The following is a 72,089-nucleotide window of genomic DNA, read 5'->3' as shown; positions in this document are numbered from 1 at the left end:
AGTGGGAATTTAATGGAACTTCAAGCTGATTCTGCAGTTCATATAAAAGTGCAAATAAACAGAATACTAACATGCATTTGAAATATACTACTATATATTAAAACATGCTGGTTAACAGATTATCAGTGTGGGGAAAGAAAAATAAACGAAAGGACCAAAAATAGATCCATGTATATTTGAAATTTAATGTATGATAAATAGGGCACTTAAAATTAGCAGGGAAAGGATAAGTGCTGAAAATCCAATTGACTTTCTATAAAAAATAGATTCTGACCTCACAACAAAGACAAAAATAAATTCCAGATAGATTGAAAACATAATATACTTTAAAGACTATTTAAGAATGAAAAAGAAGTATAGGGGAATGTTTTTATAATCTTGCAGAAGGAAAGGCTTTCCAAGAGAGACACAGACCCAGAAGCTGCAGAAGAAAACTGACATATTGGACTACGTAAATTAAGATACTGTATGGCAAATGAAGCCATAATACAAAGAAAGTTAACTAAATAGATTGGGCGATTATAATACATAACCAAAGGATACTATCCATACATAAGCGTTTCCACGAGATCATGTTGAAGACTAGTGTAAGACACCAATGGAGAGTCTGGAGAGTTTGTATGTGGTCAAAAATGTTATTTAAAAAGATATCATGAATTTTTCAATGGGGGCTAAAATTAAAAGTGTATCCCAACTGTACATTTTTCTTTTTAAATACTAGAGCATTCTTTCCTTTACCGTGTACTTGCCAACAAGCATCTACATGAATTTTCAATTTTAGTCTTCTATTTTTACACCCTGACAGGTATAATATATCTATTTCCCTAAACATTGATTCATATGTTATTTTTCTAGCAATTCTTCATACTGCAGAGGGGTGTTCAAAAATTAAATTTTCATAAGCCTGCTATTATAAAATGTCTATTTATAGGTAGGCAACTGGCAGAGTTACCATAGAAACTAAAACAGCAATCAGTTCAGAAACCATGAATGTGTAAGTAAAGATGTGAGCATTATGAATAGAAAGGAATAAAACACAAAATCTCTCATAATTATTAGAAAAAAATGCAAAATATAATTATTTAAAGGATGACAGAAAAAAACCAGTTGACAATTATGGCTTATCCATTAGTATAACTGTGTGCAACTGTAGTGAAGCTAGGCATGCTCTCATTTTAAGATGCTGTCAAGAAATCAGTTATTTTAAGAAAACTGGATAAATATAAAATTCTAGTGTACTTTGAGAGGTCTATATCTTAAGGCAAACAACTGTTATTCCTCTCTCTAAATTTCCAGTATTAAACTTATCTTAAGTGTAACATGCAAATCATTTTGATTTGGCAGAGAGATGTCTTGATGCAAACACACACTTACAACTACCATTACACAACTTGGTGTTAAATCCACTGGGTGAAACTGAGGAAGAGGCCAGGAGTCATAATATAAGACCATCAAAGTGATAAAAATCCCTGCACGATTAATCGCATAGTTATTTTCAGCTGGCACATTTCGTGCACTAATGCAATCATTCCTGAACTTGTGATTATGACTCACTTGATAAGATTGCAGTAAGAATTGCACAGCTAATTCTGGTGAGAATGGAATTTATTTTCCCTTTTAAAAAATATTCTTTAATTTATAAAAGGTAAAACAAAAGAAAACAAATATTCCATTGACAAATAGTTTAATGAATGGACTTTTCTCACCTGTAGGTATTCAGTACTTTGAAATGAAGTTGTATGAAAGGAATGTCAGAGAGTCAAGATCTCTTATCTAGTAAATCAATATCGGTTACACTCTAAATTCCAAGGCATTTAATTTAATTTAATGTAATTTAACTTCACATAAACCATTGTGAATAACTGGATTTTTTTCCTAAACAACAAAGAAAGTTTACAATTTACTGGGGAGCACAAGATAATCCATATTTCTATGAATGTTATCTTGTTTAATTAAAGGTTTCTGAAAAGTTGACTTGCAAAAACCAGTGACAATGTGATTGCTTTCCCATATGTCTACTAAAGGAAAGGAAAACGATTAGAGTGCAAGAAATAGATATTAAATTACACCAGATCTCTCCAGTGGTCGAGAATAGGGGGATTATGACTCAATATAGACTCATTCAGCTGCAGAAAGCAATGCATTCCATTCCCAAAGGGAGAGAGCTCTGGCAGCTACCACCACTCTCAGGGAGCTATAAACCGAACTACCCTGATTCAAAAAAGATTACACAGCAGGACAGGGGGATTACATAGTCAACTATTAACCTCAAAAATAACTCTCTTAATGAAACATTAAACTTATTCTTTGATTCTGAAAATGTTAAGGTCTCCCATTCATTTGAACATCCAAATAGTACATAGTAAGTACAAGAACTGACAGAAAAGTACAAGCTATTTTAACTAAATGTAATAAGAAAAAGAACATTGGTTGGCAACTCTAGGCATAAGAAGTCCTGATAATGAAGATACTTTGGTAATGACGTTTATGAATCAAATTAAAAACAAAGGAAAATATTTCTTCTGTTTTTATTTGAAATTTTAATTGAAATATAACAGGCAATTTGTGTGAAAAAATTTCTACGTTTACACCCAAGGAATTTTCACCAAGTGAACCCTCAAATGTCAACAGCACATTATTCTGACTTCTACCTCCATGGAATAGCTTTGCCTATTTTTGAAATGTGTATGAATAGAATTATTCTGTATATACTTTTTATTGGTGCTGCCTCTTTTCCTCAATATTACCTTCACATTATTTATCCAACTTTTGCATGTATTTGTAGTTTTTTCATATTTATTGTTGTATAGTATCTAATTGTGTGGCTACATCACAATTTTTTAATCTGTTTTACTATTGATGTTTAGGTAGTTTTTATTTTGGCTTTTACAAACAGTGCTACTCTGAATATGATTGTACCTTGTTTTTGGTCAACATATGTAAGCATTTTTATAGGGTGTATACTAAAGAAATAAATTGCTGAGTCATGGGGTATGCACATATTCAACTTTAGCCATTACTGCAAAACAGTTCTCCAAAGTAGTTATACCAATTGAAATTCCCACCAACAGTATGTGAGAGTTCCAGTTGTCCCACATCTTTGTAACACTTGGCGTTTTCTGTCCTTTTCATTTAGCTGTTGTGGGGGATCAGAATTGGCCACTCCAAAATGTGTCTCTTTGGCTTGATTATTTTAAGAACGAAAGACTCTGAAAGAATCTTTGACCTCCCCCTGAACTGCCTAAAAGAATTTAAAATAGAAAAGCCTGTTCCAGGAAGGGACTAATACCATAAGATAACTGTAATGTAATGTAAAATGTGTCTCTCAGGTCACATTGTCTATAGTTGGCCCATTTGCATTTCCATCTCCATAAATTGCCTTCCTCCTCCCCCCTTGAAATCCCAGACCACCATCCCCAACACCCTCCTTTGTCTTTAGCTAAAAATAGTATTTAAGGTGGTGACCTTAGCCGTTTTGGCAAGTTGCTCAGTTTTCCTGGGTTTCCCCCATGTATACATGTTATAAAGCTTTGTTTGATTTTCTCCTGTTATTCTATCTCATGTCGATTTAATTCCCAGAGCAGTCAGAAGGACCTGGAATGGGTAGGGGAATCGTTTTCCTCCCCTACACTATTCTGGTGGGTGTGTGGCGAATTCTCACTGTTTCTAATTAGCACTGTGCTAATATATAATGAAATTGAGGACTTCTTCTATGTTTGTTAGCCACATGGATCTCCTCATTGTGAGGGGCATACCATAACAGTGATTGCTTCATAGGGGAAAACTATAAGTTGGTCTATCTTTTAATGATTCTATATTTAATAAATACCCTTGGTGGTTATCATTTATGCTGATACATGGCAACCATTCCACCAGGCTATATTCATCAACAGGACCAGGACTATAGTTTAGTTACCATTGTATTTCTGGTTTCTAACACAACACTTTGTTTTAGATCATTGGCTTTGCATTTTTCTTCTTCTTCAAATATGAACATTTAAAACTATAAATTTCCTTCTGAGGACTGTATCATCACTGCTTTAGCTGCATCCTGCTAGTTTTGGTATGTTGTGCTTTTATTATCATTTTATAAGAAATATTTTCTAATTTCCCTTGTGATTTCTTCTTTGTTCTGTAAGTTATTTGGAAGTAAGTTGATTAATTTCCAAATATTTGGAGATTTTCTAGATATCTTTCTTTTAATTGGATGCAGCTGTGTTATGAAAACATGCTTTAATTCCTTTTAAACTTATTAAGACTTATTTTACGGCCAAGCGTATGATTTGTCCTAGTGAGTATTTCACGGTGCACTTAAAAAAATGCATATTCTGCAGTTGTGTGTAATGTATAAATAGCAGTTAGGTGAAGATTTGGTAGTGCTTTCAAAACTTCACTGTTCTTACTAATATTTTTTTCTGCCTGCTCTATCAATTACAAAGAAAAAGGACGTTAAAAACATCACCTATGAATATAGACTTGTTAATTTCTCCCTTTAGTCCTGGTGATTTTTGCTTTATATATTTTGAAGTTCCCTTAGTAGTTGCATGCACATTTAGGACTATATATCTTCTTGAGTCATTGATCTCCAGCCTGGTTGATCTGACTGGGCTTATATCAGTACTGTTAGTTCTTTTTTCTTGTGCCAGTCAAATCCCTTGAACTGAATTTTTCAGTCTTTGACTTGGAAATTATTCTTCATTCTGAGATCCTATTGAGGAAAGAAGTTGAGTTTTCAAAATTCATTATATGACTGATAAACTTATATTTAACTTTGTATTTTTACTGTGGATTTCTGCTCCCATCTCTGATGTGTGCTTCTAAGGGACAGACTTCTTACCCTCTAAAATAAGCCTATGTCTCACCATCTCAGGGACAAAACTTCAGCCTCCTGCAGAGTTGGAAGAAGGGACAATGAGGAAGAATATCTGATACTCTTGCTGACTCTTAAACACTCTCTTGTTTTTAACCTCACTTTTACTTCCATTTTGAAGGTACCATGTGCCACAAATTTAGCACTGCGGGAGAGGTGGTGACGAACAAATCGGGTTGCTTCTACATTTCCAAAGTTTTGTTGGTTGTATGTGAAGGAGCTAGTTGCCAAAATTATGCAAATTAAGACCATTAGGGTCTACAGCAGTGTTACTGCTGAAATTCTAACATCATAGATTTATTCTTCCTATGAGTATTCATTTGTTTAGTTATTTGAATAAAAAATTGTTTCTTCCTTTTCCAAAGGATTTAAATCAGCAAATTATTATTTTTTGGATTATAAAACTCCCTTTTAAGCGCAGATCACCTGGGAAGTATAACACACTGACCTCCCCATCAGTCATTTATATTATATTGAGAAATAATTAATCAGACCCTTCTGGCAAACATATAAGAAACCTGCCCACTGAGACTGGGAGTGTGGGCAAGTAAATGCCAAAAGGAAGAGCGGTTCTGCTTTGGAGCTCTGGAAGCTTACAGAGCGGGGACCTAGGGCAAGGGTCGGGGGGAGGTTGGGGTGAGGTCATGGGTAAGGGACTAGAAGAGACAGAACAGAGTTTTATGATGAGTTGGAGATGGAAGGAGAGGAAAGAAGAATTTAAAGATAATTCTGAGGTTTCTAGAACTTATCCATTGTTACCATTTTAATACTTAATCTCCTTTTCAAAAGCTATAAGCAGAAGTTTTAGAGTTTACGTGAGAATTACAGATTTTTCTAAAATGGAATTTTTCCTCTGGACCCTTAAAATATAGTGCAGATTAATTTTCCTTCCTTATATTGATTATGAGAAGTGATTTGTCAGTTACCAATTTTTCTTCTAAATTGAATTATTTCATATCAATTCATGTTGTAGGTTTAGAAAAGTTTTGTAAGTTACTTATTATTTTTTATTATTATTTTTCATTCTTCAGGCTTTCTGTCAAGTAGCTAGTGTGTTTTGCAGTTAGATGTACTACAGAGTTATTATTTTAAAAAATAATTATTTTCTATTGCTGTAATTTTCTCCTAGAATATTTATGCTTTAGCTGGCTTTCACCCACCCTACCTATATTTAAATAGCACCAATCCAAATAAAAAATATAATTTTATGATTTAAAATACTTTTATTTTCAGAGGCCAGAGAGCCCATGTTTATATACTTTAAAAAATTGTAAATACATATTACCTATGGAAGGTTTGTAGAGGTGACTTTTGAAAATGCAATTAAATTAAGTAAATGTGTTGCTCGTGACACACTAGTGGTGTGAGTTCCGTTTACCTGGAGACAATACTCCAGCTCTAACAGGTTTTTCCGTTGCTATATTTGTTCCTGTGGAAACTGACCTCTCTTGCTCTCTTCTCTCTTTTATCACTTTAGAAACAGGTTACAGCAGCAATGGCCAGGAGGAAACATGAAATATTCAAACAGCCACTTAGAAGCTGTGACTAACATACTTACAGGTGTATGTTTTCTCTTAGAGGCTATGTACACACATGTGCAAACCCATATGCCACTTATTTATATATGTCTAACAATTTAGGCCTCAAGAACTGAAAGAATTTCTGTGACCTGGTAATGAAGAAACTCAATGTGGAACTAGAGTGGCTCCCTTCCTCCCCTTCCTTCAAAATAATGGGGCTCAGGAATGCAGGGGCCTCAGCACAGCTGCTTTAGGAGGCACTGCAAGTGCCGTTGTTGCTGCTGTTGCTGTTGCAAGCTGTGCTCAGTGCAGTGACAGGACAGAAGCTGGATATCAGGCATCCTTTGTGCCTGTTGAGAACTCCCATACCAACACAGAGGTGCCTGCCACCTGTAGTAGCAGCGTGCTTGAGTCCTCAGAATGACCTCCCATAGTAGATGCTATCATTATCCCCACTCTACACATGAGCAAACTCATGCACTAAGATTACAAACTTGCCCAATGTCATAAATCAGGACTCAAACCCGGGCTCTTTAGCTGCAGAGCCTGCCCCACATCTGACTGGCTGTACATAATGCATCCCTTAGTAGTTTGATTATTAATGGTTTATTATTAAATTTTAAAATGTACTCTTCCTAAAAATAATAAAACAGATAATGCTATAATGAAAAACTTCAGCATCCAGTTCGATTCCTAAAATTAAACTGTACTCAGTTTATTCAAGACTCTGAAAATATTGTGACTTCAGAGTCATTAATAGGCCTTTAACCTTTGTTTCATAAATTTAAAAAAAAAGCAATCTAGGGTGTATTCTAAATTAGGCTCTGCAGAAAAAATAATAAATGAAATATGAATAAAAGTTGATCATTCCCCTCGAGGAATTTCATGTTTTTTCCATCTCTCATGAAAGAATATTATTAAATGGCTTCTTTTGGCTATTTCTAAATCATTAATTTTATGTTTTTGATAAGAAGGAGATAGTCTTTGACTTCCTGACTAGGTTTTCAATCTTTGCTTTTCCCTTGATCTTCCAAGAACCTTCCAAATCAAGGGACAAAAATATTGAGGGAAAAAAGTGTTCCCCATCTCTCTAATGAGATGGTAAAGTGTGTCCTTCCAGCTCACTTTCCAATCCAAATGCAGTTCCTGTAGTAAAATATATTTTTAAAGGGTGCCCCATGTCCACACAAAAAATGGTTCCCCTATATTCATCCCAGTTTTATTAATAGTAGCCAAAAACTGGAAACAATCTACATGTCCTTCAATGGGTGCACGGTTAAACAAACCATCATACAACCATACTATGGAATAGTACTTAGCAACTAAAAGAAATGAACTAGTGTACACACCACTTCAATGAGTCTCCAGGGAATTATGCTACTTGAAAAAGCCAGTACCAAAAGGTTGCACACTGTATGATTTCATCTCAAATAACAGTACAGATATGAGCAGGCCATAGTTGGAGAAGTGGCTTTACCATCTTTAACTCATGGCTTCCAAAGTTGATCTAGTTGTCATGATTTCCCAGCAAGAGGCAGGGTGGGAGGGAGAAAGTCAAGGATAAGCAGCTTTGTCTTTAAGAAAATGATATAGGGGCCAGCCCAGTGGCACAGTGGTTGGGTTCACGCATTCTGCTTCAGTGGCCCGTGGTTGGCCAGTTTGGATCCCAGGTACGGACCTACACACTGCTTGTCAAGCCATGCTGTGGCAGGCGTCCCACATATAAAGTAGAGGAAGATGGGCATGGATGTTAGTTCAGGGCCAGTCTTCCTCAGCAAAAAGAGGATCTGCAGCAGATGTTAGCTCATGGCTAATCTTCCTAAAAAAAAAAAAAAAAAAGAAGATGACATAAAAGTTGCATCTGTCATGTATAATCCACGCAGTTGGCACACACTGAAGTGGCAGCAGTGGCTTCAGGGTGCTGATAAAGCAGCTCCTCCCAGGTGCGGAATGGAGTCTGCACTGTGTTCTCCCCTAAGTGTTGATTTATATAGTGTGATTAAAATTAGTTTAAATAAAGCTACATTGTATATTTGTAGGTAGGATGTAAATTTTGACCTTGCTACATGTATGAGGGAGAGTTTGATATTACTGATACTATGACTTGGGCATATCTTGAGAGGTGTTCATTTAATTTTTAATTAAGTAGATGTCAGTTCATAGAATTGTGCTCTGGAATACCGTGGTTTTAAAACACAGACTGTCCTGTTTGTCCTCCAAGGGATCTTTGAAAACCTATTTCTCGTTGCTATGATGAAGTATTGAAAGATTTAAATCTAGCAGAGTGTCTGAAACATACACATGCTGAGTGTGAATAACAAGTATTTACCAATTGAAAAACTAAAAGAACTATTTCTAGGTATCAATAATACTGGAGATGACTTTCTTTGGATTAATTAAGGTCAGTAGACATCCTTAGATCTCACAGGTAATGTCATTACAGTAGAGGTAACAAGTAGAGTCTGTCCTCAGTAGGTCCTCTGCGCACATTGAGTTCAGTGTACATTCTCTATCTCACAGGTGACATCACTGAAGATTGGGGTTCCTTCATCAGAAAACTTCTATTTGCCAATGACAAATGCCCATGTCTGAAGTTTTCGTGCTTTTAGAACCTGAATTTCCATAAGCCATTTGGAGAATTCTAGGAGGAGATCTGATCTGACTTATGTCTTTAAGCAGCTTACTCTGGCTGCCATGTGAAGAATGTACTTAGGGGAGCAAAACAGAAGCCTCAAGCCTAAAGAGGAGTATCAAGAGATCATGGTGGTGTAGCTAAGGTTAAAGGGCAGTGAGGATAGGGGAACAGGGTCATAGTTCTGATATATTTCGGAGGAAAACCTGATACGACTTGGTTTAGAAGTGAATGGTAAGGGAAAGAAATGGATTAAGTATATAGTTCAGATTTTCTGCTTTAGCAACTACAGGGGTGGGACGGGCAGTTTGCTATTACCAAGATGGAAGAATAAGTTTGGGAACATAAATCAGGAAATGTATTTTGAAAAATGTTAAACTTGAGATAATTATAGATATTTAAATAAAGGTATAAATCAAGTAGGCAGTTGTATAATTTGGTTCTAGAGTTCTAGGGAGAGATGAAAACTAAAGATAAAGAAGCCACATAACTGCCCAAAATAAGAATTAATACATACTGCCACACAGTATTTTAAATGCTTTGCCTATATTTATTCATTTAATCTTCATAACAACTTGAAATTATTATCCCTATTATATGGATAAGAAAACTGAGGCACACAGTAGGTACAGCTGGAATTTGAATACGTGTCAATCTGACCCCAAAGACACTTTCAATACTCCATAATTCTGAAAATAAGTAATTGTGATATCCTAGTCGCAGACTGGGTGGGAATACGGAACAAGTGGATTTTTCAGATATAAAGAAATCACTATAGTTCCTGGACTCTAATATCTGATTTTGAGTTTGAAAAATAACCTTGAATGCTGACTACAAAGAGGGCTTTCTGTTTTGGTTTTTAATTATAGAATAAGTGGGTACTCTTTCTGGGTAAGGCCTTCACAGAGATTACTGTGGAAGTGGGAACATTTGAACAAACAACTGTTGTGTAATCATATCTATTGTGAGGAGACAGCTTGCTCCAAGAAATTTAGCTTAGACCATGTCAACATTTTTAAAAGATGCTTCACATAAGTCAAAGGAGAACAATATAAATAATACAAATTTGGCTTCAGAGTCTCCAAGGGGATTTCTGAGAACTGTGGAACTTTAGGGTACAATCAAATAGACAGCCAATTCTTTCTCTACTTTCCTCTATGTAAGAAATTCTGTTATTTATTTTCATAATTTTTTTCACTCATAATAGGTAGAACACACTCATTCAATTCTTCTATTTATTGAGCACCTATTATACTAGGAGCACTTATAAAAGCTTACAATTTAGTGTGTAGTAAATATTCAATGCCTTGTTAATCAAGTTGATTAACAGTACAAACTATGATTAAGTGAATACATTGATCAGGCAGAACAAAGATCTATAAATATTCCTAGAAGAAAGAGTTAGGTTAGCCTGTTTGAAAATGTACTGACTCGGATGTCAGAATATTTCTTTCTTCCATTCATTCATTCATTCATTTCAAATGTTTACTGAATGTCCGACCTATGTGATGGGCAATGTGCTAAACATTAGGGATTAAAAAATGAACAGAAAGTAGTTGTTCCCCACCCTCAATGCCTCCTGATAGCTTCCAGTTGTGTGACTTTGAGAAATCACTTCTCGAGCATTCTATTTTTCTCGTTTGTGAAACATAGGTAATCACAGTATAGTAATTATATCTAAAAGGCTGAGTGACTTCTCATATCCCTTCCAGCTCTAAAATTGTATAAAGGAAGATTGAGATTTAGCCTTAAAAGACAAATGAGATTTAAAAAGGGGAGCAAAGACTTTCCAGAAAGAGAGTTAAAAATAAATAAATAAATAAGTAAGTAAATACCCACTGGCGTGCAACCAAGTCTGTTGCAGCAGTGTGTTTGTACAGAGAAGTAGTGGAATATAGGGTACTGTAGGTCGTATTGTGAAGCATCTTGAAGCTGTTATGACAAGGACGGATCATTAGCTTCCAGGAGACATTCTCAAAGTTTTCCATCTAGTTACAGAAGGCACAAAATTTTAGCTGGGCTCAGGCCCTCTCAGCTAGACTACATCCTCCAGACTCTTTTCCATCAAGGTGATCTATTTTGTGCCAACTGAGTGGATTATACATGACAGATGCAACTTTTATGTCATCTTTTTTTTTTTTTAGGAAGATTAGCCATGAGCTAACATCTGCTGCAGATCCTCTTTTTGCTGGGGAAGACTGGCCCTGAACTAACATCCATGCCCATCTTCCTCTACTTTATATGTGGGACGCCTGCCACAGCATGGCTTGACAAGCAGTGTGTAGGTCCGTACCTGGGATCCAAACTGGCCAACCACGGGCCACTGAAGCAGAATGCGTGAACCCAACCACTGTGCCACTGGGCTGGCCCCTATATCATTTTCTTAAAGACAAAGCTGCTTATCCTTGACTTTCTCCCTCCCACCCTGCCTCTTGCTGGGAAATCATGACAGCTAGATCAACATTGGAAGCCATGAGTTAAAGATGGTAAAGCCACTTCTCCAACTATGGCCTGCTCATATCTGTACTGTTATTTGAGATGAAATCATACAGTGTGCAACCTTTTGGTACTGGCTTTTTCAATTAGCATAATTCTCTGGAGACTCATTGAAGTGGTGTGTACACTAGTTCATTTCTTTTTGTTGCTAAGTACTATTCCATAGTATGGTTGTATGATGGTTTGTTTAACTGTGCACCCATTGAAGGACATGTAGATTGTTTCCAGTTTTGGGCTATTATTAATAAAACTGAGATGAATATAGGGGAACCATTTTTTGTGTGGACATGTTTTCAATTCTGTGGGATAAATGACCAAGAGTGGAATTACTGGTCATAATGACAGTGTACGTTTAGTTTAGTTTTTTTTTTTTTAAAGAAATTGCCAAACTGCTTTCCAGAGTGGTTATAGCATTTTACATTCCTATCAGCAACGTATAAGTGATCTAGTTTCTCCACATTCTTGCTAGTATTTGGTATTATCATTATTTTTTATTTTAGTTATTCTTATAGGTATGTAGTAATAGCTCATTGTGGTTCTAACTGGTATTTCCCAAATGGCTAATGACATTGAACATCTATTCACATGTTGTTATGTTATAACATCTTTTGTAAAATATCTGTTCATATCTTTGTCCATTTTTTATTTTACTGTTTTAATCTTTAAGTCTGTACTGTTTTCTGTTTTTATTGTTTTTTACTGTTGATTTTTGAGAACTTTTTATATATTTCTAGATTTCATTTTAACAACGTGGCCCAAAAGGGGCCAAAAGGTAAATTAGATCTCATCAAAATTAAAAACATTTGTTCCTTAAAAGAACCTGTTAAAAGGATGAAAGGATAGGGGCTGGCCCCGTGGCCGAGTGGTTAAGTTCGCGCGCTCCGCTGCAGGCGGCCCAGTGTTTCGTTGGCTCGAATCCTGGGCGCGGACATGGCACTGCTCATCGGACCACGCTGAGGCGGCGTCCCACATGCCACAGCTAGAAGAACCCACAACGAAGAATACACAACTATGTACCGGGGAGGCTTTGGGGAGAAAAAGGAAAAAATAAAATCTTTAAAAAAAATAAAATAAAATAAAAAAGGATGAAAGGATAAAGTACAGCCTGGGAAAAATATTTGCAAAGCATATATCCACGCAAAGACTAGTAGACAGTGCTAGTCCTGGGTCCTAAAGATTTTCTTCTGTGTTTTTCTTACCAAAATTTTAGTAATTTTACATTTAAGTCTTGGACACATTTTGAGTTAATTTTTGAAAATGCCTCTTCTTTATACCTCCCGAAATGTCTGTGGAGATGCCTGTCATTATTTAATTTCAATGCAATAAGGGAAAGATTGAACTGGGGGTGCAGTGAATTAGATTTTCCTAATACTCAAAGATTACATATCTTTGCTCAGAGGGAGATCACAGGCGAGAGGGTATAAGTCACAACATAGTGTTGGGGGGAAGAGTTCCTAGTATAGAGAATATCTAGGTTTCTTTCCATAAAGTAGCAGCCAAGTACAAAATGTCCTGAGGTGATTAAGAGAAAAAGGAGATTTTACATACCACTTCTTCTTTATCTATGCATCCATCAATTAATACTTACGTTGTTTCTATATATTGGCTATTGTAAATAACACTGCAATGAATATAAGGATGCATTTATCTTTTTGGATTAGTGTTTTTGTATTCTTCGAATAAATACCCAGATGTGGAATAGCTATGGTATATATATATATGCAATGGCATACTACTCTGCAATCTTGCCATTTGTGACAATATGGATGGACTTCGAGGGTGTTATGCTAAGTGAAATAGGAGACGGAGAAAGACAAATACTGTATGATTTCACTCATATGTGGAATATAAAAAAGCCAAAATAAAGAAACAAAAAACCAAAAATAGAAACAAACTCATAGATACTGAGAACAGATTGGTGGTTACCAAAGGGGAAGGAGGTTGAGGGTGAAGGGGGTCAATTGCATGGTGATGGATGGTAACTGAACTTTCAGTGGTGATCATTTTGTAGTGTATACAGATGTTGAATTATAATGTTGTACACCTGTTGTACACTTTAGAGGTTAGATAGATTTTTCTTGTAGGCAATGACTGAGACTCTTAAGCTGGGAGTGTAAAGGAGATGAAATGGGCACTCGGCAAGTTTGTTAAGTAGAATTGATGTCAGAACTATAATTTTGATCAGTTCTCCCCTCCTTCTCATTGACTATAGTGCACAAACACACATGATTTGGGACTTTCACTGACTAACTAACATTGTATTGTATGGACAGTGAAAGAAAAGTCATTTCTATATCAGAGGACTCATTTAGAGTCCTTGTAACTAGAAAACATGATCACTAAGAACTTCCTATAATTGGCTCTCACCTCCGATACCATATACCATTACTGAAATCTATATTTTCTTCAAAGTGGAGCATTTGATCCTAGAAAATTTTAGAAGATTTCAGCAGAATAAAAACAGGAGACACATTTACTAAGTAGAGGAATTGAAATATGTAGTCACAAACAGATCATTATCCATTTTCCAGGCCATATTTTCCTCTTAGATTAAATCATTTCAATTCCTTTTGATTTCCTTCAATTATATTAATGAAATTACTCTCTGAATTATACGTAATTTTTCATATTCCCTCTGAACTGTAGGATGAAGTGACCCATAGATAACTAGTAAAGAGTTGACTGGTAAAAGATAGAAATGATATGGCTCCTAATGATAGCTTCTTACATATATAATCCAGAATCCATCCATCTGATACCTCATGAGAAAGGTACTAGGATCAGGGGTACTCGTATACAAATCACCTAATTTAATCTATTATGTAATAAAATGGTTGATGTAGGCTCTTAGCAACCCCATTTGGCTTGCTTATATTAACCTTGTGGTCAAAGATGACAATACTCATTTGTTAGTCATTTTAGATTAGTGAGTTATTTCCTATTTTCTTATAAGTAGTTTTTGCTTTCTGGATAAAATACATGGTGCTAATCCATAGAAATTTAGAAAAGAGTTTAGAATATCTTTTAGAAAGGCTAATATATGAATTTCCCCATTTTAGAGATGAAAAAATGAAGACCCAGAGAGGCTCAATATTGTATTTCAACCATTATAAGATATACATTGTGTGTTCACATTAGCTTCTCTAAAACTACTATTTATCTACAATAAATAGCATCTTACAAGGGTGTTGGCCAGGTGGCAATCAGGATATCACTGCCTGGTATGCATGAACTTGGCCACTGTTGGACAATTGTATGAACTTGGTGGTATTACTGGACAACTACAACTTCATGTTTCAGTCAATGACCCACTTAAGGATCATTTCAGTAAAGTGGAAGTCCTGGGTGTGGTCTAAGAATTGTTTTAGTACCTTCTAGTGAGATGTATAAAGTATCAGCTGTACAACTTGTAGATAGGTGTTAATAGCTGTGAAAACAATCCTAGAGTTAATAGTAAAGCATGCTTTTTAAGATAAGTGGGCACAAGGGCAATAATATTGGGGAAAATATCCACATCAACGACTCTTAGTCAAAAATTGATTCAGAACAATTGACCCTGACTCTTTCATATTTTCTTTTTCTATACTCTATAACATTGATATGTGAAAATCTATGTCTAAATAAATCCAAAAGAGCTCCTTTAATAAACATAAAATAAAAATTCGAAATTGTAAGGAAACATTATGTCACAGCTTGACAAACGTTTCTTAGTGCAACACTCTTTCTTCCAAACAACTATGAATATAATCAGTTTTGATTCATTCTTATATTCCAGCTGTTTTTCTATAAGCCAAGTTATTATCCATTCGTAATCTGAAGTAAAAAAACCAAATGTTCCAATTTTGGTGAAGAAATCTAATCTTTATTTCTATGATGTTAGCACAATATACTCACACAAGAGCTTTGATCTGTACTTAACAAAATACATTATAGCACTTTACAAACTTTATCAGTTTGGAAAACATTGCATAACATTTTATTAAACACAATACTTTATATATATATTATATATATTTTCATAATTTTATATACTTTAAAAAGATAATTAACTCTCTTTATTCAATACTTGGTTTTATCAGTAAAGCACAGCCTAACAAAGGAAGAAGTGCTCTCATTAGCAAATAAGACCAATAGAACACTAAGAAGAGATAACACCTGTTAGTTTCATTTATTTTAAATTAAGGTACCAGTGGAATGTAAACAAATATTTTTTTGTAATTTTTTTTTACAAAAGATGTATTATCAAATATACATGCAGAGGTCTGAGTTCTAGCGACTATCATATGTCCTTAACAATGTGGTACAATTCGTTAAGTCATTAAAAACTGTAGCCTTTGGCACTTTGAGTAGAAAAAGAATATATCAACATTTATGTAAAGAAAAAAAAACTTCAATGATTAGAGAAGTACTTTAAAATCTTTTCTTAAGAAATAGGAAAGATTAGGAAATATCACACTGCACCTGAAATGCTGCAGCTTTTTTTTCTTCAGAAAACCAGTCCACCTTCCCCTCTATCAACTGGCAAAAGCCAGTAGGAGCGTCATGATGGTGATGGTGGTGGGGTGAGAAGTGGGGAAGGCAACATTTTACTCCCACTCCCCTCTCTGAGAAGGAAATTGCCAGAAGGGATATAGTTGAATCTGTATTTTATTGCCAGAGTTTTCAATTCTGCTGGTTTCAGCTAAATCCCTCAAGCTTTAGGAGGTTGGTGACTCTAGGAAGCTCTGCCCTTATCCCGTAGAAGCTGAGAATGACGTGGTACGATTCGTCTCTAAACAATCCCTCTGTTCTCACTGAAAACTAAACTGAAATCAGATCAACCAGCTTTGTTGTTCCCTTTTATCCCCTTGGCAATAATCCAGTGTATATTAGAATTCTTAAAGAATGGTGTAAAAAAGGTTTAATACTAAATTCCAAGAACCAAATATTTCTTCATACTTAAAAGAAATTTTTAAGTTGAAAAACACTTCAGAATGTTTTGTTTTTATCTTCTTATTGATAATATTGATTTCCTTTGATTTAGGCTGAAGGCTTCATTCAGGATAGGTAGCAAAAACTGTTGTTTGCAAGTTAAGCACTAAAACTGTGCCTGTTTAGATATTTGAAGAAATACATTCTTAATTTATATTGTGAGATACTTTCACTTATCAATTTGCATTTTCTTCAGAGTCTTCCTGTTGGTGTCCAATTAACAAAAATATTCTAGGGAAGAAGGTAAAACCTAAGTACTGTGGTTCTAATTTACTGGTTATCAGGAAATTGAAAAAAATTATAATCTGGATCCAAATGGAATTTTTGGACTACTTGTTAAGATGGCAAACTAGGCCAGCTGGTTGGAGACATCTCAGAGTAGATCTGACTAACATTGCTGGCAACATAATCCACAATGTCAAGTTTTGGTTCAGATTTCTTGTTTATAAATTCACAGCAGTGTATTTTGCTCTAGGAATGTCACCCGTTATTTTTGCTTTCAAAGTAGAAGAACATACGTATAACATCAAAAAATTTTTAAATCAATAAATAAAGGAGAAGCCATAAAATGCAAAATAGGATCACAACAATTTCAAAAAACTCTCTAAAACAATATATTTTTTAAATTATGCAAAGGTACTCACTAAAAACCATATTCTTCATTAGCAGGATCTATACTTAAATAAAAAGTAAGCAGCAAAAAAACTTCGGAAAAATACTAGTTGTTTTCTTGCACTGAAAATTCTCCTACACACTTTTTGTTCTTGAAGAAAGCATAATTTTTAAGAAATGCACAAAACCTTTTCATTTTTTGACTGTGACAGAGCCACTACAGAGGAGCTGCGGGGTGTCCTACTCTAACACAAAGCAGCCAGCATCTTCTTAATACAGTAGCATTTCTTTGACAAGGAATTGCACACCACTATTTCACAGCTAAATAGAATTTGAGAGTTTACACGGTATATATACTATAATAATCAGCACCACCCGTATTGAGCTTTAGGTGCAGATTCTGCAAAATGAATATATAATACTGCATGGCCTCTGCTGTAGGGAAAACGTGTGTTCTGGATTCCCACAGCTATTATAAAGAAAAATCCCTAAAGTTGGCACATTCAGGAAGTAAAATAGTATACATTGAAGGAAACCACTTTCTTTTGATACTGCCCTCTGCAAACCTTTTGAGTTTGAAGATAGGTCTTAAGAGTCTTCACATTATCACATGAGTTAGGTTCTTGCGTTGTGCTTTTCCCTCCCCTTGATGTGAAATCTACAAGCTTGAGTGTAGTAGTTCTGAAGAGTCATTGAGTTCCGGGCTGATGGTGGATAATTTAGTTTGATGAGAAGACTTCCCAATCTGCTGGAACGGAGCACAGGTGGAATCAGCATGTGGTCTTTGGGGGTCACCCAAATGATTGAACCGCCATCACTCAATCCTTGTAAGCCCGTGTCGGGGAGGTTCCTTTGTAGAAGATATTTCTAGTGTTTTCCGGGCTGTTGCTTCTTTCAGGGATTAAGATGATGTTGCCCTTTCTCCTTAGGGTGGAATCGCGAGAAGAAGAAACGGACAGCGTCTCTGAACCAATTTCACTGCCTTCTACTGGGGTGACGCGGATGGTGGTGATTCCGTGGTGGTGATGCTCATTGTTATCAATGTTGCTCCTCTTGCGATCTCCAGAACCAAAACTGTCTTTCAGGGACTCACAGCTTTCTGAGTCCCTGTTGAGATCATTGAGCTCGTAAGTTTGGCGAAGGCTGCCCTTTTCAGGGGCTTTCCATTTCCAGGAGCCACTCCCTTCGCCTTCGGTGGACGGGATCTGTATGATGGGTCTGTTGTTCTCCGGGTGAGCCTCAACCCTCACGATTCCACTGGGTTCGTGGTCTGTCAAGGTTTTGTAGCGGATGGAGCCAGTGCAGGAGACCGTGCTGCCTTCGGTGTTCTTGGGGCTGCTTTGGAGGACGCCCTGCTGCTTGGACATGGCTATTACTTGCATGATCCGGGGCTGGCTGTTGCTTCTATTACAGGCCACGGTCTTCTCCGCAGCTTTCAACCACTTGGCCCGAGCAGAACTGCTTTTGGGGGAGGTGCTCATGTTTTCTTGGGTCTCCTCAGGGATATGCACTAACTGTGAGGACCCAGGGCGGGACTGAATGGACACTCTTGGGCCCCCAGGCATGCTGTTATTACACCCGGGGACAGTGCCAGGCTGGATCTTGAGGTACTGATTGCCAGGACCATGGTGGTCTCCATTCACCCCCACCCTTGACGGCTCTGAGCTTGACCTCATTTCTATGGATCTGGGTGGTGACTGTCCAGGCTCAGTCTCTATAACTTGCAGGGACAACTTCCGACTTTCATTCTTATTCTTCCACTGAGTGAGGAGCTGCTTCGATCTAGCAGAATCCATAGAGGCATGAATGGTGGCGTTTCTTCTGACAGGGTCTTCTACAGAAGGGGTGTTGGCTCTAGGCAGGGTATTACTGAAGGTAACCATGTTCTCCTTCCCCATGGGGCTCCGTGGAGTGATGATTTCTACATCAGCATTTGCCCTTTTGAGGTTTGTCAGTGAGCTAGCATCTCTGTGGTTTCGGTTGAGGATGCCTTCTGTGTGAGCAATTCCATCACTGCTGCTACCATTTTTAGCAGATAAAACTCGGCTGGGGTCTTGATTGAGGTCTGTCAGAGACCTGAGGGCTTCTCTGTGCTGAAACATACTCTCATCACTAGGCAGAAAATTCCCCACAGCATACAACCCCTAGTGTTGAAGAGAAACAATAAATGCCATGCGTTAGAGGACCCACCGAAGCACATCAATAAGCTATTCGCTCTCTATACACCACTGACTAACATAAATAACAAAAACTAAAACGACAATTACTCAGAAAATAGTTTGTAAGTTATATCATAAATCACTAAACTAATTGTTCAGAAATATGGAACCCTTTGTTTTTTTATTAGTTGGATTTTCTCTCCTTTCTCCATCCCACTGGATGTTTTTGTGAATCTTATCCTCTGTGTGTTTTGAGATGAAAAGTCAGACAAGGAGAGAAATAAGGACCTTCTGCTTTTCAAAGCAATTCATTTTTCTGGATTTAGGAGCGTCTTGTTGAGTGACACCTTGAATGGCTTAACTGATTTATTTTACCTTCCATCTTTGATCACACCTCATGATGGAAAGCAGGAGGGGTATGCACACAACAAAGAGTCATTCGAAAAACATGACATCAGGTTTTGCCGTGAGGTCAGAGACCCCTATTGTTACAACTCACATCAAGTACAGCCTTGTGTGTTCAACACTGTACAGAGTGTTCTGTGAAGACAGAAGCTGTCACTAGATTAGGGCACCTACGTTCTTTCCTAATTTAAACTTGGTGTAAGTTAGGAAATAATATTTGATCAATTCAGTGCTAGTACACTAAATTTGAGCCAAATTTTATTTAATCTTGTCTTCATACTCAAGCTATAGATTTTTTGTTTTAGATTTTTGGGGATAAAAATTTGCGAAAGGCTAAAATTCAGATTCAAAATTTTTACCCTTTTTACACATAGAAAGTCTAATTTCTGCTGGATTTTCAGTTTTTGAGATGATTAGTTTAGAGATAAGAGCAAGCAGCAGATACCTATTTGTATGCTAATTTCAATAGCTGGTAGCCACTGTCTACTTTTTCAAATCAAACCAAAGGAATCCTATGGATTTAACATTTATAGAGTGCTTAACAATAAGCGACAGCATTGGCTTAGAAGTGATAAATTTCCAATTTCAGGGCATAGAGTGCAAACAGGAATGGAATAAAGTCAGACTGCTGCCTCTCCAAGTACTTTAATTCCTGGTTCAAATCTTCTTCTGAAAGATTTGCTCTCACTGCCAGAGTTCTCAGGTTGAGTAGTCCCTACCTAATGTTCTATTAATAATTATGTTTAAAGTTGTAAGTTTAGGAAAATCCTCCACTGTAAGTAACCTCTGCCAATACTGTTAACATTCAGTGCCCAGCACTGTGCTTGATAAATATAGTTGTTTAATCTTTGTTATGATAAAGTAGATAGTTATTATCCTTATTTTATAGGTGAAGAAACAGGCTTCTGAGAGGCTATATAACTTGGCCAAGCAGAGAGAGATTTAAAATTCAAGCCCCAATCCTTCAGACTATGAAGCCCATGCCAATTCCAGGACACCATGAAATCACACACATGCAGAGGCAATGCGTGAACGAGACCACAACGGTTCCCAGTCTTCTTTATTCACCCTCTAGCATACATTGCCAAGCAACACTCCTGTGGGCAACCCAGGCTTATGCACAATTCCTGGCACACTTACTTTAATTTGATTACTTTCTCTTGCACGGAAGAAAGCATGTGAGTAATAATGAGATTTGAAGTGACAATCCTGACTATTCTAGTTTATAAAAATGAAAAATGAATCTTTCTCACTTCAGTACTTTTGCTATTTTTTGTAATCATTGTCTTATAACACCTTTCACAAGTGCATCAAGATTACATGATTGAGAACTGCTGCTGAAGACCATTTTCACCTCTCTGTCAGCTCCTCTCAGTTTCCTTCTTCCTCTTGTTGCCTCTTCCTCTGTATGCTGCTTGTGTACTGGTGTTCCCTGGCTTCTTTATATTCTTATGATCTGGCAATTTTATATAACCCCATAACTATGTTGATACTTGCACCAGTAATGTCCACGATTTCCAAATGTATTTCTCCATCACTGATTGCTCCTCTGAGGTCCAGACCCAACTATTCAACTGCCTATTGATCCTTTAATTGAGTTCATCAATCCCCTTTCCCTCCATCAACCTGCTTCCTCTATCATTTACCTGGTCTGTAATGATGTCACCATCTGCCCAATCTTCCAAGCCAGAAACCTGGCCATTATCTCGCATTCCTCCTGTTCCCGCACCCTCCACTTATACTTGCTCTTTCACATGTCCATCTTTTTTCATGTGCAGTTTCTTCTGCTTTAATGCCCTTTCTCCTTTCCTTACCCTAAGAAAGGCTCATTTTTCAAAACCACATCACTTCTATGAAGGCTTCTCTGACTTCCTTAGGCAGTGTGCATTTCGTTCACAGCCTATTGTTTCATTTAACATACTGTAACTGTTTATATTTTTATTTGTAAAATACTGTAACTCCTTGAGGATATATCTTATTTCTCACTTTTCTGATACTTAGTATAGTACCTGGCCAAGATTGGATATTGAATAGATGTAAAATGAATGAATGAATGAATGAAATGGACAATCCCAGTTTCCTTATGCTGAGGATATTTCCCTTGGAGGAAGGTCAGGCTTGAAAATAGAGTACTGCTGAAGAATTCAATATTAGTTGGATCATAGTTATCTCCAGGTGTCACATTTGTGTTATTGGGTAAGTTATATAATCTTCCACTAAATCTTTACTTTCACTAACATTATTTCACTAATACTATTCACTTTCCTTATCTGTAAAGTTATTCTGGTAATAATAGTCCCTGACTCTTTTTCTAGGTGGGTAGTGTAAGGATAAAAATGCAATAATCCTTCTAAAATCACAGTTTCTGGCCCATGATAAGAGTTTAATAAATTATTTTACTGAGAATGGGATATGTGTTTTGGCTTAGCATGGAGATGCAGCCAGAGATTTTCTCATGAATATAAACTATATTGTTAATAAATTATTACAGTGCAAAATATTCTATGCATGTTTTCCATTTTAAGCTGTGGTTTATTAAATAATAATAAACTATTTACCAAGTACAAAGCAATTCCTCCTCCTATTAAAAAGCCACAATAGACATCAACTGGGTGGTTCTTATACTGAGTTATACGTGTTAGTCCACAGATGATTCCACAGATGATAAATGTGAAGACCAAGAGAGGTTTCAGAAGCTTAGAGGAATCCGTTAATGTGGAATTGAAGTACATCTTAAAAATGAAAGAAACAGGTTAACTATGTTAGAAAGGTCATTTTATCATTAAATCATAACCAAATAAAAAGTTAAACTCAAAAGCCTAACTGATACATTTGACATCAATTTTACTGTTCCATTCCCCCTGCAATGGCTATGTTCTATACCTGCAAAGAAAGGAAATACATGACAAAATTGATCAAATAAGTAACTGATCTCTCATGTAATTGCATGAAAGTTTGAAAAAATAGAAGCAGTAGAATTAGTCAGTTGTTTAGTGTCCATGTTACCTGTCACATAATTTCAGTCCATTTTCCTCACATAAGACCTCATTGGCTATCGTAATTAATCAGATACAATGACCATTTGCTGTATAGCATTTATCAAACTTATATTGACTTAGAACTCACTATTCTTACATAAACACTACAAATAAATTGTGTGTTTACTTAATGTAATTCTTTCAGTTTTATTCGTGTGGTTCACAATATCCTCCCATGGAGTATAATATTACATTAAAGGGATACCAGGCTAAATAAATATTCTTATATGTGTGTAGAAAAGTGATTTTACTATAATATTGTTTATAGTAGCATCAAATTTCTGCTTTGGATGCCACTGTATTCAAGGACTACTGTGCTAAAGTTTACTGTTCTGTGACTACACAACTATATAACGTAATTAGTCACTTGGGGATACCACTCATCTCCTTGATTTTCTGTAGGACACAACTTGATGAAAAGGACCAGTAACTTACCGAAACGTACACAGCTGCAAAGGCGGCGAGGGTCGCATGTTGAGAAGGGAATGACTTTCTGACAAAGGAAGACAGTCAAATTATGCCTTCTAGTTTAGATATATGGCTAACAATCCTCTCAAGAACACTAAGCGGGTAAAATGTTCAACTTAAAAGTCGCAGGGCAATGAGCAATAACTATAGTTTCTGTTTGGTTTTCTGGAGGAAAGTCTGATAAAATAAACGCTGCTGATCACCATTAGTATTAAAGGGTAGTAGTGATGCACTTTCCAAGACAAAGTGCTAACTTTGTGAGGGATCACTTCATTACACCATTGGAATTATGGTTGAAAGTAGAAACAGATTGGAAAGCATTATAGTTATTCTTTGGTATTAGAATTATGTCAGTTTAAAGTGGAAATTCATAAAATCTAAGATTTTAAAGCTTTTAAATTTTTTCTATGCTCTAAATACATACGGTTTCATTTATATAAAAATTTAAAAGACAAAATTATTTTCTCACAGCAGTGGGTCTAAATGTGTTTTTCACCCTCTAGAAAGCACAAGAAACTCTGACTTTAACAAAACGTTTCTCTGTATATTCCACTTTAAAATAATTATCTCGAGAATCACAGAGCATCTTATTTAATTAAACAATTTAAGGAGAAAAGTGGGAGAGGTGAGACACAAGATAGCAAGAGAGACACTGAAAAGGACAGACAAAAGAAGAATAGAAATTTCTTTTAATGGATAAACATTTGGAAAAAATAAAATTCAGTTATATTAATGTCCTTCTAATTATTTGATACTCAGTAAAAAGGACTGCCATTCAACACAGGCAAGATAATGTAAAAGGACTGAGAAAGAATAGAGGATATAGATCTTAAATGTAGGTTCAAAATTATTGAATGGACCACGAGCACTTGAATGTGTGTAATTCCATAATATCAGGCTCTGATTCTTCAAGTGTACCTATTAACTTATTTTTCACTCTTAAGTCAATCTTTGGGAACTTGTTGAATGACAAATACAATTCTTATAATAATTGTTTACTGCCCCTCATCCTTCTGTGACTTATTTCTTTTGAACTTACAAAATATTATCTCTTACCATACAAGCTTATTTTTTACATTATTGATTGAAAAAAAATTTAAAATGTTGATAGTTTCCTGGGTTTTTCTGTCCCTTATTTTCTAAAATCCCAGATGTTATCCTTTTTTAAAGTCTACGAAAAGGAAAATTCACTTGATTTGTTTGATAAAACATATAATAGAGATGTAAATATCTTCCACTTAAGTCAATGCAAGACACATATTGACTGTAAGCCATGACTGACCATAAATATCCTAAAATAAACCAACTGTGGTAACCTAAAACCATAATGAGTTTAGGGTAGATCACAAAACTTGAATGGGCTTTGGTGATATGAAGACTGGTGACAAGAATGCGAAGGTGAAATTTGGAGATAGAAGGATTTAGAATGAGCCACCAAGGGGTTTCTATGGTTTAATCACCAAAGAGATTACCGTATTGAGAAGAAAAAGAAAATGAAAATCATTGTGACTGAAAAATGTATGCCTAAGATGATACCTCAAGCTATTAACGAACAGTGAAAACACTGGCACGGAATGTGTTTAAACGTCAGTTTCTAACCTGCCACTGTTGATAACTGTAAGGTCAGATCCTGAGCAAATATCTTCTACAATGTAGGAATTTTCTTTGCAAGACACATTCAGAGAGGTGTAGTTTGGCTTGCAGACAGTCAGAAAGTATGGTGCCTGATATCCTGTGGACAGCTGTATGATATCTGTGATGAGAGCTGTAGAGCAGAGTCCAAACACATGAACACCTATAAGCAAAAGGAAAGAAACTGTTACCAAGTTAGTGCTTAAAGCTGATGTTGTGTCCTTATCAATCATGTTTATTTCACATTAACATGACAACCTTTAAATCTGCTGTGATCATTTTCTCTGAGTTTATTTTGAGGAGATAGTGTAGAAAATTCCTAAACTTCTAAACAGATTCTTAAGGCAAAAATAAGGTCAATTAGTATCTCCAAAGTAGTAATTTGAGGTATTTTTGTCAGTTTGGTTAAATAGGGCCAATACTTAATATTATTAACTATAGGTCACTTGTCAGATACCTGGAACATGTTAAGGTGACCGACTGTGTGATTTAAGAAGGATTAAATATGGTGAATGAAGCAAAATTCAGGATAATTATAAATTGCTTAGAATGTTTGAGCTGCCAGGGCTCTCTCTTCTTGATGGTCCCTAACTCCAGCCATAGTCGTCAAACCCTACAGAATCAGTTCAAACTCCCAAGAAGCTGTAGTCATATCAGGAATGCTAATGAAAACAGAGAAGAGGGCAAGTGGACCCTGTCATGAAAACAATAATTGTATCATGAGTACAGGGCTGTGGGAGCCTTCCTGCAAGTTTGGAATTCAGAGATGATGTTCTTATATCTCCTCGTCCAAAATCTATCTTTCTTTTGCCTCCTGGGGCCAGTCTTAAATCATAAACTCACAAACCCCGATGCATGCTTGTGTACTCCAACTCCGTTCCTGCTTCAAGTCCCTTGCCTGGACCTATCTTTGGGAGTCTAGCTCTCTGCTCTCATACACATAATCTGGAACTCACCTACTCCCTCTATGTTGTTCTGACACCCTGGATTCACTCTGACTTCACAGCCTAAATTCTGATTCATGATTTGCTCATAGAAATCAGTGTGAGACACACTTGGATCATTTTTCAGTGGACTCCTCCAGACCAAGATCGCTGGCCTGCATGTTACTGTGTTTTGTCTTTTCCTTCTCTCCTCCTCATTATCTAACCATCACTCTCCCAATTCCTTCTCCACCCACACCTGGGGTTCAAGACACGGGAGGTTTATTTCTACATTCTAATTCCCCAGCAGCACGCAAGGTCTTAGAGAGGACTATGGATAAGTGGGGAAACCCACCCATTTTTACCTTTGGAGAATGAGAATCTCCAGACGCATGGAGGATGGAGTTGCTGACTCTGGGACACTGTTCTCTAGCGTAGGATGGACTATCCTCACAGAATAAGGCATTTCAGAGAGGAGAGCAGCTGCATGTCCTGACCTTTTACTTCCTTGCCTAAGTTCATGACCCTGCTAAGAAGCCTATTCTTATCTTACCGTCTCCATGTGCCTTGCCTGGTAAAGCAGAGTCTAGGGCATGATTTAGACCAGATTTTTCCTCTAGTGGGAAGACAGTTGCATTTAATTATCTACTAGGTATTAAATGAGACTACTTATTCCTTTGAGCTGAGAAGTTACAAGGAAAAATAACTTTCTACTGACTTAATTGGAATGAATGTAAAACATCCACATTGGTGTGATGTACTGTGGCTTGACTTCTCAACTCAGTTGAAAAAAAAAAAGGTCTGTGACTTGACTAACATTAAGATGGTCCCATGCTGAGCCAGCCCAGAGGCTCTAGCGATTAAAGTTCGGCACTCTCAGTGTGTCAGCAGGTAGGTTCACTTCCTAGGTTCACGCTACCTGTCTTTCAGTTCCCATGCTGTGTTGGTGGCTCACATAGAAGACCTAGAAGGACTTACAACTAGGATATACAACCATGCACTGGGGCTTTGGGAGAAAAGAAAAAAAAGAGAAAGATTGGCAATAGATGTTAGTTCAGGGCAAATCTTTCCCTGCAAAAAAAAAAAAAAAAAGGATGGTCTCATGCTAATCAGAGAGGAAGGTTTAGATACTGGTTTGATTCAGATGCTGGTTAGCCAGCCCCATGGATTTTCTATAGGTCTCATGAAAAATGGGAGGTAAAGTTGGAGGATATAACAAAGGAAAAATAGCCTTGATGCAGTACTCTATGGTGACATTTCCATGTGCAGTAACTTCTGGATGAAAACGCTCCAGGAGAACTGAAATGGAATCATTGATGTTGCTAAACTAATTTCTGAAGAGTTATCCATTCATACTGGCCTGCTGACATTTATTCTCCACTTTAAAAAATGAACACAGATCCAGAGAAACCATTTTAAAGTAAATCTATGCTTCAACCACAGCTAAGACAAAAATATACTGAAATGCATGGCATGTTAGCTCTGAAAACAAGGACTATAACTGTAAATAACACATTTCAGATACAAAGCCCAAATGTTAGTGTTTTAGCAGTTTTTTAGTATAATGTAAAACTCATCATGTACCTGAAATTATACAACTAAATTATAGCTTTAAAGACTTAATATCTGTAATTAAATATAACATTCCTATTTGAAAAAAACATTTCCTTTCTTTGTGATTCCCCACACCCACCAACAAATCTGACGGCTCTTCTAAGGAAAGAATTGAAGTTGCAGCCTCCAGCGTTAATGTTGGGCTCCAGTCCAACCCCATTTCTTCTTTTGGACAGACAACAGTAGAGAATTCCTTCCCCTACCATAATCTGCAAAGATAAGAGGGTTTTCAGAATGAACTCAATGGGTACAAATGAATTATGTTATCTCTTAATACATCATGAATTCAACAAGGTAAAGTTGTATTGTTCTCAAAAACTTAAAGTGAGCAATTTCTCTTGAGTATTTGAGGGAGCAGTGTAAAGTAAGCAATGAGGGCACTATAAGGAGCATGGTTTGGATCTTCCGTGCTCCTAAATACGGGTTAAGGGTGTGATAGCATCCCGGAGTTTTAATGTGGTTACGTTGGCCCTTTGTCCAACAACACCCAGTGATGTCTAATGATTAATCACATGGTGACTGATTCTGCTCTCACTCTGGGGAGTATTTCCTAGGTGTAGATATTTAGAAAATGTGTTTACACTGGACAGAGAAACTTACTGTAGTATCAGAAGGACTACCTTAAGACAAGGAACAGTGCACTTGCCATAGGATTCTAGGACATAGGACATCAGTGAAGGAACTCAATATATTTAGACATCATTTCCTTCAGGAAGTTTTCTTTGAAACTTGAATTAAGCCCCAGCTTGAATTAAGCCCCCTTTCATGTGGCTTCCTTAGCCTTTGTCCTTCCCTCTAGCATAACTTGATTAAAGTGCACTTCAATTATTCATTTAATTCTCTCACTAGACTAGGTCCATCTGAGGAAGACCCGTTTCTTCTTTACCTTTTATCCTCACTGTCTAGCACAGAGCCTGGCACTGTGGAGTTTGCATTTGTTACCTTTGCTGTGGGATTCTCGTTGGCTAATTACCCTGGGCATTTGGGTTGTTAGTTATTCTGTACAAGAGAAGCAAGATTTGAAATTATGAGTTTTACTTATGCAAAAAATTTTAAATATTTTGGATTACTGTATCTAAGAGATTACTGTGAAATTAGAATTGATTTGTATAAACATGTGGAGCTGAGAAAAGTAGACATATGTCCTTTAGATATAAGTGGTCATGTTACTTTGAAGATTATAACCGTGATTAGAGGTTGAAACAGGTTTTCCAGGGGAAACTTCCCAGTTCTCAATACCAGCTTAACATTTATTTTATGAAGTATTTAATATAGGTTTCTTTTAAACTGATGACAGTAAGCCTACGCTCTTCTGCTTCGAATGCTCAGTCTGCTACATTTAGTTCTGTAGGTAATGTGTGTGTCCAATTATAAAGAATCTTAATTTGCATATAATTTTCTTAGTGAAACTCTCCTAGTAACCATATGTGTGTGAAAATCGTGACATACATGATAAACTCTTTTAAGATCAATTATATAGAAATAAAAGGAATTTTTTTCAAATCCTTGAACATTTAGTTAACTATTTATGCTTCTTGAAAAATATCCTACATTAGCACTTTAAGTTAGACATGGAAACAATAGATTCTATATTTCACATAGACAGATATGACACGATACACCATGCACATAGAATAATATAATGGTTATCTCAAAATCATCATTGCAAGAAAATTAACCACTCATTTCTCAAATGCATTGTTGTATGGCTAAAAGACATTGATTTCATCTTCACTTCTTCAATAATAATTCTGTGAACAATTTTGTTTCTTTCTTTTCAATTGTATATGTGATGGTTTGTGTCTTGTCTGTGAATGCGAAATTATATATAAATTTATTTGTCCAATGCCATTAGAGAAATGTGTCATCACACAACATAACAGTCATTATCTCAAATGACCTTGAGATTTCAGAGGTTTTATTTTAGTTCTTTAATATGCTCAAAACTCATATGTCAAGAGAGTGCTTTCACACTATTTGGCTTGATTATGTAATATGAATAGAGGTTTCTTGTCAGTATCTTGACATCACCCAATTGTCTCTCTCTTTAAGGAGGACACCAATTTTCTCCTCACACTTCTATTCATTTAACCTTGATCTATATGTCATCGCATGAATTTTCAAAATGATCCAATTTGGGTTAAAGATAGAATTCTCCTCAGGGGAAGGAGAGATGCTTCCTAATGCATTTCCAGATGCTCCTGCTTGTTTCCTTGTTCTCAATGGCATGCTGTTGTGCTGCAATATGGTTTCAGGGATTGGCCCTTGATGATAAAATTATTTGTTGCTGTTGTCATTTGTAAATAGAAAACAGTTTATGACAAGTATCTTTTGACAGTATTCTCTTTGTGATGTACACAGACCTGAAAAGAAGCCATACAATTTTTTGGCATCTCAAATATCATGGACAGGTTTTTGGAAGAGATTCCAAAATGACTGTTTCAGGGGAGTGTAGGGAGGAAATATATTGCTTATTATTGTATGGGCACTGCCCTCAGAACAGGCACCACAGGGAGAACTCACAATCCGAAAGGTCTTTCTTGTGAAAGCAATAAAACACAACAACAAAAATAGTATAATATTCATCACACTATCTTCAATATTTAAATTTGCAATTTATGTCTTTTGAAACCCTAATACATTTGATATTCTACATTTTGATTGTACAGTAGTCCCTCCTTATCCATGGTTTCACTCTCTGTGGTTTCAGTTACCGAGTCAACCTCAGTTGGAAAATATTAAATGGAAAATTCCAGAAACAAACAATTTATAAGATTTAAATTGTATGCTCTTCTGAGTAGCGTGACGAAATCTCACGCCATCCGCTCTATCCTGCCGGGGATGTGAATCATCCCTTTGTCCAGGGTATCCATACTGAAAAGGCTACCCGCCCATCAGTCACTTCAGAGCTGACTTGTATCAGGTTCGGTGTAGGGTTCGTACTATCATGGTTTCAGGCATCCACCGGGGATCTTGGAAGCTATCCCCGCCACGGATAAGCAGGGACTACTGCATGTATAGTCTCTGAAAGCTAAGGTTACCTCCTAGGAATTCTAATCTAATTCTGATAGGATTCTCCTATAAAATTTGATATACTTATCCTTTAATAATGTGTAATAAAATTTTACTTCCAGAGAAGAGAAAGTGCATGTAGATTTCTTGAAGATTTATGATAAACCCAGGTGTTTTGTGCTGTTTTCCCTGAGAAATAATCTCCAAAGGACTAAACAAAGTGCTTGTTTCATTATCACTCTACAGGAAGTGAAAATTGAATATTAAGGATGAAACTTTCCAATTTAAGGACAATTTCAGAGAAATGCAAACTTGCATTCCACAGACATGAAAGGAATTTTGACAGTTTTTCATGCAATGTCACAAAATCAAGTTATTTTTAAAATATCTCTCAAAGCATAAAAAAAAATCTGAGAAGCAAACACTTGATGATTTTTGTTTAAATGCCTGTATAAAAAGATCAGTTGATCTTTCTTTTGCTCATATAAAGGTCCTTTTAAAGAATATTGCTGACAGGAGGTCTTTTGTTTTGCTCTGTCTTCTCTCCAGGTAAATGGGTGAAGACAGGAAGTGCCTCTCCTCACACAAGCGGGCTTTAAAAGCCATTTCCAAACGAAGGGTTCCCTCTGCCTCCCTCCCTTCCTCTACTACTCCATTTGAACGAGGTTTATGCCACCATAAAGATAAAAAGAAAAAGGCATCCTTGAAAGTCAGAGATTACGGTCTGTTTGTTATTTTCACTTTCAAGAAAGGCAGGTAAGGGGTTAAGTAATGACATACATAGTGAGATCAGAGACAGAATTATGGTTCTGGAACAAGATGGGACCAGACATTGGGACCAGTGTTGAGAAAATGCATGCTTTGGGACAAAGTCTTAAAAATAGAGGGAAAAACAAAATTAGAGAGAAATCTAGAAGAAGTATGATGTATATTTGGAGAAAAAACTGTGAAAAATAGTATTTGATGGCAGCAAAGTCAAGACTTGAGTTACCATTGAGTTGTTTACCTAAAGCCTATGAAACAAGTGTGGAAGAAGAGAATTACTGACATCCTGGAGCTTTAAGTGATATGGGGGAAATTAGGGACACCAGGGTGTAAATATTTCCCTAGTCTGCCTCTCGTTCCATTAGGAGGCATGCAGCCGCTATCGAGGCCCTGTGGAGACCCAGGAGTTCAGTGGGGCCTTTGCCAAAGGAATTGGCACTGGGCTCCCCAGGTCAATGTGGTAGAAGGGAGCCATGGCACATTTGTTCTTTCATTTCTCAGGGCTCGAGAAAGGAAGCTGCAACCCAGAATCCCCCAGAAAACATCCTTAAATTGCATATTGAGAACTTATTACGGGAAATGAGGGAGTCAGAGAAGCAGGAACACAGTGATGAGGCCAAGGTCATTGTCCCCAGGACATGTAACAGTGTCAGCAAAGGGATCAATGTGAGATAAATGGTTCTGGCAGGGAGTGCCACAATTAGACTTGCTTTCCTAGCGACTTAATAAAATACCCTAAGGAAGAAAGACTTCTGGATATATAAAAAGCAAATTATTTAAATGAATAAATATCAACACAGTCTTTTCAGCAGAGTCGTGAACATTTGTATAGTATTTTATTTATTTTATTTCAAATATATCAATTATAATAAATTGGTGCACTACAACCCCCCTTAGGAGAAACACTTTTTGGTGTAATAGATTTAAAAGCATATATTCTTTCCACTCTTCTCAAATGACTGGAAGACATGAAATTTTTTATGTCTTTAGAGAAATGATAGGAAAATGCTGTTATTCTGAGCAATATTGCACTGTAAATATGTTTTATTAGTCTGAGTGCCAGCTATTACCAAGTACATTATTAATATTTCCAATCACCCTGGAGTTATTGGAGTTCAAATAACTCATTAATTTACAAAGTATTTTGAGACCTTTTAAGTATGATAAAGTTGTATGGAAAATTAAGTTCCAATTTTATTTTCTGAGAATATTTGACATTATTTATAGTATAAACAGCGTGTTATGATTACTTAATATAGGAGAAATTTTTAAAAAGTAAATTCATAGCTATGTAAAAGTATAGAGTTTAGAAGATCTATACAAAGACTTGCCTAAAGCTGCTGATGTACTGACCCAGAACAGGCCAGTTCATTAGGGAGTCTTGTAGAAACTCAATTCAAACACAGCTTTTAATTTCACAACCACTTCCTCTAACATTCATGAGCACGATAAAAGCAAAGTAAGAGTTCCTCCTGGTAGAAATAAATATTATTAACCTTGAAACACGTCTCTTGCCTCTAGGTAGGATTCTGGGGGCAGAAAGGATGATGGAAAGTCTTGGCCAGTCTTAATTATTAATGAATTTATCTAAAAGTATGTTATTCACAACGTGCAGGTTAGCAAACTAAAAACAACTATGTTTTTAATTCGATTCCAGTAGGGTAGGGCATTTCTTTGTGTTACATATTTTGAAATGCAAATGCCTCTTCTGAATCTAAAGTATTTTACTCGTGTGTGTGTGTGTGTGTGTGTGTGTGTGTGTGTGTGTGAGCTGAGCCAGGAATGTGAGCTGTGTCCTCTTTATAGTTGCTGATGCTCAGTGCTCATAATCAACAAAAAATGCTAACCTGGTATAAAATGACACTGTTTAAGTAATATCACCATGTACATTTGAGAAGATTCTGTCAGCTATATAATTATTTGTTTTTTCCCTCCAGTTTTCCAGACTTCAGATACCAAATAAGCACATGAAAAATACATTAATTAGGAAGTGTATCAGAAATGTCATTTTAGCTCAAGGAGAACTATGCAGTTACAAACCTTTTTTTCAGAATGATTTATAAAAGTAAACACTAGGGACCATCATTTTTGCAATCATATAATCTTAACTTTTAATGCCAGAAATTTTAAACTATTAAGTATTCCCATATGATACTGTCAAAATATCTCAAAGACATGATCTTTCTGGTCTAAGATTTAGAGTTCACTTTTTGTTTGCTTTTAACCTACTTATTACACAAATATGGTCATTCTTAGTTTTCTGGGGCAAACACAATTTGGGGCAATTCTTACCGTAATTGCAGGTCCAGCAAAAGCCAAACTAAGCAACATGAGGAAAGGAATTGCCTCCTGGGTGGGTTCAATGTACGGCATGCTAAGACTCCGGTCATAGCAGCTAAATCCAGAGTGCACAGGTTTGAAGACATCTGTGAGTTCCAGGAAGTACAGGCTAACCACCGATGAGGCCAATATAGGCAACTGAGAATGAAGGACATAGAAGATCAATTTATTCTTATATGCAGGTCATACATAGAATAAGTACATCTCGAAGTAGGAAAGTGTATTTTTCCCCTTCTCTTGACACTCCTCTCTGATCTCAAGTTAAACTCATCCATAAGTACCTTCACATTCAAAATACATCTCCAATTCATCCACCTCTCACCAGCCTGCCATGAGCCCCTGTCGTTCCTCACCATTGCTCTTGAATTACCTCCTAGCAGGTGTTCCTCACTCTTACCCTTCCCACTCCACCTATCCATTTTCCGCACAGCATCCCAAGGGCTGTTTTGAAAATATTTTAGATCATATCACTCCCTATCTTAACCACTCCAGTGGTTCCCATCCTACTTGAATAAAATCCAAATGTCACACCATGGAATGCAAGTTTCCGCATGATCTGAATCTTGCTTGGTTCCTTACATCTTATATCACATTTATAGCACTCCCCAGCCCCCTGCTCACTACAATCCAATTGGTCTTCCCTGTTTTTTTTTAATTGAGATATAATTGACGTATAACATTATATTAGCTTCAGGTGTACAACACAACGATTCAATATTTACATATATTGCAAAATGATCATCACAATAACTTTAGTCAACATCCATCACTACACAGTTACAATTTTTTTCTTGTGATGAGAACTTTTAAGATTTACTCTCTTAGCAACTTTCAAATATGCAATATAGTATTGTTAACTATAGTTTTCACACTGAATGTTACATCCCAGCAATTATTTATCTTATAACGAAACTTGTACCTTTTGACCACCTTTACCCATTTTTCCCACCTCCCACCCCTCACCTCTGGCAACCACCAAACCATTCTCTTTATCTATGAGTTCTGTTTGTTGTTGTTGTTGTTTTAGACTCCACATATAAGCGAGATCATAAGGTGTTTGTCTTTCTCTGTCTGACTTATTTCACGTAGCATAATGCCCTCAGGTCCATCCATGTTGTCACAAATGGCAAGATTCCCTTCTTATTTATGGCTGAATAACATTCCATTGTATGTATTCACCACATATTCTTTATCCATTCATCCATCAACGGACACTTAGGTTGCTTCCATGTCTTGGCTATTATAAATAATGCTGCAGTGAATGCGGGGATGCATATATCTTTTCCAGTTGGTGTTTCAGTTTGCTTTGGATAAATCCCCTAAAGTAGAATTTCTCAATCATTTGATAGTTCTGCTTTTAATTTTTTGAGGAACCTTCACACTGTTTTCCATAGTGGCTGCACCACTTTACATTCCCACCAACAGTGCACAATGGTTCCCTTTTTGCCACATCCTTGCCAAAACTTGTTATTTCTAGTCTTTTTGATAATACCTATTCTACAGGTGTGAGGTGATATCTCATTGTGGTTTTGATTTGCATTTCCCTGATGATCAGTGATACTGAGCACTTTTCACATACTCGTTGGCCACCTGTATGTCCTTTTTGGAAAAATGTCTATTCAGATGCTTTGCTTTTTAAATCACATTGTTTTTTAGCTATTGAGTTTTATGAGTTCTTTCTATATTTTGGATATAACCCCTTATCAGATATATGATTTGCAAATATCTCTCCCATTTGGTAGGTTGCCTTTTCATTTTGTTGATGGTTTCCTTTGCTGTGCAGGAGCTTTTTCGCTTGAGGTAGTCCCATGGTCTTCACTCTTTTCGTGTAGCAGGGAAATTTATTTCTACCTAGGGTTCTTTGCATTTGCTATTCCTCCTTCTTCCTTTTGTCCTCCTCCCCTGGCTCTTTGTATTGCGGTCTTCTCATCATTTCATGATGACTTCCTGTACTCTCTATCTAAGGTAGCCCTTGATCCATCCTCCCTCTCTACCCTTATCATCTTGCTTGATTTTCTTCATGGCATTTATCATTAACTGAAGTTAGCTTGCCAATTTAATACTTATTTATTTTTCATCTACCCCCATCTCCCACTGAAATGCATGCTCCGTGAAGTGAGAGTCTGCTAATGTTATGTATTGCTGAGTCCCCAGGGCATAGAATTGTTCCTGGCATGTGGTAGACATGCAGTACATCATTTAATAATTTAATGAAACAACAGATACTTGTTGGTAAATGACTAGTTGAATAAATAAGTAAATATTAGTTTATTACAATAACTAGACTAGAATTCCAGATTTAGCACATGAAAATACAAGTCACCCAGTGAAATTAGAATTTCAAGTAAGCAATGAATAATTTTCAGTGTAAGTATGTCCTGTGCAATATTTGGGAGCTACTGATACTAAAAATTATTTGTTGTTTATCTGAAATTCTAATTATACTGGATGTGCTCTAGTTTGCCTAATAAACCTAAACTAGACATGATTTACGTTCTACGCTTTGTGTTATGGATTCAATTACTCATTCATTCAACCTACAGTATGCTAGGTACTATGTGGGTGCTAACTATAATACGGAGAACAGGATACGGGCTTGGCCATCAAGGATCATGAGCTTAGTGAGTGACCTGCTTTCAGCTAAAGAGAAAATACCATAAATATATTGTCTCATGCTAGGCCTTTCAGAATCTGAAAATGCAGACTTATATAACACTGAAAAAATTGTTTAGTTTAAGGCTTTGTTACTTGTGGAGGATAAATATTTATTCAACCAAACAGAGCAGATTTTTGATAAAGATATTATTGACCATCCATGATTTCTGTTTGTCTGGTTTAAAAAATAAATAAATTATAAGACAGCATTATGCCTTCTGTTCCCGAGAGGTCTTTTTATAATGAAATGAGAATTAAGTTTATTGGAAAAATTAATAATGCATGAAGATTAATCTGGCATTGTCTTTCTGTTTTTCAGATGGATGCTTTTCAAGAGAGAGAGCAAAAAGTACATCAAAACACTTATATGTCTCTTATTAGACTTCGTGATCATTTGATCTCTGCAATATCTGGCCCTTTCCCCTCCCCACCGCCCTCTCCTGTAAGGCAGGAAGAGTCGCTTTCAGTCTTGACCAATAAATCAATACTTCATGATGCATGTGCATGATTGGGATTCTCCACTTGAATCTACTTAAACATATTTTAGTTTTAATTTAACAAATACTTCATATAGCACTTACCATGTGCCAGACAAGTTTCCGTTTTAGAAATTTTAATTAAGTTTATTAATTAATTTTAACTCATTTAACTTAAAACTTTCTCTTATGACATAAGTTAAGCGCTCTCATTATCTCATTTTGCAGGTTTATAAGGTCAGTCTCCTCTCATAAGTGGCAGAGGTGGATTCTGAACCCAAGAATTGTAGCTCCAAAGTCTTATTTCTTAACCACTATTCTATGCTTCATTTCCAAAAATGGGAATAGAGTTTTAGGATAATGAAATACAATTAGCATCAATTAATGGGGGTACTGTTTAGCTTAAAGTTCTGTTTAAGAGTTTGTAATTTGAAAATCTGTAGTTAAAAATATGTATCACTTAGCGTAAATAGACATTATCTTAAAAATATGGTTTCTGTAAATTCAGAAAATGTTTTCCTCCATTAATTTGAATGTTAAATATTTCACTTTTAAGCCAAATGTGATGATGCACCTTTTTTTTCTTTTTCCTTGATGCCTTTAGTTCATATTTTAGGTCTTCTACATATATTTTATAAGTGGGAATCACATCTGAGACCTTTGACATCCACCCAAATAAAATCCGATCTCACTTTTAAATGCGTATGCCCCAGTAAAGTGAGTTTGATGTATTCTACAGAAAGGTGAACAAAACTTTGTCAATATGACCAATCTGAAAATTAAGTAAATCTTCCCTAGTGGAGACATTATTCACCATGGAATTTTGTGGATGATTATTTCAGAATCTGCTCAACTGTGCCAATGAAGATAGAGCCATGGAATGAAAGTACTATTCCTACAGTGTGTATGTGTGTGTGTGTGTTTGTGTGTGTGTAAATGGGGAAGGACACTCAGAATTCTACATACTGGAGTAAAATCAATGGGGTCCTGTGGTTTTCAAGACACCTATGAGGTCTAATATTAGCTCTTCCACTCACTACCACCAGGGTGACCTTGGAAATCTTTTTCTTAAATCTCACTTTTCTCATCTATGAAATAGATACATTGATAGTACCTATCATCACAGGCAGTTGAAAGGATTAAATGAAATATTGCAAGTAATATTCAACAATACCTGGAGTGAAGACTAGTAAATAAATGTTAGTATTATTGTTATTACACTGTTGTACATTACTAGTATATACTATATTGTTCTTGTTGTTATAACTATTAAGAATAATATAATCATCACATGTCACCTTTTTCATAATGCCTTACTTGCTAATCCTTTTTGAGAGTAATTTTTCCCACTATTAATTCCCCAGCACTTCTTCTTAGGAAATTTTTATACACTGTTCTTTATTATAGTTATCTGCTGTAGATTGTAGCCTCTGCTCTCCTTCCCAAATGAAAATCTCCTTAAGGTAGGGGCTTAATCTGATACCACTAATAATATACATCATAGTGACTTCCAAATGTATGTGCATATATATATATACATAATAAATTAATGTGAATCAAAATAATTTCCTTCATTAACATACACATTTTAGTCCTTTCGTTAGCCTTCTTGAAACTGTCAATTTTTCCAGTTATACTATTTTTCTATCTATATATTAATACTTTTTTTAGTTCTATAAAAGCATGTTTCAAAACTGTCTTTCGTTTTCAAAATAAGATTCATATTTTTCTCTCTTTTTGATGTTTGCTTCTGTGACCTTTTTTTTTTTAAAGTATCCCTTATTCTTTGTCTTTTATATCAATTTTGTTTTTAAGAAAGAGTGATTTGAACAACATAAAATATTTGGGAAAAGAGTAATATTATACATTGTTTTCCTATACTATATTTTACTACTGGACAGTGTAATGAATTAAATTATGTTTACTTCTAACATATTTGTCTTCAAAGGTATCTTTCATCTTTTGAAATGCTCAACAACAGAACTTTCTTTCGAATGTAAGAAATTTAAAAGACTATATATATATATATGCTAATTTTGGTATAGATATTGAGTTGATATATACATAATAAAATCACACAAACATCTTTTGATTGCAGGTAAAATGAGATTTTAGAAAAGATTTTAAAAGGTCTACATATTTGGCCATTAAGAATTTTATTCTCTAGTTTTGTTATAGACAAGAAAAAAGTGTGAACCATGCTATTTTTATGCAGCAATACAGAGGAGGGAAATTACCTGAAGATTAGGAAAATAGTTTTCAAAAAGAAAAGAATGATTCTTATAATCACCATCTGCTAAAGAACTTGTGAGTAAAAATAACAGCAGTTTTTAAAGAGAAAATTAGAGCAGTTTCAGAGGACCGGGCAAACAAAAGAAGTGTGCTTCAAAAGACTACATTTGCCAGATAATATTGATTTTTCTGATGCCAATTCAAAAAGGACAAGTCTACAGTACGATATATTTTTTACAAATTGATACAATTTTAGTGAAACATTTGATGGAATCTATCATGACCTTTTATCTAGGTCAGATAGCTTACTTGATTTTAGCATTTTGATAGTAAGAACAAACTTCTCATTTGGAAGAGTTCATTTTGCTCTCAGCCTAGAGTGAAGCAGGTTAATTCCATTCTTTTCCTTTTTCACAGCCATGGTGAATTCAGAGTCCTCTGAGATCCTCTTGAATTGATGGGATCATAGTCACAAAGGGCCAATTAACATATATGATATTCATGACAGATTGATTTATTCATTCAACAAATATCTATTGAGAGCCTACCAGGGCTAGGCATTATTCTATGTCTTGGGAATACAGTTGTGATAAAACAAATTCCTTATTCTCATGAAGATTTAATTCTTGCTGAGGAAGGCAGGTAAAAATTATACTAGAAAGAACATATACTATAAAGAAGATAAAATACAGAGTTGTGGTAATTGAGTGCCTGAGTTGCTATCTTAGATCAAGGAAGGCCTACCTAAGCAGGTGTCATTTAAACAGAGACTTAAGTGGGCAAGAATGAACTAACCATATAAAATCCAGATAAAAGGCATAGCCAAAAGGGAGAAGCGATGTAAGATGAAGTCAGAGAGATAGATTTGGGATTAGTCTTTGCAGAGAATTGAAGGTCATGGCAGGAGTTAGTATTTTATTCAAAGTACATTTGGAAACACTTGGGAGCTGCTAGGCACTGCTCTAAGTGTGAGGAATATAACAGTAAACACGATAAAGTCCCTGTACTCATGGAGCTTACACGCTAGTGGATGCACGGCAATTGCAGTGATCCAGGCAAGAGATGACGGCAGCTCTTACTAGGGTGTGGTGCTGGAGATATAGAGAAGTTGGCAGATTCTGGGTGTAATTTTGGAGACAGAAACAACAGGACTTGTTGATGGTTGGTTATTGAACAGAAAACAAAGGTTCTTTTCAAGGATTTGGGGCTTGAGCAGTTGGGCCAGTGGCGTCATTTACTGGGATGGGGAAGGCGGGGAGAAGCTTGAGTAGGAGGAATCTAAAGTTCTGTTTTGGAAATATTAAAACTGAGGTGCCTCTTAGTTATCAAAATGTAACTGTGAAGAAGAGAGTAAGATGCCAATCTGGAGCTAAAGAGAGTCCAAGGCTGCAGGGAGACAGCTGCAAGTCATTGACACAGGACACTCTAAACCCTCACTTTTCAAGAACAACTCGTGCACGAGAAATTTCGAAGCTAAATTACCCCGGTTTTCATATAAATAATGTCACAAGAAGTCAAAGAACATAACTGTGTGTATTCATACCACTCATACGCAAGAAATAATCTAGAGAAAAAGAACCTTTTTTATATTAATAACAAATTTAAAATGGGAGTCTGGGAACCAATCCTGATAAGTATCCAAAAACCATCTAAAGTGTGAAATTTAAAACATTAATATAATCTATTGAAATGAAATTCAAATGGGAGGAAATATTAGCAGATCAAAGTAATTTTGTTAAAGCTGGTGGCCAGTAAGCGGGTTGTCATAGTTCAACACACAGCAATGATGGAATTTTCCATTTCCTACAACGCAACCTTTAATGACATTCCTTAGTACTCTTTGTCTTGTAGCTAATGCAGATCAACATTCCCTTTAAATATTGACAATAATAGTAACTGGTAATATGGTATAGGGCTTAATGTGTCTTCATCCTAATTGTAGCACGTTTAGATTAACTACAATGAAACTCAGAAAAAAACATTATAAAAAAACACACTAACACTTGTAGTGTCATTAAGAATAGGTCAGAATGAGTCTATAACATTGTTCAAAGCCTAGAAATCTAAGCTAGTTTTCACACATAAAATGGACGTGGCTTATATACCACGCAGAGATGTAAATTAAAATAGGGCAGTGTGATTGGGGGAAATCAATGCTGGCCTCGGAACCAGCAAAATCCAGTTTCTTCTCTCATTTATTCCACTAATTTCTGGGATTTGGGGCAAGTCACTTAAACTTCCTGGGCCTCATTTGTTATCAGTGAGACGAGGGGCTTCTCTCATTGCCATCTAGTTCTAAAATTCTCCATGTGCTGTCAAGATGTAAGAAACAGTCCTCCCACCTCTTGCACACCGTCCCTACCATATACAATGTATGAGGTTTTCTACCTCCATTCTCTCCACAGTTTGTTTCATTCTCTACAATGCTTCCAGGCTAACTTCCCTAGAATTCACATCTGATCATGCCTTTAATAGTGCTCTGCTAATTACAAAATAAAGTGCTGTTTTCTAGAAGGACACTTACGACCTTTTATATCATAGCCTCAATCTGCTTCTCTTGTTTAATTTTGCCCTATACCTACTCTCCACTCTCCCAACTCACAAACAGCCTATGTTCCCATCACACTTATGTCCCAAAAAGATATATTCTAGTCTCTGCTTTACATTACATTTTCACAATTGTTTCCCATAAGAATTGTCCTCATAAAGGCTGAGAGCACAGAATTTTTTCTCCCTGAAACCTTCCCCATGTTCTCCATTCAGAAGTGAAGATCCTGCCTCATGTACTCCTTATAAATCTTTATTGTAGGACCTGGTGGTCTGCCTTGGATTGTAGTTATTTGTATATCACCAGCCCTCGTCTTAAGATCAGGTGCTTAAAGGTGAGATCTTTGTAAGCCACACAGTACTTTGAATGTTGTAGGTGTCCAGTAAATATTTGCTGAATTTAATTGAAAGAAATCAGGACATCGCTATTAAAGAAACAGAAAACATGGGCAATCTCTTAACAACACATAGCAGGTGTTGAGGATTTAGGTATCACATACTGTGCTGAGTTCTATACTACATTGCTGCATTTAATCCACACCGTATAAAGTATCTATTGGTATCCCCAATTTACAGATGAGAAAACGGAGACAGAAATAGGTTACATAAATTGCCCAAGGGTCACAAAGCTGGTGAGTGGGGGCACCTAAATCCCTACCCAGATGCTTAAGTCCAGGAAACATGCCCTAAACTGCTATGCTCCTGGGTCTCAACCTGCTTTCCCCTCAACATTGCTTCCATGGCTGCAACTCCCAAATGGGAAGAGGCCATTGCAGAGGACACATGCCGTTTGAAAAAAGACACCCAGTTGCTCCTAACTCTTAAGATACTCTTAAACAGCTTCTCTATCAACTTCTTCCTTATCCCTCAAACATGAAACTGCTTCTTTTGCTCAAATCCAATATCTGTCCTTTCTAGAGCACACTTCACTTTCAGTTACTGACAGTAGAAGTTTGTGAGCACCTGCTCATCCCTAAAAAGAAAAGAACATTTATTGAGTTTTTATATAGATATTTCCCCATAAATCATCTAATTTAATACTCACAACTTCCTTGGGAATTTTAATTTTGAGGTAAAGACCCTGCCCTAGGTAAGTTCAGCAGCAAGCCTGGCTTCTAAGGACAGGCCAGCAATTGAAACCTGAGCTGTGACATTCCTGGAAGGCGAGCCCCACTACACCCTGCTGCCACTTTGACACATGTCGCCATCTGGCCCTAGTCTAGTGCTTTTCAGGAAAGAATAGCCCCGGGCTTCAGTGGCAATGCCAGCTTAAAGGACAGCAGTGAGAGATGGCCACGTGTGCAAGGGGTTTAAGCGGCACCAAGAGTGAAGGGATGGCAAGCACTTTCAAATCACACTCTTAATGATATGATATTCCAAGGTCTTAAATGTTCTTCTCTTTGCAGTTTCTCCAATGTAGTTTTAATTTATTTTTTATTTTTTGGTAAAATCTTAAGAACCTTTAGTTATATCTTGGGTGTGCTCTGCTTTTATCTTCACTTCTGTCTTCCCTAGTGAGTGACTTCTTATACAAAATATCAGGAGCTGGGCACCTTTAAAGCTCCAGATGCTTTTCTGGCATTGGTGTTTCCTCTGGCTTGCTTTCTCTAACTGCACAGAGACGGCCCAGTGAATGCGTCGACCATGATCACACCAAATGTCATATGGGATGGTGGCTATTCCTTTACTTTCCTCTCTTATTCAATGACAAGATCCTTGAGAGCAGACAGATTGTCTCATTCATCTCTCTATCCTCAGGGCCTAGTATAGGGAAGCACCCAACATACTGATACTGGGTGTCCTCAATGTAGAATAAATTAATTACATGTGTGAATTATATTTGAACAGAGATGGTAAATGTAGTGTGGTTAATATGATAAAAGTAAAATCCCCAAGTTAAAAATCCTTGTTTACTTCTACCACAGAGAATGCTCCTACTGTGAATTTCTGGAATATTAATGATTTTTTTGAAACATTAAAGAACACGAAATCTCAAATTAAGTCCTCCAAATAGCAATGTTAATTAATAGGGAAGAGCAGCCAGACCTAATATATATATGTTAGGTTTAATGGGAAAAATCTGTTCTATGACTACATGCCCAAATATAAACTACATCTTTACAGCTTTAAAAAGACTAATTACAGTCACTCAATGATCTAACAGTAAAGTCTAAAATAATGATATGTGGCCATTTTATTACCTCAATATTGATTTAGCATTAGGCTTGGGGTAGTAAGCTTTGTAATCACCAGCTTTAACCTTAGGTCCTGAAGATTTGTTCCTTTTACATAATTAGACACTGAAGCCTGTGTGATGTCTTAGAAAGCATTTTGTTCTTTAAACCAAATTAAAGACTAAGACCTGAGGCTGGGGACCTGTATTACAATTGTTAAAAGTAATTGCTTTTAAATCTTTTCTTTTTCCTTAGAACATATACCTGACTTTTAAACATATGAGTACTAACAGCAATTTAATGCTACTAATATTTTCCAGGTATCATTTAAAGTATTTTATGTGTCTGAACAAATGCAATCTTTACAACACCCCTTTGATGAAGGTACCAGTGTTACCCCCTCTCACGGATGAGGGAACTGAGGCACAAAAAGATTATATGATTTGTGTAAGATTATACAATTTGTTAGCTAGATGATAAACTCAAGAAACCTGGCTCCCGAGTTCATGTTTATAGTTATTATACATACTATCTCTTGCTAAAAACTTCCACCACTGACCTTTGCTTTCCCAGAGACATTGAGAAAGGACAAAAATAAATTCATAAAGGGGCCAGCCCAGTGGCGCAGCTGTTAAGTTCGCACATTCTGTTTCGGCTGCCTGGGGTTCGCCGGTTCGGATCCCAGGTGCAGACCTACACACTGCTTGTTAAGCCATGCTGAGGCAGGCATCCCACATATCAAGTAGAGGAAGATGAGCACAGATGTTAGCTCAGGGCCGGTCTTCCTCAGCAAAAAGAGGAGGATTGGTGGCAGATGTTAGCTTAGGGCTAATCTTCCTCAAAAAAATAAACAAATAAATAAGAAGTACATTTTTCTTCATATATTATAAATGCCATTTCTGCTGTGAATGGTACTGTGCTCATATTTTTTGATGTCTCCTAAAAGAAGGTAAAATCTTAATATACTAAAATTAAATTGCATTTTCACTATTGGTGGGATTATTTTATTCATATATAGAAAGCATATATATTTTCACCTGAATGGTTTTACAAAGGAAATACTTGGTACCTTTGGGGCCCAATACATATTTCTTAATATCAAAAAAAAATAGAATTTTAGGAAAAAAACCCACCTTGTCATTGCAATCATGTCAGGGAAATGAGATGTAACTAAAAATTCTGCATTTGCAATATGGAATAAAAAGAAGAAAATTTCTGATTTTGAGATTTAAAGTGACATATAATCTTATGTTATATACACAGAAATTATTGAAATAGAAACATCAGTATTTTGAAATTATTGTTTCAAGCTTTTTACTAAGTTCAAGTATCAGATTTATCATTAAACCATTTTACTTAAGCACTATAAACGTTTATATTTTCTAGTATGTAATAATTAAGCCTTCTGTTTATATTTATTGAGAGTATATTATGTGCCTGATGTATTTTATTTGACTGATAAATTATCCAGAGAAGGGACTCCTAATTTAGTTTTGGAGATGAGAATTTAACAGTGTATCATGAGCCACTCTCTCTTTCCAAGCCTGTCTCCTACATACATAGATACATACTATGAGCCCACCTTCAAGATTAAAGATTTTCCAAGACTGTCTAAGACCTTATTTTCTTTCTTTTTTTTTAAGTTTCTGAATTTTTTATTTTTGAGGAAGATTAGCTCTGAGCTAACATCTGCTGCCAATCCTCCTCCTTCTGCTGAGGAAGATCAGCTGTGAGCTAACATCTGTGCCCATTTTCCTCTACTTGATATGTGGGACGCCTGCCACAGCATGGCTTAACAAATGGTGGGTAAGTCAGCACCCGGGATCCGAACCGGGGAACCCCGGGTCGCCCAAGTGGTACATGCAAACTTTACCGCTGCACCGGTGGGCCGGCCCTTGCCTAAGACCTTATTTACTTGAACGTATCTTTGAAAGAGATTGATGCATACAAAAAAGATATCAAAGGTGGGCTGTTAGTGTGGGACATTTAATAACTTTCATTTTCCAACATCCTAAGGCTGTTGTTAAATATTAATTAATTAATGTAATTAATGTAGTTAAATATGATTGTATTATGTGTTTCACTACAAGATGCATCAAAAAGTCAGATGAACAAACCAAATACAATGTAACATGGGATACAAGTACATCTGACAAAGAAGCACGTTTCATTACTAAAGTCTCAAATGAATAAATCTAACTACTGGTGGATTACTTGCCCAACACAAAAACCTGGAAAGGGAAGTGGGTTAACCAAGAGTAAAAGAGTAAATGAGATCCTTTAGGTGTGTGTAATATGTGCGTGTGTGTGTGTCTGTGCACACGCACTCTTTGGTATGTGGAGCTAAGCAGCCCCATCTTGCTTATGGAGAAGGGGAAGTCCGTGCTTCACTGCCCAAGCTCAGTCTGTGCTCCTCTGTTATGCTAAACAGCTTCTGCCTAGATTGGAAATTGCAGTCCTCACTGATCTTCTAATATGGACTGGAAAATGAAGAAACAACACAGGAAAGAATGTGGGACTGGGGCACAGCTCACTAAGGTCTTCGTGCTTCGTGGGTCATCTCCTACTACCTCGCTCTCTTCTACTGTGCTGCATTGACCTCTGTCATCTCAAAATGAAAGGTAGAGGAAAAAAGAGAGCCTGCTGAGTCAGGTGGGCTTGGAGCTTTGGAATGAGTAGATCTTAAAGTCATTATGGCCCCAAAAAGAGGGCATCTTCTAGGAAGTGCTGTGCTTGGCCCTTCTTAGACATGTTGGAACATACATCTGGCGCTGATGGCATAGCAATTTCTTCCCCTGTTTCTGAGTAGGTCTGAAAGGATCACTAGCCTTCAGAGTTAGCCAGAGAAGACAGAGGCTAAAGCCAAGACTGAAGCTGAGGTTCAGTACAGGCTCTATCTCCCAATCCCCATTCATTAAGTTGCTAGATTTCTTGACCAGAACAATTAATGCAAGACAAATTTATTGAGCACTTATTATCTGCTCCCCACCATTCCCATTTTTCTAGAAGCTGGAGTTTAAAAATGAATAATAAGAGGAACTCCTCCCTAATTATCTCCTGGTCTAACCATCTAAAAAGTCACTAGAACCAATAGTATTCATGAAATAACCATATATGTGTGAGACTTAAGTATTGAAGAATCTAGCATCATCAAATAACTTTTCTTCACACATCTAAAATTCAACTGAAAGCTAGAAACAAAATGAGAACTTAGGGTAGAAGAGATTCAAATGTTCATCTGTATAGCACACAGTTTATAACAGATTGCTGCCCATCTTTTTGTGAGGTTTTCCCATGAAGATGATTTATGATCTATACTAAAATCTTTACCAGTGGAAGTTCTCCATGTTTTAATCACTCAAATCTCAACTGTTACAACACAAGCACCTCAGGATCATCACCCAAGGGGCAACAACCTTGTTAATTCTTGAGGGTGTATCTAACTGTCGGAAAGAAATGACTTTATTGAATCTCACCCTAATGGCCTAAATGAGGTCACTTGTTTCCAAATATTGGACTATCCTTTGACTCATTCATCATTTTATGGAGAACATAATTTTCTTTATTATATAGGTGGCTATCATGAGACATGGGAGGATATGTGATTTGCACTGGACAGGCCCTGCTACTGACAAGTTCATATATGGTACCAAGAATTCTAAAAATATCAGAATGGCAGGGTCTCATAGAGGATGGACCTAGTAACATCCCTAGAGCAAGGGTTTGCAGTAGAGTGTTACACCAGTATCCAGAAGATGCTCAGTAATGTGAATTCTTTCCCACTGACAAGATCAAGTACAGGTACTTAAGACAAGTGGTCTCCATTTTGTGAATGTGTGTGTGTCTGTACTTTGATCAATAAAAAATGAGCACGCATTCTAATAAACATTTGTTTTTATATATTTATACATTATAATGAATTACTTTATCATTGTATGCACATTATAAAACATATCTAAACGCATAATACAAAAATAAAATCAGGAAAAAACATCTCTTTCTAGGGAATCTAGTAATATCTAAAGCCACATAGAAAGTTTGCTTTAGACAAAACGAGCTATGGGTGTTGGTAAATGGGAAAGAGAAAACTCATTTACTAGGCACTGAGTTCCCATTAGTAAGTGGTAGCCACATTATATAATTTTTATATAACTAAAGGGTCACAGCAACTAAAGGGCCCACAATATTTTCACCATTTTACAAAAGAGGAAACTGAGGCTTGGAGGAAGTGAGTTACTTGCCCAGGATTACAAAGCTTATAACTAGACAAATTAAAAGAACTGTATTATTTTATAAGAGCAAAAAATCAATATCTAATAGTTTGTTCTACCATAGTCACAAAAATTTATCTTTGCTGGCATGCGTGCCTTATGTAACTAAAGTAGTTTTCCATGAGAATTAAAACTACAACTTCTTCGTTTCAATGATCCCTCTCTTTCAAGTCTCAAATCTCAAATAACCCACAGGTATGCCTTAGATCATAAAATGAGCATAAGTATAATTAAGAAATGAGGACTCATAGACCTTGGAGATTGATTTCATCTTCAACTGTTCAATAATCTATGAGGCAGAGCAATGTCTTTGATGGGACATTCATCATCACTTACTTTACAAATAAAAATGTCTCCACTGGCTGAAAAAAGAAAGCTAAGGAAAAATTTATGTTCATAATTATTAGTACTGTTTTAGTCCATCCAGTCAGTGAAAATTTATTGAAATTCTACTATGGACTAGGAAGTATGCCAGTAGTGGTTCCATATTATTTCCATTAATTTAACTAAGAGATACTTAATAAGCAATAAGTAAATATTTATTCAGTGAATAAATGAATTTTCATGAAAGTACAAGAAGATTATACCACGGTATTTCATTCTAGCCCCATTTTTTGGAGAGTACGTAATATAAGACTGGTCTCTTTTGGACTCTATCCATGAGGACTCAGTGTCTGAAGCATGATTAGAACTTTATTAAATGGCAGTTTTACCTCTAAGGCAATCCCACAGCACAGGCTTTTGGTGAGGACATTAAATTGTAGATAACATATCCACACATATTTCCATGGTTCCCACTCCCAAACAGTGTGTGAAACAGACTGATAACTTGTTTACCTTTTCCTTAAAATACATTGATTTTAATTACCTGTATTTCCACTTTTCTTTCATTTATATCTAAATAGTCTAATGTCAGTTTTAGAAGAATGTACAGAAGCCATCTTGTTACAGAAATAAGAAAACAATTATCCTCCTTTATGTTGATTAACATAAATGTTTTGTGATTAAAAAACAATCAAAAGTAATGGACCTAAGGGGCAACTGATTCAGTGTCTAATTACTGACAGGAAAAACACCTCAACATTAATTCTGTCAAAATTAGCATTTCCGTCATTGGCTTCCACATTCCAAAATCCACTTGACCATGAGGAAATTACTCCATTCCATAGTTATCCGAAAGTACATTTCTTAGTTAATTAATTCTAGAAGAAACCATAGAAAGCTGAGACATTCGTAATTAGACATTTCACAGTTTAAATACAAATTTGTTTTCTGGTGGCCAAAATGCAAGAATAGCGCTATTTGGGTTTTAGGCAAATTCTTGAACCTTGAGTCTCAGTTACTTAATTTGTAAAACAGAGTTATTAATATCTACTCCTCAGTTGGCATTTAAAGGATGAAATGAGATAATGTATGTAAAAAAATCACATTAAACTGTAGTAGAAAATTCAAAGTTATTTTGTTACCGATGACATAAATTACATTCTTAGTCCTTCCAATGTTTCCTCTTTCCTTTATTGTCTGTCAGAGACATCATGTCAAGGGAAGTAATTGTGGGTAATTATAAGTTAAAGTGTTTAAGTAAAAGTTATAGGTGGGCAATTAGGCAATGAGAAAGAAAAACATCACTTCCAGTCTTATGATCTTTTGTTGTACCCATGCTTTTCGAAGAGCCTAACTATTTGGAAGAGAAGAAAATCCACTCATAATTGCCTTAACATGTTGTTTAATGCAATGTGGTCTCACGAAATGTGTGCCCTAGGTATCTAGATATAACTTTCAAATAGCTAGCACAATTTGCTCACACGTAGAATTAGAATGACCTGTATTTTAAGTGTTATAATCCAGGGGGAAACTTTCTAATATAAGGAATTCTAGAAATAGTAATAATTGGGAACGAGTGCTAGAACAGGAGTCAGGAGACTTACGTCCTACTCCTGATCTGGCCTTAACCATAGTGTGCCTTTAGGTAACTCAGTTAACCTTTTCAAGCCACAGTTTTCTCATTTGTGATGGAAGAATCAAACCAGATGTTCTTGGAGTACAGAATTTTATTAGACTTAATTCTGTAATAAGATATTTCCTCACTTTTTTTTTTTTTTTAAGAGAGCTTGCTTGAGAAATAGCCAATGCTGCACACATACGCTGGGAGAAAATCTGATGTGAGTTATATTTGTAATATATTCCCAACATAAACAGTAACAAATTGTGCCTTAAATGCTTTTAATTAACAAGTCAAGTTAGACACCCCAAATGCCTAAAGGAGTCTCCATGGTTTGCTCACAGGTTGGATCCCCATTACTCTCACATGCCCTTCACTCCTCTCTTCTATTTTCCCATGCTTTTTGTCCTAATCCTCCTTGGCCTGGCCTCTGTTTCTGTTATCTCTTTGGGATTCTTTCCTCCATTTCTGTCATTCTCATAGACCTGCAGTTTCGACTTATCTAAACCTTATTTCAATTCTGACTCTTCCCTCTCACTCTACTTGTATCTCCTCATCCAGTCTCCACAGGAAACTCATGGGTGCCATTTGTGCTTTCCCCAAAAAAGCATCTTTTTAAGTCCACGGTCATTATGCCATCTACACATCCAAGTCAGAATTAAATCAATCACTCTAAGTAGGAGATAGCATTAACAAAGCCAAGCTCAGTAGCTGAATGAAGAGAAAAAGTCTATTCCACAACTTAGACGGAGCCCCAAGCAGACATCTTCCAAGTACACGTCTTCAGATACCACAAAGCTAGGCAAGTCATGGCAGAGGCAGGTCTCCTCATTGCACTTCATCGTTAAGTTTAGCATTATCATTAGAATCTTGTGTGAGGAGGAATGCTGTAATGGTAATGCAAGAGCAAGATGGACAAACACTCAAATTGTGGCTCCGTCACTTAATTGCTGTGTGTCCCCAGAAAGATATTTAGCTCTCTGAGCTATAATTTGCTGATATAAAAAATAAGGATAATAATACCTTCTTAGTGCTACCTTAATACAATTAATACTGCCTTCTAGGGTAGTTCTCAGGATAAAAGATAATGTACGCGCAGGGTCTGCCACATAAAGGAAGTCTGAAATAAACTATTCTTTTTTATAACTATTATTATTATTATTAATGTCCCTTTGAGGTTGGTAGAAGCCAACTGTTTCTTTTTTCCTGTTAGAGAAAAGTAGGACAAAGGACATTTTGAGTGACTTAGCCATAGAGACACAGTAGGATAGTGATGGTGCTTAGCCATAGTACAGAATTCCCTTTTAGTAGGTTCTATATTCAATGCTTGTTCTTGGCATTTGTGGAAATGTCCTCATACAGTCTCCCTAAAATTTAAGAATCTATTATCTTCTCTATTTCCTTTTCCATTTTCATCAAAGAACTCTGTGCATTGTGACTCTAAAAGAGGAGGAAAAATTAGTTAGCTCATCTCTGTTGGCAGGATTTGGAGTACTTCTTTAAGCAGACTCTCTCTCTATACCTTTTAGAAAAAGGAAAAATCTATAGCTACTATTTTGGTATGTGCAATGCAGAAATGTGATTTTGTACTTCCTACTCATGCTAAAGTTTATGGAAAAGAAAATAAGCTAGTATAGTTCCCAGCAAAGAGATCAAATGAGTTATATAATTTTTCACATAGAACATAAGCTAGAGCAGAAATCTTGTGAATTAATGATTCTACAATTAAGAATCTGTGGACACTTTCTGGTGGAAAGAAAACAAAAATCGTATTAAGGTTTTGTTAAGACACCACGATGTCAAGGCATGATGTTGACTGAACTAACCAGGGGACATTTGCTGAAAGGCTTTTTGAACCTCTCCAGGGAGGATGGCAACATAGAAACAATGGCTTTCACTCCTGAACACATTGTCTACCTACTGACCCCATAGCGATTAACCTGCATTAACAAAATCCTAAAACATATCCATCGCTAAGTACAACATTCAAACTAGTGAAAACATCCTGTATAATTTCAGGTCTGTTGTGTTTAAAATATTCTGAATCTGTAATGCTTCAGATATTGTTATTTTACACTTATTGGAGAGGGCTGATATTCTCACTCCCTCTGTGCCTGCCTATGAGTGCATGCGCGTGTGTGTGTGTGTATGTAAGAAAAGCAAGACATTTCAAGCTCTCTGTATCCATAGCCCTGTAAAAAATCTCTTTGCATATAGGTCCTCTTTGCATATACCGCCTTAAAGTAAACATTAGATTAGTAATAAAAGTGTATGTCATAAAGCAGAGTGTTTAAATAAAAGGTTCTCTTATTTATTAAGAATTTATATCTTTTTGGTTTAAAAAGTAATTCATCATTTGTTTATATTACACACTGAATCGATGTGAACTCATATCTTTGAACAGGATGACTCATGAGAATAAAATTTGAGTCTGAGCACAGTCGGAACCATGATAATGCTTTGCATAAAGGAAATGCATTAGGTACACAGACAACCAGCCTTATCACATATAATATTGGGTTATTAAGCCTTAAAGACGTTTTACTAATTCTAGGTGTGCTCCCAGCTGCATTTGCCACTGTAGGTGACACAACCATCACTTGGAGGGTGCTTTGGAACTTTAAAGGCAGGAGAAATCTTTTCTTCAGTGGAACATTCCTTTTTACCTGCTTTTCTGCTCAGTGTGATAAGGCCCAGGATATGCTTGTTTGAGAGTTCCTTTCACAACTTGACCTTTCTTTTCCCAAGTTGAACAATGCCAAACTGAACTACCAAACTTGTTTATGAAGTGAGTTACCATATTGGAAATCATCATGTGTTTTTCAAATCACCATGTGATAGGGATGTATTTAATTACTGTCAACCATAAACCCCTTTATCAGCAGACAATTGGCTGTAAAGATAATAGATGTAAACCAAAAGATGTAAGAAGAATTCACTCTATCCATCAAATTTAGGTTTGCTTAACATTGAGTTTGGTCGTGAACTGGGACAAGATTACTTGATTTTAGGGGCTGAACACCTCAGCCTCGTACCCATAGGGATATAGCTAGAGATATCCTGACACTCTGCAAAAGGGATGCCAGTGTCCTAATCCTGTCACTGCACCTTGTCATGGGGACTTCTTGAGGTGACACTAGCCACTAACTAGTGAGTCAGTGTGGGGAGTGTACACTGTTCACCAATTTTTGTGCTTAGAGGCGCCCTATGGAGGAAGAACTCAGCTGAGGAAGCTGGTCTGTTGCCAGGCAAAGCTGCCTTACCTTTGTAAATGTGCCCTTACCTTGGATTACATCTTCCTATTTTTACCAGTGAGAAACCATGGGAAGCACCTTTGCCTATGTGAATAATCTTTCAACACTCTGAGAGAGACAGGTATCGCAGTGGTTAAGAGCATGTGCTCTGAGTTAACGCCTGGCGCTGCCTCTGACCTTGCTTCATAAACCTGGGCAAGTGGTTCTATGAAACTTCCATGAGTTTCAGTTTCTTCTTCTTTGAAACATGGATAATAACGGCCTCTTTCTTAATGAGAATCTTTGAAGACTGAATGAGCATGTAAACCATTTTAGCCTTATTTTTAGTACATATTCAGTGCTTCATAAATGATTGCCGTTATTCTTGTACAAACTGTAAAGAGCACTCCACTCTCCCCACCTCAGGTCCATGAATATAGGTCCATTTTGGGAAAGCTCTGGAACCCAAACCACTTCTAGAAATTGGGGAGGAGGTGGCTTCTTCTGAACAGTGGGAACTCCCAAGTTAGACCTTGTCAGGACTTGATCCCTCAAGATTAGCCTAGAAGTAAAATAATCCATTCAGGTCAAGGGCAGTTATGAGAAAGGAAAGGAACTAATACATCTTGAGGGACTACTCTATCTCAGACGTCTTGCTTGGTGTCTTACGTGCTTTAACCTTATAATAAATTCTAAGATATTGGTATTATAATTTATATTATATAAATATATTTATCCTTATAGCCTATCATTTCTATTATGTATGAAGAAACCAAGGATGAGAGAAGTACCTAGGCCAGGAGTATCCAAGTAGTACTTGGCACAGGTGATGTTTGAACCAGGTCAATCTGTCTATAAGGCCCAGGTTTTTCCCTGTTAAGCATGCTGCCATTTTTCCTGCCATAATTCAGCCTAACTTGATATCAGCGCCCTGTGGTCCAAATGAAAGTTGCTTTCCTCTCATTTTCCCAGCTAAAGTTTCTTCCCATCTCATACCTGTCATGAATAGCAATGGAAGACAGCTGAACTCCTTGAAGAAGAGAAAGTTTAAATTACCCATCATGTGACTGACTTGAGAGCCAGAGATTTTGCTTTCTTCTCAAATATCTAGTCCTTTACGCCTCTTTTTGTTACTTAAATTATTGTGTGAAGTAACAGAGAAGGCTTGAAATATGTGCTTTGGGCTGATATGTGATGGAAGAGATTTACTCATGCTTCACTCTTCCATTTTAATTACTGAGGTCTTGGGAGACTATGTTGTACAGCAAAGTGTCATTACTCTAGAGCATTTTACTGAAATGTTAATTCATGCTATATTTATTCATCCTCCAAACGAGATACAAAGCTCATTCTCACCAGCTTCAAAATGAGTCATTCCAAAGGAGCTGGGTATTGCATCCTGTCAGCCTCTTAAACAATTGGTATACTAATGCCTTCTTCCATTTTCTAGAGGCTCTTTAGTGGTTCCTCACGCATTTAAGTTCCAGGGAGATAATCTGCAATCCAATTTTGTGGCTCTCCCTTTGGAGTCTGTTACCCTCCAAGACATAATGTCACAAATGCTCATTTAAACTCCATGAATCGTCTTCACTTAACTGTTCTATAGCTTGCCCTGCTAAAGAGTAAAGAGTATCTGAATGGGTCAAAGAGACTGTAATGCTTTGGGGCTACTTCCGCTCACAGAAAAGAAGTAACATTTGTGAGATGTTTGTTCCTAGAGATACATTTCAAATGCATCGTGAGGCATTTTTACTTTTAAAATTCTAGATTGAGGTACTCTTAAGAGTACCTCAAAAGGGCACACAGGTTCTTTAACGGCACACCCTTAATTCTCTGATTTGCATCCTCTTTCATGAAAGAATTTTTCTTGAAGCCATACAGCTGCAATCTATACGTCGTCTACTTTTAGCAGACCTCAGGTGTGCTTCGTCCTGGAGGTGGAACCCAGCAATTAACTGATTTATCCTAGTCCAATGTAATAGATCCAGACACGCTTCAGGACAAAACCACTGTGGATTAGCAATGCCACAAGTGGCCTGACAGGATTTAACTTGAAGGCAGGTATCCCATCTTTCTATTCCTTCACCGTTTTCATCATGGATTCTTCTGCTGAGCACATTTTTCTTGAGAAAACTCTTTATTATCTTTCAACAAAATTACCTAAACCATGGCCTCAAAACCCCATGTGTAAAGACGAAGGGCAAAAATAAATGCATCAATTAATTACTTTAAATAAACAGGACATTTATTTTCCTTCTTTTCTATGGGTCATGGATGAAGGAGTCATCCATCATTTCCCTGAGATTTATGCAAGTCATATACATGTTTCTTAAATCTGAAACCATTTTTAAAACTTATGACACATAAGAGAAACTTGCAAATATACTGTTATCTACAAGAATAATCTGACAATGTCCCTTCCCCCAAGTTTCAAGGCAGTGACTATCCCCGAACATGGTTAAGCCTCAAAATCATCAAATACAGAATCTACTGTCTATACTCGGAAGTGCTAAACCTCCATATTTGGCTGAAAAGATGGCCAAGAAAGGATAGTTACAATTCAGCAACAATCTTATAATTCTCTATGCAATACAGGCTCTAATTACACAGAACACAGTTGCATGCCTAAAACCATCTGATTTCACTACACCTGCCCAACGCATCTATTTTCTGCCTACGATTTAATAAACCTCTTGCTGAAAAATGTCTTCCTAATGCAATGGACCACAATGCATGGAATCACTGTACCTGTCAATCTTTATAACCCTCCCATAAATTGTCCCTCCCTTAAATACTGCATTTTGGTAAGTTGGAAGTTCATTATAAATACATCTGCATGTTAATTGTTTATCTGTAATACAGCTCGGCACAGAATAAATGCACATGTACAAATCATGCAAAATCAGATGATGTCACTTATTTTAAAAATACTATACACACTACATCTATATACATACACACATACATATGTATGCGTACATATACATATGTATGAGTATATGTATAATTTTTGCTAACCATGAAAAAGGCCATTGATGCCTACAGATGCAGACCCGATTTTAGAAGCAGATGTGAGCAACATAGTAATTATAATAGGGGAAGGGATTTTTTTGTTTTTGTTTTGTAATAAAGCAATCATAATCCTAATGCCATATAAACATCCCAGCCCTCATACACCCCGGGCATGGCTGTGTGCATTTATTTTCTTATCAAAAGCTCACGGAGTTCTAGACACGTACTTGCGGATTGAAGACACAAATCCCAAAATATCGGCATCATGGCCCCTCTGGGCCACGGACGCGGTGCACACAGGCGCGACAGGAGGGCCAGGGAACTAGCCCCACACTCACTCACACAGGTATCCTTTCCCTCCAGGGCACCCAGCAGGTACACCGCTAGTGGTGATCACCCAGGCGCGCGGGCACTCGCAGGCACACTCGGGGAGCTCCAGAGAACCCTGGGGGAGAGGGGAGGGTCGGGCATTTGGGGGCAGCGGCGCGCGCCCTGGCACTGTCTCCGCGCCTGTGACACCCTCCAAGACCGGAATTCGCCCCGGAGCTGCCCGGAGGATCTGCATTATGCCAAGGCCAACTCACCTCGACGAAATAAAAGCAGGGCAGGAGGGTGACGCTGTCCTTGATCACTTTGCCCTTTGGCCTCTCCTTCGCCGACATCCCGGCCGCCTGCCCGGGTCTGCGTCCTCCCCCGGGCGAGGTGTGCACAGCGCAGCCGAGGCGAGCTGCCTCCTGCAGCCGCAAGCGCCCGGCGCCGCTGATGTCACATTCCCCGCGGGCGCCGCTGGAGCCAGCGCGCTGCATGCAGCGCCCCCGCCTCTCCCCGCCCCGCTTTGCAGCAACCCAGCGGCTCCCCGGACCCGCAGGTCCTCTTCCTCCCCGACTCTGGCTTCCACTCCCTGTTTTTCTCCGCTCTCCGCGAAGAGTCGTCCAGCGACCTCCTCCAAGCTGTTGCTGCAATGGCTTCCCCTCCCCGCCACCCTCCCTCTCCTCTCCACCGCCCTGGCGAGGCTTCGGGGCTGTGGGAGTTTGACGTCAAGAATCAGAAAAGGGGAACGCACCCCTGGATTCTGCAGCAGTGAGCCTGAGGAACTAAGGCACCCACGCCCCCCGGGAAGCCTCCTGGGTCACCCTAGGAACACTAACTGGAGGGTTGCTGAAGAGCAGAAGCCCAGCCTCTGCGCGCTGACCCTAGGCAGCGAGAACCGACTTCCCACTGTGCGAAATTAAAACTTGGATCTCATTCCGAAAAGCAGGCCGCTGTGGGAACTCATTGAGAGCTGGCTGCTCCCCAGGAATGACCTCCCCTTCTGAGGATTCTCTGCCAGGGGACTCCCTGGCTCCCCAAACACTGACGCACCTGCTGATAAACACTCAGCTGTCTGGGAATGGTGAGGGTTCCCCGCACCACGGGAGGCGGATGTGTGGGCGTCCTCATTTACCCCGGAGACCAGGTTCTAACCTCAACCTTCACATCCCCAGAACAACGCCAGTATTACAGTCATAACCGTACAGGAAGCACTGCTTCACACATTAACCTAAATCAAGTCCTTCATCCTGTTGTTGGTGTGAATGGCTGGTCTCAACTTTGTGATTCGGTCCATAACATACTCCAAAAGACATATGGCAGCCTGGGGAAAATCCCACCCGCCAAAGTCCACATTTCACTGTCCCTGCCCCCTCATGCCCTCGCTCTGCTCTCCCAGCCTTGAGTTCCAGAGTTCAGCGGTACAATCCCTCATTCGCCCCCCACCTCCTGCCCCTACTCCCCACACTCACCTGGCAAAATCTCAGCCCCAGTTAAACCCACTTCTTTGCCCTTACCAGAACAACTGAAAATGGTGTGAGAAGAACACACAACCATGTAGTTTTGTCTCACATTAGACCCATAACCGCAAACTTTAAGTAGGCCCCACTACCCCACGATGCTAGTGTTTTTCCATAGTCTGTTCACTTTCTGTCTCTCTGAGGCCCAACTCACACCTTGTCTCTCTTCAAATCTCGTCATTCTCAGCTAAGGACTTGAACTCTCAGCTTACTTAGAAAATGGAAATAATCAGAAGGGAGCTGTGTTATCTTCCAGAGCTGACTACTTGGCCCCATCCCCCACGCTCCACAGAGACCACCATCTCTTGCCTGGACTGACACAATAGCCTCCTAACTGTTCTGCTAGCTTCCACCCTTGCTACCCCTGTAGCATTCCCTATACAACAGCTGGAAAAAAGTATATCCAGCTGTGTCATTCCTCTGCCCAAACCCTCCAAGCGCTCACCATCACATTCAGGAGAAAACCCAGACTCCTCAGCTCTTCCTCAAAGCCCTACCCGAGGACCTTGCCTGATTCAGGGACCTCATTCATATTGCTCGGTGCCTTAATGGTCTGGCAATCCCAGTCTAGCTTTTTACTGCCTCAGGGACTTTGCGCTTACTGTTCCTTTGTCCAGGAATGCTGTTCTGCCAACATTGCATGGCTTAACTTCTCACGTAGTTCATACCTTTGCTCATATTTAAACTCCTCAGGGAAGGTGTCTTCGACCACTCACTCCGCCTAAGCAGCATCAATCACCCCAGGCCTCCATTACTCTTTGTTCTTTCACATTATTTTGTTTTTCTGTATAGAATTGCTCACTATCTGATAGTTTATCAAGTATTTCTTGGTCAGTTTCTTCATTGCCTTTCTCTGCCACTGGAGTGTAAGCTCTACAAAGGCAAGCACTTTTTCATCATTATATCTCTAGTAATTAGAAGTGTGCCTGGCAAATAGTAGATGTTCAGTAAACCTTGTTGTTGAAGAAGTGAATGAATCAATTAAGTTAAATGATGCACATAAAATTGTGTAGCATAGTTTCTTCCGCACACTAAATGTTCAAGAACTGTTAGTTTGTTAATTATCATGTTATTAATCAGTAACTATACTTCTCGTTACCACCAGAGTTACCTTGTAAGAGTGTGTTTCCTTTTTTCAACTTTCTTAGTACTCAATAAAATTTATAATTCTTGGTAAAGGTAAAAAAACAAGTTAGAAAATGTCTGACTTTATCTTCTTGGAAACTCAGAGTTTCTGTATAAAAAGGAGATAAAACATAAGGCTAAAATGATAGCTCCCTAATTTTATTAGCCAGGAACTGAAAATATGTGATAAAATACCAGAGATGCATGCTGACCACACCTTGGTTATTCAAGACATTATTGAAACATCAGAAGGGTACTCTCTTTTCCTCTCTAGGTGATCTGACCAGCTAGAGTCAGGAAAAGCTTCCGAATTCAAAGTCAATTCCTAGTATAAATCTTTATCCCTCCCTTACTCAGATTCTCCTTCTTTCTGTCCTTTTTTCTTTTTTTATATTCTTTTTCCCATTTAAAGTCACTTCACAAAACAATCAAGCTACTTTATGCAATCCTCTAAATGCTAAACACAATAACAATGGCTTACATTGGAGTAACAGTCTGATGTATTTTACCTACTTTAACTTTTTTTCTGTTTTGTGGAGGAAGATTTGCCCTGAGCTAACACCTGTGCCAATCTTCCTCTATTTTGTATGTGGGTCACCACCACAGCATGACAGCTGATAAGTAGTGTAGGTCTGCACTTAGTAACCAAACCTGGGCTGCCAAAGTGAAGCATGCTAAACTTAACCACTAGGCCACCAGGTCAGCCCCTTACCTACTTTAAATTTTGGTGCTCAAAACAATGCAATGAGCAAGGCAAATTATTTCTCTTTTTATAAAAATGTCTTGTAGACAGGATTGTGAGATGGAAAAAAATAAATAAATAAAAAGTTGAACCAGAGGAGAATGAGATTTGGAGTCAGAAGACCTGAGTTCAAACCCAGGATTTGTTATGTTTGAACTGCTCTTGAGCAAGTCACTTCGTATCCCCAAGCTTCAGTTTCCTAATATGTAAAATGAGAAAAGTATTGGCACTATCTGACAGCCATGCTCTGTAGCTCAAATGTGACGATATACGTGAAAGCACTTGGTGAATTATAAAACTAGTCCGTCCATTCATTTGTCCATCCATTCAACCTACAGAGATTGAATGATCCCCCACTATGTAAGGGGCAATTTTTTCACTGGATACCCATTGGAGAAATGAATAAGTATGTTTCCTGCCCTAAGAGAACTCACGGCCTAATCCAGGTGGAGAGGAGAGAGACATAGACAATAAATTAGTCATTACAAGAGAAAACACTCACATGATGCTTACTATGGACAAGGCACTGTTAAAAATGCTTTGCACATGTTACCTCTTTTAATTCTCACAACATCCATAAGAACTGGGTACGACTGTTGTCACATTTTTCAGTTAAAGAAAACGAGACTCAAAGAGGTAAGGTATTGTGTGCAAAAGCAACAACTATAATAATTAGTGAAGCTGAGATTTTGAACCCAGTAGGTTGCTCCAAGCTCTGTGATATTAGGGGCCACACATGTTGTCTTTCTTAACAAACATATAATTACATCTTGTGATATACGCTACTAGAGAAACAATTAGGATGCAGTTGCAATTACTATGAGAAACTTCTTAAGTGTGGTGGCCAAGGAAGGTCTTGGGGGGAATTGATATTCAAGTCACTTACAGCGCTGAGGCTACTAGAGGACATTCCTGGACTAAAAAATTGTGCTCCATCCCCCTCTCACCAGGTAAATCCACATTAGGCCAAGGGCAGAAACTGTATGTTGAATGTTACTTCAAGTACGCTAGTTACAGGTCCTCATAAAAATAGTGGCATTAAAATCAATTTAATGTGCCTCACAGAACTTGAATATTTTCCGTAGAAATCCTGTTCCAGTGCATTCAAATGAAAAAAGTGGCATCTGCTGAAAAGCAGGGCTCTGACATTTCACGAGACAGAGGACTTCACAGCACAAATAACCTGAAAAAAATATGCCTGAAAATGCACTTGACATCATCATTAAAACTGTCAGACTCTTGAGAAAAGAAAGAAGCAGTTTTCCCATGTTTCAGTTTAGGGCGCCCGCAGCCAAATACAAACTCTTTTTCACCTTCTTGGCAACTATTTATCTTCAGGTTATTTGTATGCCGTTTATTTTTAAGGTCATAAAGAAGTATATTTAATTTAGTAATGTATTTCCCAGACATTAGCCCACTCCCCAGCATTTTGAGGAGATAATGTAAGATTTTATTGCATTTTCCTAAAAGAGGGAGCTCTGAAAGAACTGAATATGCAGATGTGTGAGACAGCGGATGTACTGAAATGAGGGAAGTCCTGGAAGGTGGGAAAGCGGTGTTTTAGCTATGCCCTCGTCATGGACTAATTACATGGCCGTGGAGAAGAACATTTTACCTCCGGGACTTGGTTTCTTCACCTACAAATGGAGTTAGAATGATAAAGTGGACATGTCTTGTTTCTGTTTGTTCAAGATCCATTGTTCCTTCTTCCTGTGACAGTTTCTTGAGTTTTCATGATGAACTGTCCCACCCTCGCAGTCAAAGCTGGGCCTGCCATGCAGGTGTTCGGCCCTTTCCAGGCCAAGTGAGGGGGTGGAGGGTGAGCCAAATGTAAACAACTGGACTCTATTCCTCAGGAATCTGAATTGCAAGGGGAGTGATAGTGAGCCAGAAAATTCTTAGTGTTGATTCATGGCAGAAGCAGAGAGAATAGCAATTAACACCAGCCCCTCAATTCTCAGAAGTGCCCCTCTGACTTCTCTCCTTTCTTTTGTTTCTTGGCACATCCTCATACCCTTTCAAATAGATTCTTCTCTCTGTCTCTTCTGGCTCTGTCCCTGTCTATCCCCCTCCCTCTCTCTCCCTCTCTCATTAATTTTGCCAGAATCCACTTCTGTACCTACAACCAAAAACCCCTAACTAATACAAAGAGATTACAAGACACTTCTTTGTTAAAATATTAACTTAAGACCTTTTTTTTTTTAAAAAAAGGCAAAATCTAACACCTAACAGTGTTCTGGCAGGAGATACTTTTTAATCCAATTTTACATTTTCCTACTATCAATGACTTTTGCCCACCACAGTCCCCTGTGATTCCATATCAGGCCATGGTAGAAGATGATTTACACAATTCTAGTGAGCCCCATTCCACAGGAACATGTCTTTGCTCTGGGAATAGTGGCTATCCCAAGAAATCCCATAGCAGTGACACAGGAATAAAACAAAAAGTTACATTGCAGAGCTTTGCCGTGGGTGTGCATTGGTACATTAGTGTGTTGGGAATGGATTACAACTGTTCTACAGAATATTGATCTCTTCAGGAGCATGGCAGAGTCTGTGCAAGAACTTCAGTGCAGGTTGCTTCAGGTTGCAAGCATCCTGGTCGGGGTGGAGCATCATCTGACAGCAGGCCCAGAGGGTTGCAAGCCAGAGGAACAGAAGAGTAGCATCAGAACTTGCTGCTTCATCCCAGTGCACTGAACATAGCCAAGAAGAAGTCCCACCACCCGGGAACCCACTGGGCACACCATCTGGACAGTCATCTGCAGAGGATGTTACTGCCCAAGGGGCACTGGGTACAGCCCCAGGTGTGGCCTGTTGGGAGGAGTGGGGATGGGGAGATACCTAGCAGTTTCCTTAAGGGTACAGCTAAAGACAGTGGCTAATGCTTCTGTTCTATATCTGCTGTCTGTCCATGGGTGACCAATGGGTCCTTTATGGGTACCCCAGCTAGCTGCATAGCAACTGCACTAAAAATGTGTGCACATTCTTCAGATAAGAGCATAATTTTTGTTTGGAAACGTTTGATATAAAAATATTTAGTTGTATTTAAAAACAACTGAGTTATATTAAGAAATTTAAACATTACCTTTGTCAATGAAAGCAGCTCTGTTGGATTCTTTCAATATAATTTTAAGGGTTGTTATATTTTCAAGGATTGTAAAGCAATGATTTTAGAATTTTATCACTTACTTGTGCAAAGTTTCTCTTCCATGGGGTCTGTCAAGAATTTAAGAGATTGAAATTAAAATTTTGATCTGAAAATGTACATAGCCATTCCCTGGTCAAAATATATTCATGGAAGTAAACTCAAATTTTTCATTAAAAAATTGAATATATTTTATTTGGAAGTTTTATATTTAATTTATTTCCCTAAAACTTGATTTGTCTTCATGCTTGCATACTATAAAAATATAATTAATTTTTCCCAAGTTTTATATAGCTGCCATCAATTTCCTTTTAGTTTACTTTAGTGTGCTCCATTACTCCACAATTTTTTGTGTGAAAAGGTTGAGAAATACATGAATATAAATCGGCTATTTCTTTTCCTTCATTATCATATTGTGTTAATGGTTCTTCACTATCTTACTGGTAAATGACAAGAGACAACTAATTAAAGTGTACGATTGTCCCAACCATTCAGTCCAAAACTCCTGTCATCATCTTGGATTTATTCATGCCTTTCATCCCCTACATTTGGTCTCCAAATTCTTTGGAATTTCTAACAACTTTGTGTTTTGTCATATTTGTCTCTTCCTCATTTCCATTGGCATCAATTAGTGCCTGGTTTCCGGCAAACGTCTACTGTGGCCTCCAAGCTCTTCTGCAGTGCAACACCATGCTGGATAAGCGCCCCACTAGACACTCCTTGTCTCAGCAGGACTGCCTTGTTCCCCCATCTGCAGACTGCGTCCTCCTCTCTGATGAGTTTATTTGAGCCATACTTGCACCGTGTTCATTCTGCCTCTATGCCTTCTCTCACATGCTGTTCCCCTCTCCTGGAATGCATTCACATCTCACTTTTCTGAATTTTATCTGTGCTACTCCAGCTCTCAGTGTCCTCTTTCTGAACACCAGAAGTCCTTATTTTGCACTGCACAATCTAGCATTTGACTATGAACTGGTTTGTTTTGTTTGATATGTTCTAATCTCACACTTCCAACTGTAGGAGTGAATTTGAGCAACGACACACGTCATTTCTCTTCTATCCATCCCTTCCTTTCCATCTTTGCTCTCATCATTTTGTTCCATTCTTCATGGTCTCTGTGACATTATAATAGCCTCCTGGCTAATTTCCCTGGCTTCAAATCTTTCTTTTCTGATCAAGTCTTTAATTTTGCACCAGGATAATTCTTCCTGCAGCACAATTTTGATCATGCCACTCCTTTGCTCAAAAATGCCCCACAGTTCTCCAATGCCTAAAAATAGTATTCCAGTCTCCAGCCTGGCATTTAAGGGCTTCCACCAATCTTTCCATCTCACCTCTCCTTCTCTCTGTAGGTCCTATGCAGACCCTCCATTCCAGATACCACAGCCTACATGGTATTGCATAAATCATATTCTCCTGAATTGAAGCCTTTTATGTGCACTTGCTTTTCCCATTCTGTAAGTTTCAAACAAAAAAGCAACTTCCTGATGAAGCTTCCCTCAGCTTTCCCATTTTGGTGAGCCTTCAGGACTTTCTTTACACATCTTTTGTAGATCATATTACATTTTGCCTTGATTGTCTTATTTTTTCCCAAAGATATTTTGCTTCTTGGAAGTATGTGGCATATCAAATTCATCTTCCTTTTTTTTCCTTTTAAACCCATAGCATAGTATTTTGTACATATCAAGAGTCCAGTGAATATTTATTAAATAAAGAAATTTTATAATTTCTACTCTTCCCTCCAGTGGTTAGTATAACTCTGGAATAACAGAGATTCTGAGTAAATACTTATTGGTTAATTTGGGGGTTTATTATTTATGATTCTGCTGGGAAAAGCATTCTCTCTCTGTCATTTTCTCTCCTAACACTTTGAGAACACTGACAACTTTTGCAAGAAATGTGAAAGATGTCTGACACACACAAATGAGAACCTATTTTAATGAGCCCAGAGTGACTCCTGTTCTCTCAATCCTTCCGTAATCATCTATTGATTGCATACAGTTTGTATAATAATTAGTCCAATATGAGAATTTTGAGCATCTCTCTGTAGCTGCTGAGAAATGTGCTCCAATAAGCAGATCTTCATTCTCCTCTCTTCTCTTCCCAGTGTCTAGCCTTTCTTAGATAGTGCATCTCAAATTCTCCTAAATTCTACTAAATACTCACTTCCCTTACGAAGTTTCACAGCCTTGTCTCAAGGCTCTAACATCTCCAAATGTATGCATAATCCGTATGGTAGTTGTCCTCTTTTTCCTCTGAGCACCTGTGCACTTCTGTGGCCCTTGCATACATCTTCTCACCTATCTTCATTTCCTTAGCTGTTGAACTCCTCCGTGGGCTGGGACTTCCATATTATTTGTCATACTAAACTACAATTTCTTTTTGTGCTCCCTTAATTTGACTGTCATAATAATAACTATTATTTTTTTATTGAGGTATAATTGACATATAACATTTTATTAGTTTCAGGTATACAACATAATGATTCTATATTTTTATATATTGTGAAATGATCACCACAGTGTCTAGTTAACATTCATCCATATATTTAGTTACAAATTTTTTTCCTTGTGATGAGGACTTTTAAGATCTACTCTCTTAGCAATTTTTAAATATACAATATTTCAAATATATAATACAGTATTATTAACTATAGTCACTATGCTTATGTTTTATAACCAATTATAAGAAAAATTAGGGCAGGACTCCAAATTATTTTAGAAGGAATTATTAAAAGGAAACATCCTCCTAGACATGGAAAGTAACGTAAGATGATGGAAAGCAGTGGTTGTTAACCTTTGCTGCCACTCACACCACTTTTGTTCTTGCAGTATGTTCTGGAAGCCCTTATGAAAAGAGCTAAAGCAAGATAGTGCTTAGAATTGAGATATCTCATAACTTTAGAACAAAACAGATAGAATTACAGTTTATTTTAATTTCACAGTAACATATAATCTATATGAACATTATATACTTAAAACAGTTTTACCCCTTTGAAAAAGATTGGTTCGTTGATGTCTGAAAAATAGCCATATTCATGCTAGACTTTATTTTAATGTACAAAATTAATACAAATTTGATTTCACACAGGTGTGGAGTCACAAATGGCCGAGGATCTCCAAGTTCTGTCTTTGGAAATGTGGAGATGGTGCTCATTTAAACTCTAGAATTCTCAGAATCATTGACTCACCTGTTATATGCAATTATACATCATCAATTTAATTTAATCATCGATAGTAATTTAGTCAAATATTATTTCATCCAATTTTTATCTTTTATAAATTCCAGGCATAGGGAACATCTGTTGCTTTGGTTTACATCCATCCATTCTTCTGAGATAGGACCTCTTCTCCGAGTACAAGCCAATATGTGGTTGCGAGGCATGGGGACATTTATCATCACAGAATTCACCATATTGGTCATGGAGTGAGCACACAACTCAAGGGAGGCCTATCGTATATGATACCCTATCCTCTGGTCATGGAAATTTGTCCAGAGATGGTCAAAAAACCAACAGGAACCTAATAGAGTACCCTCCAGGGGGTTTTCTAACTAGGGTCAGGAGGGAAGCGTGTCCTTCTCTTTTGGGTGGCAAGGCTGTACAAATGTTAAGTCCCAAGCTGCCTATGGTCATGTTTCCTCTGCCCAATGAAGAAAGTCTTACAGTAGTAGAAGAGAATAAAGCTGATGCTAAGAGATAAGAATATCTAAAAGATATAGAGAGATTTCTGAGAGTTTTGAGTTCTTGAATTCAATTACCCATGACACCAACTACAGCACAACCTTCTCTGAGATTCAGTTACATAAGTCAGTATTCACCTCCATCTCCAACCATTTTTGCCTAAGTTACTTTTCTTTGAGTTCTTGCCACTTAGAACCAAAAATCTCTGTGTAATACACACTCTATAAGGGTGATACTAAGGATGTTGTAAGAGTTTTTCTCTGGGAATAAAGAATGAGGTCATTAGGGTCAGTATCCAACTGATTTCAAGCTACAATCCTACCATGCCATCATCCTGAAATGTATTACAACAGACTACAAAGTAAGCCTCCGTGCAAGTTATTCACCACTGCATAATTTGCTGCCACAACTTGCAGAAAGGGGTGATGACAAGGGTGTCAATGAAGCTCCCTTATGGAGTGATTCTGGAGCTTTGCTACTTGCAGGTCAAGCTAACTTCTCTATGCACACAACTCCCTGGGGTTAACTAAGGCTGGCAAATTTTGATTGGTGAATTGCGCAAGTTGTGTGATGAGCCAGCACTTGTGAGGTGATGCCAAAATAAAGATAAGTGTAGTCCTGGCAATTTAAAAGAATCAAGATATGCAGTGTTACTTTAATTTGCATTTCAGATAATTTAGCTTCTATTCAATTTAGAAAGTCTAGCCCTTCCAAAAAGAGCTTCTTGCATCCCAAGAAAATGACCTCACAACTGAATAAGAGCTTGTTTCAAACAGGGCTGAATTTTTTTTTTTATGAAGACAAACTGCAAGTTCATTCCACAAACAAAGAGAGAAGTCACCTTGGAGCAGATCTTTGCTTTGAAAAGAGTTGACATAGGCAAATGTAAATTGAATAGGACGCACGGTCCTTAGGGAAAGATGTCACACCACTTCTGTGCCCAGAGAAGCTACTTTTTTGTTTTTCATTTTTTTCTTTTTGTATGTTGAGAGATGAGTCAGTTTTATAAAAAGCTCCAGTCTTTCTGGAAGAAAGAGACCCACACTCTGACTCCTATTTTACAGGATAAAAGTTAAGACAGATTCTCAAGGCGATCTAGGGTGGCCCTAAACAGAAGATTTCCTGGCAGGAGGAGACAAAAAGACTCACAAGAGGAATTGCCAAAAGGAAAAGTTTGCTAGTTTGGTGATCTCCATCCAAAATAATAGAACCCGAGTTGTCAAGGAAAGGCCAGTTCTGGAGGAGCATGCAACTAAGGTGAGGAGACCCTCTGGTCTTGATCCTGGCTTGGTGTTATGCTTTGAGGAACAGTGGATGAGCAAGAGATTGTGAAATAAGACAACTCTAACCTGGTCATCCCAAAGTGGGCACTACTGCAGCCTGGGTGGGGTTCCAGTCACTGAGACTCCGCAGCCTTGGGCTGGCTTGCATTGGCCTGTGGAAAACCAGGGTGTGGCGGTAGGAGCCAAAATGCCACTGGAAAAGTAAGCCTTGTGATTCCCTCTCTTCTGATATTGGAAGTGGACTGAACCTTTTGTGCATCCAGTTAGCCACTGGAGTCCTAGGCCTCTCCAGAGCAGGGGTTGGTGAATGACCAGCTTACAGGCCGAATCCAGCCTGTCTTTATAAATGGTGTTCTTGGAACACAACCACGCCCACTCCGTTCTGTATTGTCTATGGCTGCTTTGACATGACAGTGGCAAAGTCAAATAACTGTGACAAAGTAATCTTGCAAATACTAAAAGATTTACTCTCAAGCTTTTTACAGAAAACTTCGCTGAACCCTGATATTCAACAGCTTTCACAATTTCTACCTTCACTCCATCTATACTAATTCTCACAAATTCCCAATTTTAGTTGCTGAGTTTCCTCTGAACCCGTGTGGTTGATCTTACTGTCTCCAGAATGGACCATGCCTTTTTCTTCATACACCATTTCTCACACTCTCTTTCATGGCTGGGTTCTTAAACGACGTTCTGACTGACTACAACATCTAGTGCTTGGCTCTTTACTGTCACATTCTAGAGACATGCATTCACTGATTACAGTGAATTTCTGACATGACTTCAGACACACAGGAATAATGTGAAAACAAAATAGAATCTAAAGTTTATTTTTGCAAAAGCTTTCACAGAAATTTAAAATATTCCCTAATATGCCATAAAATAGAGTAATATTTTTAATATTATATTTAAATTTCAGACAAATATTATTCAGGGAAAATTTTAAACCTTAAAATGTCAGAAAATGGCAAAAGCTACATTATACAAATATCTTTAATTTGTTCAATCTGTGCTGAGCTCTTTCAAAGTTATTTAAAAGGGCACACAAATTAGAGTAAATTAACCAATAGCTCAGGAAAATCAGACGGAACTTTGGTCTTAATATCATTTGAACACTGAAACCAACTGCTATATTGATTAGAAAAGAGTATGACTAGAATTACTGGAATAATGTTGTATTTCATTGCTGACCCACCGCTGTTATGGGCAAACAACTCAGAGGGCTGAATTTTCTGGAAGCAGGATTCAGAAGTGATCCTGTGGATCACAAAGCAGCTAAACCTGGATCCTGTACTACAGGTGTCCATGGGTAACCAGAAGCAGGAAACAAAGAACAAAGTCCTTTCTGAAGAAGCCAATAGTACATTACATGACAAACCTTATCTAAAGATATTTTTTCAAATAAAATTGACCAGTAAATAATTTAAGACTACAAGGCATATGACAAGATGTTTATGTGAGCCAGAATCAGCAGAAGCAATAGACAAGAAACAGACCCCAAAGAGCTCCAGATACTGGATTTATCAGACACATACTGGGATAAAACAAACACTTGCTCTGTTCATCAAGATAAAAGTCAAATATTTTCAAGGGATTTAGATTTGCAGATTTCCACAGGAATTATCTAAGAATTATATAATTGAAAAATTATATAGATAGCTTTAACAGCAGATTAGACCTTTACAAAAGTATAAGGATGGAAAAAGAAATATGACAAAAATAGCATGTAAGTCAGGAAAGGGTCAAGTACATCTTCAGTCTTTTAAGGTCCTTGTATTGTGTTGAAGGAGGGAAAAAGAAGAAAGAAAGGTATATTAGGAGAAGAAAAATGTGTCAGATGGATCAAATAAAAAACACAGGAAAATAGAAAGTATAAGTGTACACTATATAGTATATATTATGTATACTACATCATTATATATAATTGCATCACTTCAAATTGACTAAGTTATTTGGTTAAAATATGAGGACTAGCACATTAGATTTAAACATAAATTGTATCCTATTTACAAGACATTTTGAAAATTTGAAAGTATAAAGAAGAGAAATAGTACAGCATACCAAACTTAGCCAAAAGAAACTGATATAGCTGTATTAATTTATAATGGAATAAAAAGTTACCAAATTCCTATAGGAATTAATCTCAAGTTTTGCAAGAGCTCTGTAGCAAAACTTAAAACATTTTAATGAGAAAAATTAAAGGCCCAAATAAATGGAGAGTTGTACCATGATTGTGAATTGGGACACTCAATAGTAACAAATTGCCAATTCAATCTGAAGTCACCTATACATTCAAGGCAGTTCCAACGAAAATTCCAAAATATTTCTTAGAGGAACTTGACAATCTGATTCTAAAATTTATGTGGAAAGGATTTTGCTTGTCTTGAGAAATGATTTGTTAGTTTGATATTATAGTCATTTCTTTTCTCAATTTCTTGCAAGTATATCAAAATATACTACCAAGACAAACCAAATCACTCCAAACTATACCTTATTCATTCACTTAGAAGCACTTTATCAAGTGAAATTTACATAATATAGGACTAAAATGAATTCTATACAATTAGAAATTACTTCTTTTTGGAGTTTTCCCATTAACTTCAAGTAAAAACTTAGATCTTTGTGCCAAATCTATTTCAAATGCCACTCAAAGTGCCTTAAAATATGAAACAAATGAACAGGGAAATGGACACAAGAATTATTACACATAAATTGATCAATAATTTTGGACAGTTGAAAGTTATTATATTTACAATGATGAATTTGACAAGCATATATACACCTCCGAAGGATAAACCAATCCTGATTAATTTAAGCCACTTGTTTAAATTCAACATATTAAATTCTAGATTGCATTTTGGGATCTGATAAACCACCTGGGTCAAGGGGAGTAAAAATTATATCTGCCTTTTGTAAAGTGGAAAGCGTGGCACACTTCTCATTCTCCTGGGACCGCGTTGAGCAGCCATGTTGGTGAGGCTGGGTTAGCCTGTTGGGTAGTGAGAATCACATGGCCCTGTTATGCTAGCCAATCGCCAGAAGCATAGCCCCTAGTTCAGTGGCAGCTGATCACAGACCCCACGAGGGAGCCCAGTCCAAATTGTCAAACCACAAACTTATAAGCTAAACAAACGGTTACCACTACATTTTGGAATGATTCAGTACACAGCAAAAACTATTTCAGTCTAAATGATTTTGCCTGAGATTTTGGCAGCAAAATCTTTCTTTCTTTCTTCTTTCCCAGGCCTTGTTTTCAGGTTATCTGCTGATGCTATGGGATTCTCAAGTAACCTTGTTAAAAAGCTCCTTTTCTACTTAAATAAGCTAGAGCTGGTTTCTGTTGCATGCGACTAAGAACGCTGACTGATACACTCAGAATGAGATAGGATTTTGATATTCTAATGCATTTCTTAATTTCCAGTAATTTATATTACCCCATGATGCTTTCTTCTATTTAAAATAGCTGATATATAAGTTCCTAACTTATTTGTAGAACAGATGAAATACATTGCAGTGAACCAAAAGGCAATTCTTGGTATAAAAAAGAAATTTAGAATGAGTAAGAAAAAGTTTTCTTTTTTATCATTTTCCCTGTCTTCTCTACTACTCTTGGCACCCCTACCAAGCCCAGAAGAAGATTCTATGAACTTGGAAGAAGAGACAAAATCAGAAGGGAAGCAAAGTGAGCTTATTTACTGATGCATCTCAATGAAGAGGCTGAGCTCTAATCCCTCCCACCTCGACTGACACTCAGGGGTTTCAGGTTAGTGAAAATTCACATGGTTTAGCAATCTGGGAGTAGAATGTACCTATAAAGCTCAGAGAGGTATCAGAATTTCAGCATTTCAATTGTCAACCAGGAGCAGAAGAAATGTTCACGAGATATAGCTAAAGAAAGGGACGTCAGACAGCCTCATCCGGTCATCCAGCAACCACCCATCCCTCATGTTACTGAAGCAGGCGGGTAAACTTGTGCACCAGGGAGGGTCTAAGACTAGTTTCTCACAGTCCGTGGAGTTGCAGGGGAATTTAACGATTTTTCAATTGTCCAGGACAGCATAGATGTGGCAGAAGGGCAAACAGGTCTCAAGAGGCTCCATATTCTTAAGCAAGGGACAGCCCAGCCATAACCAGTATGGGCTTATGACCAAAGGGCAAATGGGAGGAGGGCATCTGATGCCAATATGATGAGGATACAACTTCAACCAGATTACTTAGTCCCACCTTAACTTTTCGGTAGAAGTTAGAGGCAACCCTGAGAAAAGCTAATGGCGGGAAAGA

At 37.4% G+C, this 72,089-nt stretch overlaps 1 protein-coding gene across 1 annotated transcript; it reads right to left on the bottom strand.

Moving 5' to 3' along the window:
- Nucleotides 1-15,693: 15,693 nt before the first annotated feature.
- Nucleotides 15,694-57,367, bottom strand: PLPPR4 (phospholipid phosphatase related 4). Its single transcript, XM_014851520.3, has 7 exons — nt 56,584-57,367; nt 33,410-33,595; nt 27,420-27,549; nt 24,771-24,966; nt 23,139-23,196; nt 22,224-22,397; nt 15,694-19,245 (listed from the first exon to the last, which is right to left on the bottom strand). The coding sequence occupies exons 1-7, from the start codon at nt 56,803-56,805 to the stop codon at nt 17,920-17,922; spliced, it is 2,292 nt and encodes a 763-aa protein (XP_014707006.1). The 5' UTR covers nt 56,806-57,367; the 3' UTR covers nt 15,694-17,919.
- Between the last annotated feature and the right edge of the window lie 14,722 nt (nt 57,368-72,089).

The sequence above is a fragment of the Equus asinus genome, chromosome 16, assembly GCF_041296235.1.
Source record: "Equus asinus isolate D_3611 breed Donkey chromosome 16, EquAss-T2T_v2, whole genome shotgun sequence".
NCBI classification, from domain to species: Eukaryota; Metazoa; Chordata; class Mammalia; order Perissodactyla; family Equidae; genus Equus; species Equus asinus.
Note: the sequence above shows the minus strand (reverse complement) of the source record. Positions and strands in the feature narration are given on the sequence as shown.

Bases quoted from the DNA above. Each gene is read 5' to 3' on its own strand.
- PLPPR4 (XM_014851520.3), bottom strand. From the start codon at position 56,805: ATGCAGCGCGCTGGCTCCAGCGGCGCCCGCGGGGAATGTGACATCAGC. The intron at 33,596-56,583 runs GTGAGTTGGCCT...CTTCATTCTCAG, and splicing joins CCTGCTTTTATTTCGTCGAG to TTGCCTATATTGGCCTCATC. The intron at 22,398-23,138 runs GTAAGTTACTGG...TTCATTTTTAAG, and splicing joins TTGCAGCTGTGTACGTTTCG to ATGTACTTCAATTCCACATT.